Below are 52,321 nucleotides of genomic sequence, written 5' to 3'. Positions count from 1 at the left end.
GGAAGGAAGGAAGGAGAAAGGGAGTTGGGGATGAGAGGAAGGAAGGAAGGAAGGAAGGAGTTGGGAAGGGAAGGGGGATAGTAGGAAAGAAAAGTGAATGGGGAGGAAGGAATGAAGGAGAAAGGGAGTTGGGGATGAGGAAGGAAGGAAGGAGTTGGGAAGGGAAGGGGGAAGGTAGGAAAGAAAAGTGAATGGGGAGGAAGGAATGAAGGAGAAAGGGAGTTGGGGATGAGGAAGGAAGGAAGGAGTTGGGAAGGGGGAAGGTAGGAAAGAAAAGTGAATGGGGAGGAAGGAAGGAAGGAGAAAGGAGTTGGGGATGAGAGGAAGGAAGGAAGGAGTTGGGAAGGGAAGGGGGATAGTAGGAAAGAAAAGTGAATGGGGAGGAAGGAATGAAGGAGAAAGGGAGTTGGGGATGAGGAAGGAAGGAAGGAGTTGGGAAGGGAAGGGGGGAAGGTAGGAAAGAAAAGTGAATGGGGAGGAAGGAATGAAGGAGAAAGGGAGTTGGGGATGAGAGGAAGGAAGGAAGGAAGGAGTTGGGAAGGGAAGGGGGAGGAGGAAGGAAGGAAAGAAAAATGGGGAGGAAGGAATGAAGGAGAAAGGGAGTTGGGGATGAGAGGAAGGAAGGAAGGAAGGAGTTGGGAAGGGAAGGGGGATAGTAGGAAAGAAAAGTGAATGGGGAGGAAGGAATGAAGGAGAAAGGGAGTTGGGGATGAGGAAGGAAGGAAGGAAGGAGTTGGGAAGGGAAGAAGGTAGGAAAGAAAAGTGAATGGGGAGGAAGGAAGGAGTGAGTGGGGAGGGAGGAAGGGAGTTGGGGATGAGAGGAAGGAAGGAAAGAAGGAAGGAGTTGGGAATGGATGGAAGGAGGAAGATAGGGAAGAAAGGTGAACAGGGAGGAAAGAATGAAAAGGGAGGAGTTGGGAACAAGAGGAAGAAAGGAGTTGGGGATGGAAGGGAAGGAGGAAAGAAGGAATAGGAAGGAAAATGAGAGGTGACGAAGAAGGGGAATGAGGAGTTGGGGGATGAGTTGGAAATAGGAGGAAAGGAGGGAAGAGTGCCTTTTGTCCCATCATGGCACCCTCTGCACTCCTCCAGGTGCCATCTCCCACCTTGGGAAGACTCGCCATCAGAGAGGTGGCTGTCCAGCAGGGATTCTTTGGCTCCTCTCCAAAGAATCAGTCTGCACAATTTCCCGATGTATCATCTAATAAACTCATTAGCTAACGTGGCCAGGGGTGCTGGCCAAATGTGAACTGTCTAGTTTCAACAGAATACCATCAGCTTTGGGTGAACGGGTGGTGGTTCACAGGGGTTTTAAGACTAGCTCATCTCCATAGAGGTTACTCAGTATGTGCTATCTTCTAGTCTAGTGCAATGGTTGCCAACCAGTGGGCTGGAGACCACTGGTGGTCCGCAGAGAAATGTCACTCCCAAATTAATCCAGGCTTGTGCTGGAACACAAGGCTTGCTTAGCTTGCATTGCTAACCAGTGGGGGGGGGGAGGGGGGGAAAGAGCAGAGGGCGGGGAACTTGCCCCACCCACCTCATGCGCCTCACACTCATTTCTGTTGCTTTCCTTGCATGAAGCAGGCAGGTAGGTCTCTCTCTGTGAGAACTGAGACGGTAAAGAATGATTGATGGTAGGAAAACAGGGTGGGGAATTTTCCTGCACTTTTTGGGGGATTTAAAATTGAGTTGGTTGGTCCCCAATGTCCAAAAGGTTGGAGACCCCTGATCTAGTGACATTTAAACAAATCCATTATAGGAAAGGCTGGAATGTTTCCAAATGTAAAGGAAACGTAAGATTCTTTACCCTTAACTGCATTAAGTCACTCAAGCCCCCCAAATGAGCAGAAGTACCAGATAGTCTCCACTTCCCATCCTTTTTGCAATATGCTAGAAAACCTGTATCTTAAGTCCCTGGGGCTGAAGCAAAGGCCTTCAAGCCTTGTTATTTTACATTTAATCACAATTTTGAGTCATGATCTACTTAGCATTCACGACTAGCTTTGTTTGCTAAGCTTTGACAAAGCATCTTAAATCTAACCACCTTCCGCTTAAGTGTTTGCCCCATTTTGTAAATGAGTTTTCATTCCACCCTCCTGGCTCTACTGTTTATATTTTGTACACAACAATTCACAAAGACAATTGGGAATCCCAACAGCTTTATTGAAACAAAGTGCAGTGAAGCTTACTTCAATAGTTGTAAGCAAGCAGAAAGTTTAAAAACCACCCCTCAGACGCAGGACAAGATGGAGGGTGGACTCCTTCTGGATGTTGTAGTCAGATAGGGTGCGGCCATCTTCTAGCTGTTTGCCCGCAAAGATCAGCCTCTGCTGGTCAGGAGGAATGCCTTCCTTGTCCTGGATCTTAGCCTTCACATTCTCGATGGTGTCACTGGGCTCCACCTCAAGAGTTATGGTTTTTCCAGTCAGGGTCTTCACAAAAAATCTGCATGCCGCCCCTCAGACGCAGGACAAGATGGAGGGTGGACTCCTTCTGGATGTTGTAGTCAGATAGGGTGCGGCCATCTTCTAGCTGTTTGCCAGCAAAGATCAGCCTCTGTTGGTCAGGAGGAATGCCTTCCTTGTCCTGGATCTTAGCCTTGACGTTTTCAATGGTGTCACTGGGCTCCACCTCAAGAGTTATGGTTTTTCCAGTCAGGGTCTTCACAAAAATCTGCATGCCGCCCCTCAGACGCAGGACAAGATGGAGGGTGGACTCCTTCTGGATGTTGTAGTCAGATAGGGTGCGGCCATCTTCTAGCTGTTTGCCAGCAAAGATCAATCTCTGCTGGTCAGGAGGAATGCCTTCCTTGTCCTGGATCTTAGCCTTCACATTCTCGATGGTGTCACTGGGCTCCACCTCAAGAGTTATGGTTTTTCCGGTCAAGGTCTTCACAAAGATCTGCATGCCGCCCCTCAGACGCAGGACAAGATGGAGGGTGGACTCCTTCTGGATGTTGTAGTCGGACAAGGTGCGGCCATCTTCTAGCTGTTTGCCAGCAAAGATCAGCCTCTGCTGGTCAGGAGGAATGCCTTCCTTGTCCTGGATCTTAGCCTTGACGTTTTCAATGGTGTCACTGGGCTCCACCTCAAGAGTTATGGTTTTTCCGGTCAATGTCTTCACAAAGATCTGCATGCCGCCCCTCAGACGCAGGACAAGATGGAGGGTGGACTCCTTCTGGATGTTGTAGTCGGACAAGGTGCGGCCATCTTCTAGCTGTTTGCCAGCAAAGATCAGCCTCTGTTGGTCGGGAGGAATGCCTTCCTTGTCCTGGATCTTGGCCTTGACATTCTCGATGGTGTCACTGGGCTCCACCTCCAGGGTGATGGTTTTCCCAGTCAAGGTCTTGACAAAGATCTGCATTTTCTCTGCAATAGGGAAAGAGGGAAACAGAGACAGGAAACCAGATCAATCAATATGCTGGAACAGGACCACCCCCTAACCCAGTTAAACCAACGAATTTACATAGTACAAAGGCTGTCTTGTATACATCAGGGGTCCCCAAACTTGGCAACTTTGGGGACTGCATGTTCTTTCACGAGAGATCCTTCACCTTCTAAGAATGGTCTCCTGGCTTTTCCAGCAGGCCGCTGAGGGCACGACTAGATGACCTTCACAAACCCCCTCCCACCCTGCTTTTACCCCCAAGGGAGCCTTCTTAGGGTGCATGAGCTCCCATTCCCTATCAACCCCCACCCAAAAAAATCTAGCAAGGTCCGTGGGGAGAGGGGCTGCAGGCCACAACCGACCTCCTTTACCCACCTACGCCGCTTCTCGGCCCAAGAATCAAAGAGCAGAGCTAGAGAAAGCGCGTCTGCGCACTGGGTGACTGGTGGGGGGCGGAGTTACGAGCGCGCGACGTCAGAATGGAGACGTCACAAGCGAGTGGGCGGGGACTAAGAGTCTCCCTTCCCAGCTTCCGGGGCGGCCATTTTGGTCCGCGGTTGAATAAAAGCCGTTGGGGCCTTTCTCTCCTCTCCCTTCCCTCCTCCTCCTCCTCCTCTCCGTTTTAATTAAAAATAGCCTTCCCCCCTTCAGCCAAAGCCGCCACGAAGGGGCAACGTGTGAAAACCCGCGCTTCCCGCCTACACGGTTTCAGTCCCCCTCAGAAACGAGGCTCCCCCCACTTTCCAAATGAGGCTCGTTCAAAAAAAGTCAACCCTCCCTCAGACCGAATTTAACAGGAAGTATAGGAAAAAAATACCACTATAAGACATAAATGTAACAATAAAGGCTTACGGCGGAGCTCGAGTGGGCCCTAGCAGACAGCAACAAATTCACAGAAGCAAGAGGCAACTTGATCTAACTGCGTAGCCGGCCGCGGCGGCCTTTTATATAGGCGTCGCACGTGAATCCCTCCGCCAACAGAAAGGGAGGGGTTATTTTTCATTCGAGTGCACGCGGTCTCTTGTTAGCCAATAGGGAGGCGGGACGGTAAGAAGGGGGCGTACGCAGTGAATCCACTCCGCCTTCTGTGGAATACAGCGGCGGAAGGATAAAAAGTTCGATGCGCGGTGAATGGAAGAGAGAGTGGTTAGAAGGAAAACCAGGCGTGGATTTCTTTGCTAAGACGGAATGGACGGATAGGAAGAGAAGAAGAAAGGAGGAAATAAAGAGTTAAAGCCAATTGCAAGATTTCCCCATGGATGGACTTCAAACTCCCAGAATTCATCCAGTCAAGCAAGTTAGGGAATTCTGGCTAAGGAATTCTGGGAATGGAAGACTCTTAAAATAGGGGTTGGAGAAAGTGGCCTCATTCGGGTAAAAATTGCAACTTCCCCAACTTCTTTCTCCAGCAAGCCCAGAATTTTTCCATCAACCGAGTCTGCAAAAGGGAAAATTGCAATTTTTCTCCTTAAATCTTCCTTGGAGGCATCTGGTGCTCATGCATCAATGCAAGTAAAGAAAATAAATAAATAAAGGCTGCGACCAACTAAGTTTTGCTATAAAAAAATTAACTTGAAAAACAAAAAAAAAACGTAGGCCTCCCCGTCGGGGAATCGAACCCCGGTCTCCCGCGTGACAGGCGGGGATACTTACCACTATACTAACGAGGAGGAGCCCTGGCGGAGGCTTCCAGTCACCCTCCTTGGAGATCATTACAGAATCAATTTCTGAATCATTTTAAGACACGATCCAGACGTTTCCTAGGCAAGAAATCTTGTTTTGTTGCAAGAGAAAAGAGACTCAAGCAGACCTTCCGGATGAACTTTCCCGGGAGCAGCATCAGCAGCCCATGTAAACCCCAAAGGTGCTTTTTCAGGAGGCAACAGGCAAACAGACTTTCTTTGTATGATACCGATTTTGTAATTTTATTATTTCTACCTCAGACCTTTTCCCATTCTGTTATGGTGATGCTACGTCCTATATTCCTACTCCAGGCTATCATGTTCCCTTTTACAATTTCTTCTAATTCTACTTCTAATAAATAATTATAAAATTTGGTTATATTTTTTTTTGCCTGATCCTAATAAAATTTTATCTAATCGCTGGAGTTTATTGTTAATTCCAAATTCTTTCTTGTCCTGTTTACTTTGAATTTGAAGATATGCCCACCGATCAATTTTTAATCCCCGATCTTGAAGGTCTTGCCACAATTTCAGATTTCCTTGCGTAGCCAATAGGTCCTTATATTTAATCATTTTAGTAATATCCAGATTATTTGGGTGAATCGTCGCCTCCATTGTTGAGATCCAAATTGGTATTTTTAAATAGTATTTTTTCCGTATTTTCTTCCAATTAGTCAATAATGAATCTCTGATTAGGTGTCTGTGAAAATATTTCTGGCTAGTTTTCCCAACATCCCATAAAAAAGCATGCCACCCCCTCTGCAAGTCATGGCCTTCTAAGAATAATATTTTCTTATTGGTTAAATTCACCCATTCCTTCAACCATACTAAAGAGGTTGTATATAATACAACTCCCAATTTGGAAGTGCCAGCCCTCCCCTGCTCTTCATATCTGCATTGCCTTTAAGTTTATTCTAGGTTTTTTCCCTTGCCAAATGAATTTTACAGTTATTTTATTAAGTTCTTCAAAAAAAATTTATGTACTTTGATTGGGATTGTCTGAAATATATATAGGAATTTTGGAAGAATATTCATTTTAATAGCAGCAATCCTGCCTAATAATGAAAGTTGCAGTTTGCCCCATGTTTCTAAATCCTTCTTTACCTGCTGCATCAATTTATCATAATTATTTTCCTTAAGCGTCTTACAATGTGCTGTCAACCATATTCCTAAGTATTTAGCTTTCTTTATCACTTGTATTCCCATAACTTCTTCTAGTTCTAATTTCTGTGTTTCTGTTAATTTTTTGGTCATTAATTTTGTTTTCTTCCTATTAATTTTTGGTCCTGCTACTGCTCCAAATTGTTCTAATTCATTCATCAACTTTTGTCCTCTTTCTATTGGTTCCTCAATGAAAAAAATCATATCATCCGCAAACGCTTGCAATTTATATTCTTCTTCCTTAATCTGCTTTCAAATCCTCTTTAACATATACTGCAAGCCCTTTCTTTTTCCCTGGGTCTGCTGGTATGGTGAATAGCTTCCCTAATTTCAGACATTCTAAGTATTTTGCAACTGATTTCTTTATATGAGTTTCTTGTAGACATACTATATCAGCATTTTGTTTGATTAGTTTGGCTATTATCCTTTTCCTTTTTATCGTCGAGTTTAAACCATTTATATTAATTGATAGTAGTTTCTTTTCTTCTTCCATTTAATTAGTTCTGTTTCGCTCTTTGTCTTGTAATGGCTCCAGTCTCTCCTTGTGCCTGAAGATGTGTCCTACTTTCTTTTCTCTCCTGTTGTAATTGAGTATTTCTTTGATTTCCTAAAGTTCCATCTCTGTTCTTATGATAGCTTTGATCTTCCTGGGAGTTTGTTTCCAGTTCCTCCTTACTGCTCTGGTCTTCCGGGCCTACCAATCGTTCATAAAATTCCTGGGCCTTTTCCATGGAGTCTATTTTGATTTTCCTTTCATCCCAAGAAACTAACATCCCCTCTGGGATTAGCCATTTAAATATGATTCTTTTCTGATTTAGGTAAGCTGCTAAGAATTTATATTCTCGTCTTTGTTCTCTTACTCTTCTTGGTATTTGTTTGAGAATCAAGACTTCTTTACCTTTATACATGATTATTTCATCTCTTGACATCCTATATATCAGTGATCCCCAACCTTTTTGACGCCGCGGCCCGGTACCGGCATCAGCTGGGCGCCGCGCCGGTACCGGCATCAGCTGGGCGCCGCCATCTTTTGATGAAAAAGTGCTTCCTGTGACCTCACGGAAGCACGTTTTCATCAAAAAGGCGGCGCTAGCTTCGATGAGCTTTTCGGGTAGAAATGGCTTTCTACCGGAAAAGCTCACCGAAGCGCTGGTGCCGCCATCTTTTGATGAAACGTGCTTCCGGTGAGCTTTCTACCGGAAAAGCTCACGGAGCGCTGGCGCCGCCATCTTTTTGATGAAAGCGTGCTTCCGGTGAGCTTTCACCGGAAAAGCTCACGGAAGCACTTTTTCATGAAAAAAAGATGGCGGCGCCAGCAAGCTGCCGGTAGAAGTTGTTCCACGGACCGGTGCCGGTCCGCGGACCGGTGGTTGGGGACCCCTGCTATATATGATATCCCGGACACTCCTTCTCGCAATTATTATGATAACTTCAGGGTTTCTAAGTATCACCTGTGGCGCCGCACTGTCTCTGTTCCGTCAGCTCCGATCTTCTTCCTGTCTCCGATTTAATAAAGACTTTCAGCATAAAAATTGAATGAAATAGTCCAAATCCTCCACACCTTCCAGTCACCTTCCAGCCACTGGATTCCTTTCTATTAATATCGGTGTGATATATCTCCCAACCTCGTAAGCTTCCCTTTTTACTCGTTATTGTCCTCTTTCTTTCTTCTCTCTGCCAACTCTCTGCCACTTTCACTTGCGGCAAACAGACTTTCAACCCATGGTCTGCCATTTTCCCTCTGGAAATCCGTTCCTACTCCCACACCATTCAAAGTCTGTTCATCCCAAATTGTACAGTCTGTAGAGATTCTCAGTCATCCAGGTCGCAGTTGTCCCAAAGGTGCTTTTTCAGGCGGTAACTGGACTTTCTTGTTTTTTTTCTTTTTCTTTTGAAGACGTGTTGTTTCTCCTCCAAGAAGCTTCTTCAGCTCTGACTGGATGGTAGGGAAGGAAAGGATTGATACTCCTTGCAGACAAGCTGGTCATTTGCATCCTTTTAGAGGGTCGTTGAGGCCATTTGGAGGGTCACCTGAGTAGTGCAAATAGTTCCTGTGGTCTGTCATTTTTTTCCCCTCTGGAAATCCATTCCTATTAGTGCTAAACCCCCAAGTGGCCTCAACGACCCTCCAAAAGGATGCAAATGACCAGCTGTCTGCAAGGAATATCAATCCTTCCATTCCCCACCATCCAGTCAGAGCTGAAGAAGCTTCTTGGATGAGAAGCAAAATGTCTTCAAAAGAAAAGAAAAAAACCCAAGAAAGTCCAGTTGCCTCCTGAAAAAGGACCTTTGGGACAACCCAAAGATTCTGTAGGGCCCATGTAACTTTGCATGCTTTGCAAAACACAAACCGCACACAACGCAGCTGAAGGAAGGCATGGCTCCCGCCCCGCTCCCCTCCACTCCCCTTTCTTTTCAGGGTGCCGCACAAAAAGGGTTTTTTTTTGCAATACAACATAACACAACACACACACACTCAACACACACTGCCCTCAAGAAAAAAAAAAAGAAACTGCCGAAACCCGGGATCGAACCAGGGACCTTTAGATCTTCAGTCTAACGCTCTCCCAACTGAGCTATTTCGGCTGATGTCATCCTGGCTCTTCGTCCTCCCCTTCAAGACCCGGAGGCCCATTTTCCCCCTTTCAGTCTCCGGAGAACAAGCAGGGTTGCGTGTTAGGGGGGGTTGTTTTAATCCTTCTCCTTGTATCTGTTGCATTGTCAGCCGCCCCCTGCGAGAGACTTGAGGGAGGGAAGGAAGGAGCCTCAGAGGCAAAAGTCAGAGAATTTAATGAAGGAATTAAAAAACAAACAAACCTTACTCTGCGGGGGTAGAAAGCATGTGCGGCTTTGGTTAAGAGTTTCCCCCCCCCCCTCGTTTTTGGAATTTACTTTATTGGAAAAGAAAACATCAAGCCTCCCCGTCGGGGAATCGAACCCCGGTCTCCCGCGTGACAGGCGGGGATACTTACCACTATACTAACGAGGAGGAGCTCGAGCGCTGTCTTCCGAAACAGGTCAGTTAAGTTGCGCACATGCTGATTCCATGCTTGTTCTCTCCTTCCTTCCCTCCCTAGTTCCTTCCTCCCTTCCTATCTTCCCTTCCCTCCCTCCCTCCCTCTTCCCTTCCTTCCTTCCTCCCCTCTCCCTTCCTTTCTACTTCCTTCCCCCTTCCTATCTTCCCCTCTCTCCTCTTTCCTCCCTCCCTTCCTTCCCTTTCTAGCTCCTTCCTCCCTTCCTATCGTCCCCTCCCTCCCTTCCTCCCTCTTCCCTTCCTTCCTTCCTTCCCCCTCCCTTTCTTTCTACTTCCTTCCCCCCTTCCTATCTTCCCCTCTCTCCACTTTCCTCCCTCCCTCCCTTCCCTTTCTAGTTCCTTCCTCCCTTCCTATGTTCCCCTCCCTCCCTCCCTTCCTCCCCCCTTCCTTTCTACTTCCTTCCCCCTTCCTATCTTCCCTCTCTCCTCTTTCCTCCCTCCCTTCCTTCCCTTTCTAGCTCCTTCCTCCCTTCCTATCGTCCCCTCCCTCCCTTCCCCCTCTTCCCTTCCTTCCCCCTCCCTTTCTTTCTACTTCCTTCCCCCTTCCTATCTTCCCCTCTCTCCCTCTTTCCTCCCTCCCTTCCTTCCCTTTCTAGTTCCTTCCTCCCTTCCTATCGTCCCCTCCCTCCCTTCCTCCCTCTTCCCTTCCTTCCTTCCTTCCCCCTCCCTTTCTTTCTACTTCCTTCCCCCTTCCTATCTTCCCCTCTCTCCTCTTTCCTCCCTCCCTTCCTTCCCTTTCTAGTTCCTTCCTCCCTTCCTATGTTCCCTCCCTCCCTCCCCTCCCTCCCCTCCCTTCCTTTCTACTTCCTTCCTCCTTCCTATCTTCCCCTCTCTCCTCTTTCCTCTCTCCCTTCCTTCCCTTTCTGGTTCCTTCCTCCCTTCCTATCTTCCCTTCCCTCCCTCCCTCCCTCTTCCCTTCTTTCCTTCCTCCCCCTCCCTTCCTTTCTACTTCCTTCCCCCTTCCTATCTTCCTCTCTCTCCTCTTTCCTCTCTCCCTTCCTTCCCTTTCTGGTTCCTTCCTCCCTTCCTATCTTCCCTTCCCTCCCTTCCCCCTCTTCCCTTCTTTCCTTCCTCCCCCTCCCTTCCTTTCTACTTCCTTCCCCCTTCCTATCTTCCCCTCTCTCCTCTTTCCTCCCTCCCCTTCCTTCCCTTTCTAGTTCCTTCCTCCCTTCCTATCTTCCCTTCCCTCCCTCCCCCCTCTTCCCTTCTTTCCTTCCTCCCCCTCCCTTCCTTTCTACTTCCTTCCTCCTTCCTATCTTCCCCTCTCTCCTCTTTCCTCTCTCCCTTCCTTCCCTTTCTGGTTCCTTCCTCCCTTCCTATCTTCCCTTCCCTCCCTCCCTCCCTCTTCCCTTCTTTCCTTCCTCCCCTCCCTTCCTTTCTACTTCCTTCCTCCCTTCCTATCTTCCCCTCTCTCCTCTTTCCTCCCTCCCTTCCTTCCCTTTCTGGTTCCTTCCTCCCTTCCTATCTTCCCTTCCCTCCCTCCCTCCCTCTTCCCTTCTTTCCTTCCTCCCCTCCCTTCCTTTCTACTTCCTTCCTCCCTTCCTATCTTCCCCTCTCTCCTCTTTCCTCCCTCCCTTCCTTCCCTTTCTGGTTCCTTCCTCCCTTCCTATCTTCCCTTCCCTCCCTTCCCCCTCTTCCCTTCTTTCCTTCCTCCCCCTCCCTTCCTTTCTACTTCCTTCCCCCTTCCTATCTTCCCCTCTCTCCTCTTTCCTCCCTCCCTTCCTTCCCTTTCTAGTTCCTTCCTCCCTTCCTATCGTCCCCTCCCTCCCTTCCTCCCTCTTCCCTTCCTTCCTTCCTTCCCCCTCCCTTCCTTTCTACTTCCTTCCCCCTTCCTATCTTCCCCTCTCTCCTCTTTCCTCCCTCCCTTCCTTCCCTTTCTAGCTCCTTCCTCCCTTCCTATGTTCCCCTCCCTCCCTCCCTTCCTCCCCCTCCCTTCCTTTCTACTTCCTTCCTCCTTCCTATCTTCCCTCTCTCCTCTTTCCTCGCTCCCTTCCTTCCCTTTCTGGTTCCTTCCTCCCTTCCTATCTTCCCTTCCCTCCCTCCCTCCCTTTTCCCTTCTTTCCTTCCTCCCCCTCCCTTTCTTTCTACTTCCTTCCCCCTTCCTATCTTCCCCTCTCTCCTCTTTCCTCGCTCCCTTCCTTCCCTTTCTAGTTCCTTCCTCCCTTCCTATCGTCCCCTCCCTTCCTCCCTCCCTCTTCCCTTCCTTCCCTCCTCCCCTCCCTCCATTCCTCCCTTGTCCCATCTCTTTCTCTGTCCTTCCTTCCTTCCTTCCCTCCCTCCCTCTTCTGTCTTTCCCATAAAACAAAAACCGTCCAATCCAAAGGCCCAGCTTCCTTTGGGTGTCCTGCTGCTCTCCAAACGGGGCCCTTGCCCCCCAAGAGGAAGGAGAAGCCTCCCGAAGCAGCCCCAAATCCTGGATTCCGCCCCCCAATAGTTGCAGCTGTCCCTGGTTACCCTTCTCCTCCACCCCAGAGACCCGAGCAGGAGGCGCTTCTGTCTGCACGGGAAAAAGTTGCACGTGAGAAGAAGGAGAGAAAATAGGAACAGTTTTGGAAGGAGGGAGGGGGGGAAAAAAGGTAACAATGGAATAGCTTTGTATTTCCCGCTGGAAGGGTTTTGCCCGGGAAGGGGATGTAGCTCAGTGGTAGAGCGCATGCTTTGCATGTATGAGGCCCCGGGTTCAATCCCCGGCATCTCCACACTTTTTTTTTCTCCCCGTTCAGTTGTTTACGACCACAAGAGAGCGCTCTCCCCTCAAATTTCTGTCGTTAAGTGAGGAGCTTGTTAACTTTGAGTTTTGGCCCCCGTTTTAAGACTTTTCTTGCCTTGTTTGCTAAGGAAATCATTGCAGTTGATAAGTTAGGAACCCAGCAGTGAAGTGAACCTGGCTTCCCCATGGATATCTACACTGCTCAAAAAAAATAAAGGGAACACAAAAATAAGACATCCTAGATCTAAATGAATGAAATATTCTCATTAAATACGTTGTTCATTACATAGTTGAATGTGCTGACAGCAAAAATCACACAAAAATTATCAATGGAAATCAAATTGAGCAACCCATGGAGGTCTGGATTTGGAGTTACACTCAAAATTAAAGTGGAAAAAAACACTACAGGCTGATCCAACTTTGATGTCCTTAAAACAAGTCAAAATGAGGCTCAGTAGTGTGTGTGGCCTCCACGTGCCTGTATGACCTCCCTACAATGCCTGGGCATGCTCCTGATGAGGTGGTGGATGGTCTCCTGAGGGATTTCCTCCCACACCTGGACTAAAGCATCCCCCAACTCCTGGACAGTCTGTGGTGCAACGTGGCATTGGTGGATGGAGCGAAACATGATGTCCCAGATGTGCTCAATTGGATTCAGGTCTGGGGAACGGACGGGCCAGTCCATAGCATCAATGCCTTCGTCTTGCAGGAACTGCTGACACACTCCAGCCACATGAGGTCTAGCATTGTCTTGCATTAGGAGGAACCCAGGGCCAACCGCACCAGCATATGGTCTCACAAGGGGTCTGAGGATCTCATCTCGGTACCTAATGGCAGTCAGGCTACCTGTGGCGAGCACATGGAGGGCTGTGCGGCCCCCTAAAGAAATGCCACCCCACACCATTACTGACCCACTGCCAAACCGGTTATGCTGGAGGATGTTGCAGGCAGCAGAACGTTCTCCACGGTGTCTCCAGACCCTGTTATGTCTGTCACATGTGCTCAGTGTGAACCTACTTGTATCTGTGAAGAGCACAGGGCACCAATGGCAAATTTGCCAATCTTGGTGTTCTCTGGTAAATGCCAAACGTCCTGCATGGTGTTGGGCTGTAAGCACAACCCCCACCTCTGGATGTTGGGCCCTCATACCACCCTCATGGAGTCTCTTTCTGACCGTTTGAGCAGCCACATGCCCATTTGTGGCCCGCTGGAGGTCATTTTGCAAGGCTCTGGCAGTGCTCCTCCTGACCCTCCTTGCACAAAGGTGGAGGTAGCGGTCCTGATACTGGGTTGTTGCCCTCCTACGGCCTCCTCCACATCTCCTGATGTACTGGCCTGTCTCCTGGTAGCGCCTCCATGCTCTGGACACTACGCTGACACACACAGCAACCTTCTTGCCACAGCTCGCATTGATGTGCCATCCTGGATGAGCTGCACTACCTGAGCCACTTGTGTGGGTTGTAGACTCCGTCTCATGCTACCACTAGAGTGAAAGCACCGCCAGCATTCAAAAGTGACCAAACCATCAGCCAGAAAGCATAGGAACTGAGAAGTGGTCTGTGGTCACCGCCTGCAGAACCACTCCTTTATTGGGGATGTCTTGCTAACAGTTTGATTTCACAGAAGTGTGATTGACTTGGAGTTACATTGTGTTGTTTAAGTGTTCCCTTTATTTTTTTGAGCAGTGTAGAATAACAAGACCTGGAAGGGACCTTGGAGGTAATCTAGTCCAACCCACCACCCAAGCAGGAGGCCTTACACCGTTTCTGGACTTTGTCAGAATGGCACAAAAGGGGACCCTAGGGACACAGCAACGGTCATAAAATGAATCGGCTGCCAAGCATCTGAATTTTGATCCGGTGAGTATGGGGATGACACAAAGGTCGTAACTGTGAAAAATGGTTGTACGTCATTTTTTCCCAGTGCCATTGTAACTTTGAACCATCACTAAATGAACTGTTTTTAAGTCAGGGACTACCTGTATAAATCATAGAATCCCAGGGCTGAAAGGAACCCTGGAGGTCATCTAGTCCGACTCCCTGGCCGAGGCAGGAGTTCTTACGCCATCTAAGGACAAATGGATGTCCAATATTCAGCCAACTGATCCAACTTCTTCTTTTGCATCCCATTATAGGTAGTTCTTGACTTAGCATTGGTTTAAGTGACTGCTCAAGTTACAACAGCGCTGGAAAAAGTGATTTAGGACCGGTCTTCGCACTTACGACCGTTGCAGCATTCCCCACATTCGTGGGCTCAAAATTTGGGCATTTGGCAACTGGGCATGTATTTACGATTGTGCAGCATGCCGGGGTCAAGGAATCTAGATACAGATTAACAGAGTTGGAATTGACCTTGGAGGTCATCTAGTCCAACCCCCCACCCAAGCAGATGATGGCCAGCAATGTCAATGAAAGCAGGAGACCCTACACCAATTCTGACAGATGGCAGTCCAGTCTCTTCTTGAAAGCTTCCAGGGATGAAGCTCCCACAACTTCTGAAGGCAAGTTCTGTTCCGTTGAATATAGAATGCCAGACTTGGAAGGGACCTTGGAGGTCATCAAGTCCAACCCCCTGCTCAAGCAGGAGAACCTACACCATTTCTGACATGTCCAGGAAGCCTCTTAACGTGATTCTCTTTAACCGCTGCTGTCAGATCCGTGTATCTGCCATTCTTCAATGGAAGAAGGGGGGCGGTTGGTACAAGTAATCCCTTTTTTTAATGTAACCTGAATATCTTAATTCTTGTATTGAATCTGTATAACTTGCACACAATATACAACTGGGGACTGGAGCCCAGAGGCCTGGAAACTTGTCCCCTCTTGGAGAGATAGTGTGGTGGGATTCAAATATTTTTTACCACCGGTTCAGTGGGCGTGGCTTAGTGGGCGCGCTTTGCGTGCGTGCGCGCTGCGTGCACGCCAAATGCGCACTTTGCGCAGGGGCGTTTGCGCAGCCGCATGAGGTGTTCTAACTTGCTGCCTGCAAGCCTTGCACGATCCCAGTTGCTTCAGCAGCTGCTGTGCGGCCAAAGCAGCTGCGCTTCAAATTCAGAGGATAAAGGTGAGCGTGAGAGCCCAGGTGGGCAGGTGGGCCCAACAGCAGAGCCCCTGAGAGAACTGGTTCGGTCTCCGCTGCTCATCGCTGCTACCGGCTCTGCAGAACCGGACCGAACCGTTAAGAATACCACCACTGGAGAGATAGCAAGAGGAGAAGGGGCCATAAAAATTCCAGCTCCGAAAGAAGCTTCCTGGGAATCTTTTCTCAACTACATTCCCAGAAAAAAAAAGGGAGGAAATTAACATGTTGCTTCTTTGTATTGACAAAATCCACACCGGAATAAAGGGAGGGTCCTTTATCTATGTTTATCTATATTTATCTATATTATTTATCTATATCATCCCTTTATCTATGCTGCATACTTGGAAGGATATCAGATCCTTCTTTGAATGTGGACTTGCTGTCTTCGTTTTCAATAAAGAATTCCTTTTGAAATACCCAGTTTTCAAAAGTTCATTCTTATCGTTTGAAGGGGAGAGTCTGGGCCTTTACAACTGCAGTGCTCCACTGAACAATGGCGCCAAAGAAATAAAACTGGGCATGGCTTGCTTTGCAACAGCACTGCTTAGCAGCGGAAATTCTGCTATTTACAATGGTTGCAGAATCTGTTCCGCTGAATATAGAATAACAGAGTTGGAAGGGGACCTTGGAGGTCATCTAGTCCAACCCCCACCACCCACCCAAGCAGGTGATTGCCAGCAACGTCAATGAATGAATATATAACGCTGTTATTGGCCAAGGAATGGCTGAACCAGTGGATTGGATGAAAACCAATTTATTTCAGAAAACCCTTTGGGGTAATATCCAAATACGAACAGGAAATGCTTCCGTTGTTTTTCTAAATAATTACTATAGGGGATTTTTAAGGCCAGAAGAGGTATAGGAAAATTTAGGAGATTTCCCTCCCCAAGACATCCATCCGTCTTCTTATATTTGTAATTTTTTTTTGTTTTTACAAGAGGCACTGGATACCAAGTAAATCCATTCGACTTCATTCTTTCCAACTGGATGATCAAAAAAAACCCCAAAACTGGAGTTGTTCCATGGACATTTTTACAACTGCAACTGGGATAGAAAGCAACCATATCTGGAAAGAAAAATCTGCTCATTGCACCAGCCACAAGCATTCAGAATAAAACCTCTGGATGGTGTGCATGTCTAAACAAAGGAAAATAAATAACCAAACACTAACAGCAAATGTTCATTCAGCTATTTACAAATAGCTGTGGCACCCTGTGGATACAAACTGAAAAATGCCATGATGAGTGTCTTTTAAACGTAAAGAAATAGGTAAAAAGATATTCAAAACTGTAGGTTTTTTTCCAATATGAGGTGACATATTAGAATATTCCCTTTCTTGACATTTATCTCTTACAAAACTTGGAATAACTGTAGTTAGTTGTTTGGTTGAAATTTATAAAGAGCATATATGCTCTACTCTGCTAAATCTTTATGTTTGTGGCTCAGGTTATTTGTGTGAACCAACCTATTGGGACGTATATTTAAGCCAGGTTTCTGGGGGAAAACATAATCACCGTGGCTTAGCCAGAAAACCATGATTAACGTAAATGCTGCTTAATGGAATGCAAGATCCTTGCCACTGAAATCCAGGGTTTCCCAAACTTTGCTAGCTGGGGGAATTCTGGGAATTGAAGTCCAAACTTCTTAAAATAGTGCTCAGGTTGAGAAATATTGGATGAGCAGCCATAGAGTCTGTTCTCAAGAGAAGCCTGGAGGATTCTGGGAGTTGAAGTCTTAAAAAGTTCCCAAGGTTGGAAAACTCTGAATTTTTTTTGTATGAAATGATGTGCATTGTTTTTGTTCACTGGACAGCTGCTGCATTCAGCACAGCTGAACATCTGCACGATTATTATTTTTTGCAGGTCGCAAATATCACGTGTTGTGCTCCTTTGCAGGTCACAAATTGCACACGTTGCCCCTTGGGATGACAAATGAAGAAAGGTTTAATCTTTCTTCCCTTTCCTTGTGCAATTACGGATCTTGCTTTTCCCCAGGAAAATCTTCATGGGCTTTTCGGGAAGAACACAAGCTGGAGAGTTCCTGGCTCAAACATTCACCGCATCAATGCACCGGAGGCCACATTTTAGCAATTTCCTCGTGAGTGACTTCTGGAACCCACTGGCAGTATTCAGCCAATAAATCTGAAAGGAGAAGATTAAAATTGGAGAAAGGAGTGAGCTGTCAGTCTGCTGTGATTAAAAGTTTCCATTCCTGAATTTAGCTTGCAATCGTGATTCCCAATGACCACAGGTTATAAAACAAGTCTTTAGTGGCAGAATAAATAAATTAAAAAAAACAAACTGAAAAATTAAAAAATAATAATTTTAATGCTTACATTTTGGATTTTTCTTCCAGGCTAGCTGTAAAGTGTCCCGGTTATCAGCATTTTCAGAAACGAGCGCTTGAAGCAAAGATTCTGTCCTGGGCTGAAGTCTATAAGGAAAATCAATCCCAAAGGGGCAAATAAAACCAACTTTTGATCAATCAGTGTGCGGCAGCAGCCAAAAATGCTAATACAGTCCTTGGTTGTATAAACAGAGGCATAGAATCAAAATCACGTGAAGTATTAGTGCTGCTTTATAAAGCCTTGGTAAGGCCACACCTGGAAACATCCAGTTTTGGTCACCACATTTCAAAAAAGATATTGAGACTCTAGAAAGAGTTGCAAAGAAGAGCAACTAAGATGATTAAAGGCCTGGAGGCTAAAACATAATAAGGAACAGTTGGAGGATTTGGGTCTGGCTAGTTTAGAGAAAAGAAGGACTGGGGGGGACATGATAGCCAGTCTTCCAGTATTTGAGGGGCTGCCCCAAAGAAGAGGGGGTCAAATTATTCTCCAAAAACCTGAAGGCAGGACAAGAAACAATGGATGGAACCTAATCAAGGAGAGAAGCAACCTGGAATTAAGGAGGAACTTCCTAACAGTGGAAACAATTAATCAGTGGAACAGCTCGCCACCAGAAGTCACTGGAGGTTTTTAAAAATAGATTGGATAGCCATTTGTTTGAGCAGGGGGCTGGACTAGATGACCTCCCAGGCCCTTCCAGCTCTATTCTGATTCAATCAAAGGTAAGCATGGGAGCAAATGTAACAGGTCCCTGGCTCTCTGGTGTGGAAAGAGACAGATACACAATTTTCACACCCCATACACAAGTAGAGGAGAGAAAGCTCACAACTTACTTGGACCAGGTCTTCAGCATCGTGACTGGGCTCGACAGCAGGCAACGGCGGTAAGCCGCCAACAATTTCACAACCTAGGAAAAAGAAAAGAGAGCCGCTGGATTAATCTATTTATTTGTGAATTCGACACCCTGATGAATTTATTGAATTTATTCAATCACTCGTCACCAACTTCTTAAGCTGCTGTATTCATATCCAAGTAAATGCAGTCTCCCCCCCCAAAAAAAAAAGATTTAAAAAAATGTAAAAGTAGGAAATTAATGGCCTTCTAGTTGTTGCTGGATCACAACTCCCATGTGCAGCTAATTTGGCTACTGCTGGGTGGAGAACTTGGTATTTGTAGTCGAATGCAATTAACGGGCGGGTCTAAGGTTGGGGAAAATGCTTAAAATTCAGTGAAAGTCTAAAACAGCAACGGATCATGGCAGAGGACGAGATACAGATACAGTCCTCATCTTATGGCCATTGGTTCAGAGACCATTTGAAGTTACGATGGGGCTGAAAATGGACTTACGACCAATTCTCACTCTTATGACTGCATTTGACAGTTGCAGGGTCCTGGGGCCACATGATCGCCATTCCCAGGTTCGCTTAATGACCACAGCAGAAAGGCCATAAAATTGGGTGCAATCGTATTGACAACTCGCTTTAAGGTTGCGTCGCTTTAGTGCTCTAAGTTCCGGTCCCAACTGTGGTCGTAAGTTGAGGACTGGCTGTAAAAGCGAGGCTGGCACTCACCTTTCCTTCCAGGAGAAACCTGGCAAAATGTTTGAAACGATCAAGGCCTTCGGGATAATCAACCTCCACCGCAGGAAGCGCCCAACCGACCCGATCTGTAGGAAGAGAAGGGAGCTGAACGAATATACAGGTATGTTGTGGCCCGCCGGTGGCTGGTGGAGCCGGCAGCAGAGTCGGACGGTAGTGAGGAGGTTGGGCAGGTCCTGGAGGCTGAGGAAGGCTCGGACAAGGGCTCTGCATCAGAGGCAGAGATGGGGCCAGGGCAGGCTGGCAGTCATCAGTTGCCTTCGGGCTCAGACAGCAGTGAGGCGGAGGAGCAGCTGGAGCCAGTTCCCAGCCTGCGCATGCACAGAGCTGCCAAAAGGAAGGCACAATTATGAACTCAGGGTCGACATGGGAGTAAGGCCACAGGTGGACTATTTGTGATGCATTGTTGAATGTTCAGGTGACTGAATTGCATGTTTAATGAATAAAAGAGCTAATAATAATATCAATGATATTTGTGATACATTGCTGAATGTTCAGTTGACTGTGTTTCATGTTTAATGAATAAAGATAATAATAATAATAATAATAATAATAATAATAATAATAATAATAATAATTTGGTTCATTGACATTGTAATATCTGGTGATGCACGAATTGTAGACACGCAGCAAGAAAAAATCACAAAGTATCGGGACTTACTAATTGAAGTTGAGCGACTTTGGAAAAAGAAATCGTGTGTTATCCCAATTGTAATTGGAGCCCTTGGAGCAATACCTAAAGGGCTACCTCACTAATTGGAAATTCTGAATTTATCAGACTTGAATACCCTGATTCTACAAAAAACCACCCCACTTGGAACAGCTTATATCCTCCGACGCTACTTGAACAGTTCCTAGGTTAGGACTTCACAGTCAAAGGCTGTGAATCTCACTAAAGATTTAATAATAACAATAACAACAATAATAATAACAATAATAAACTGACTACAAGCAGCAGCATGACAAAGTCACAACAATGGTGCATTGGAAGATCTGCAAGAAATATCATTTGCCTGTAAGCAAGAACTGGTGGGACCATAAAATAGAAAAAGTCATAGAACATGAATAAGTGAAATTGCTCTGGGACTTCAGAATCCAGACAGACACGCACCTACCATATAACACTCTGGACTTAACAGATGTCGATAAGAACGACAAAAAAGTCTAGATAGTGGATGTGGCAGTGCCTGGAGACAGCAGAATAGAAAAGAAAGAACTGGAGAAGATAACAAAATACAAAGACCTACAAATAGAAATGAAATGACTGTGGCAAAGGTAAGCAAGGGTAGTACCAATAGTACTTGGGTGGGTGCAGTTCCAAAACAACTGGCGCATCACTTGAACACCATCAATGGCATTGACTAATTTGCCATCAGTCAATTGCAGAAGGCAGCTTTACTTGGAACAGCTTCCATCCAGCGGCGAGATTTGTAAACGCCATTAAACTTCCATATTCGCTTATCCCAGGTCCTGGGTAAGGACTCGATAGGTAGACAAAAATGCCAAACCCAGTCTGAACATCTGGCTGACTGTGCGATGAATAATAATAATAACAACTTAATTGCTACAGGGATTCGCTCAACAAGTCATAATTCATTTAACAACTGTCTTGTTGAGCAGTGCAAATTTTGGCCTGACTTGCAGTCGTAAGTCAAGGACCACTTGCACAATAATATAGAAAGTGGTTCCGAGGCACACAAGCAGGATTTGCCAAAGGTAATAGAATCGCAACTGAACTTCCGTTTCTTTTGTGGCGGACTGGTAAGGAGAAAAGAAAGATAATTTAATTTCCTGGGGAAAAGCAGACTTACAGAAGACGCTGGGCCTGTGGCAACGGACATGGCCAGTTTTGGGACAGCAAAATGGAGGCGGCTCTTCCAGGGGCTTTTCAAAATGGCAGTAGGGGGGCAGGAGAAGAGGGATCCACTCAGGTTCAATTGCCGAAACCCCTTCAGAAGGGAGACAAGCCAGAAAAGGAAAATTGGGAGAAAGCAGAAGTTTAGATCGGCTAAAAAGTGACACAATACAAATGATAATTTCCTAAGCTAATATGGTTGCAATATATTATTTTCGGATTATTTGGAGGTGTCTTTTCCAGAGTTGGGCTGCTGCCGGTTCACACCGGTTTAGGCAGACTGGTAGTAAAGATTTGGCACAGTTCAGCGAACTGGCAAATCCCACCCCTGGCTGCCCCCACCCCTGCCCATTTTTGGGGCTGTTTTCAGGCCGTTTACAGGGCCAAAACCGACTTGAAAATGGCCCGAAAAACAGCCTGAAAAATGGCCCAAAACCCAGGCCATATTGGGGGAATTTTGGGGCCATTTTTCAACTGTTTTCTGGGCCAAAAACACCCCCCCCAAAACACCCTGAAAATGGCCTGGGTTTGTGGCCATTTTCAGGCTGTTTATCAGGTCATTTTCAAGCTATTTTCTGGGACAAATATGGCCTGAAAAAACTGCCTGAAATTGGCCCCAAAACACTCTGGTTTTTGAGTCATTTTCATGCAGTTTCTTGGGCTATTTTTGGCCCAAAAACAGCCTGAAAGTGACCTGAAAATAGCCCCCAAAACAGCCTGAGAACAGCTTGAAAAACGGCTGAAAACAGCCCCAAAACTGGCCAAAAAATCAGGTGGGAGCGGGACCATCCAGCGGTGGGATTAGCCCCAATTGGCTGAATCCCACCTCTTCCTTTGAGGCGAGTGGCCGGGAGGCGGGGCTGGGTGTGACGAGTGATGTCACCCACCCAGTCACATGACCAACTGGCCCCGCCTACCGGTTGTTAAAAAATTTGCAGCTCACTGCTGGTCTTTTCTCTCCCCTGGTGTAGATTCTTTTCTTAAAGGAATATTAAAAAAAAAACCACACACACACAGAAGGCAAGGAAGGGAAAAGAGGCGCCCGCTCACCTTTCATGTACATCTTGGTGGTTTCAACGATTTCCTGATACACCACAAACTCCGGGAGCTGCTTAAACAGGATGGAATTGGGGTGGATGAAGACCGGATCGTCCAGCAGTGGTGTCTAATTGGGGGAGGGGTGGGAGAGGGAAGGAGGGAGGGCAGAAATAGGAAAAGAAAAGAAAGAATTAAAAATTCCCATCTAGCGCCAACCAACAGCAACCTCATCTATGCAGCTAAAAGTCCTCTGTAAAGATTATGTGACATTTTACAACAATACTACCTACTTATCGTATTATATTACTTTATGATATCTATTAGTAAACCAGCAACTATTAAGTATAACATACGAGGAACATTTTTCTTCCTCTCTCTATTCCTTTATTCCTTTCTTTTCCCCTTCTTTCCTTCCCTCCCTCTATTCCTCCTTCCCTCTATTCCTTTCTTCCTTCCCTCCCCTATTCCTTCCTCCCTCTATTTTCTTTCATTCATCCTCTTTCCTCCCTCCCTCCTTCCCCTCCCTTCTATTTCTTCCTTCCTTCCCTCCCTTATTCCTCTCTATTCTTTCTTTTTCCTTCCTTTCTCCCCTCGTCTATTTCTCCCTCTTTATTCTTTCATTCTTTTCCCTCCCTCCCCCCTTCCTTCCTTCCTTCCTATTTTAGTTTCTTAATTTGTTTCCTCTACTTTTAGAGATGGCTTCAATTACATCTGTCCGTGTTTCAACACACTGGGTTGTTCTATCTACCTTTTTTCTTCCAATTTGTACATAACATTGATTAAATGAATTCCAGAAGCAAACTGCTGGCACTTAAAAAGGAGTCTGAGAGGCAGACCTTGTAGCCGTTTTTCCACTTCTCATCAAGGAGTTCGTCCGCCTGGATCCTTCGGGCGACGTGATCTCCCAATCCGGCCAGGACAATCTGCCTCAAGAAAGTGGCCTGTTCTTCTGTGGGGGGCTTCATTTGGGGGTCAACGAAGAGCTCTGAACCCGGGCAAACGGCATTCACTTGGAAAGGAACATACGCACACATCAGAGGTGGCATTCAGCCGGTTCTGACTGGTTGTGGAGAACCGGTAGCGGAATTGTTGAGTAGTTCGGAGGACTGGCCAATCCCACCTCTGACTGGCCCCGCCAACCCCATCTATTCTCTCCTCCTGAGTCCCAGCTGATCGGCTGGGTCTCCTTTGGTTGCCCTGAACAGGAGAACAGAGCTGGAAAGCAGGTTAGTGGGGTGGGGAGGGAATGGGGATTTTGCAGTATCCTTTCCCTGCCACGCCCACCAAGCCACGCCCACAGGACCAGCAGTTTAAAAAAAAGTGTTTGAATCCTCATCACTGGTACACATACACATATCAAGATTGTGAGAGTCAAGGGACGGACGGAGGTGGCCCCACCTGAATGATGCTCCCAAGACAAGGAAGAGCAGGTCCCAAGGAAGACAGCAGGTGTGGAGTCTTACCTGCCGTGGTGAGCTGCCCGCGCAGCCGCCGGATTTCCACCATGGCCTTGTAGCGCAGGCCATTGGAGCTACAGAAATGAGGAGTGCATCCTGCATACTCACAAGCCCCCACGGCTCCTGGAGTAACGGAATAACAGCATCTCACTGTCAGGAAATTTCTCCTTAGTTCTAGGCTGCTTCTGTCCTTGCTTAATTTCCATCCGTTGCTTCTTGTCCTGCCTTCAGGTGCTTAGAATAGCTTGACCCCTTCAGCAGCCCCTCAAATATTGGAACACTGCTATCATGTCACCCTTAATCCTTCTTTTCATTAAACCTGAATCCAATTCCAGCAACTGTTCTTCATATGTTTTAGCCTCCAGTTCCCTAATCCTCTTGGTTGCTCTTCCCTGCACTCTTTCTAGAGTCTCAGCATCTTTTTAATCGTGTGGTGACTTATAAACTTATAAAGTGGTACTAACACTTCAAGTGATCATGGGGGGGGGGGGTCTCTTATTTCTGATGGAAACCCTTGACCCACTGAAAGTTTACATCCCCCAACTCAACCGACAAGTAGATAGATCAGTTTTACCAAGCATCACCATGAGATCTCCCAGCTTCTGGGAAGGTCCTTGGCCAGCCCAAACCCTTTGCATCTGTGCCATACGGGCTCTCTTCCCTTTCAGGTTCTCATGATCTTCTTCATTCAGGGCAGGCCTGCATTTAAAAAAAAAAAAAAGAATAAATGAAGGATTCGATGAAACAATCGTTCCATCATGCAGGCCACAGAAATGTCCCTAGTTACTGATTTTGGGTGGAAAACGAATGTTTTAGAGGAGGGGAGAGTGAAATGTAGAAGGAATATGCGATAATTGGAGGAATCTTAAGTGTCAAGTTCTCAGTTAGCTTTATCAAACTTTCCAAAAGAAAAAAAAACTGATGTTTCTTTCTACCATATTACTAAATTTGCAGATGATACAACAGTGGTGGGATTCCTCTCCAGGGAGGATGAGTCTGCCTGCCGAGATGAGGTGGATCAATGGTTGCTTTCGTGGTGTGGCGACAATAACTTGGTCCTCAACACCAATAAGACTAAGGAGCTTATAGTGGACTATAGAAGGAACAGATCAGACATCCAGCCCTGGCTTATCAATGGAGACCGAGGGAAGCAAGTGGCCAGTTTTAAGTTTCTGGGTGTTACCCTAAAAGAGGACTTGACCTGGGGGGCTCACATTGCAGCCCTGGCCAAAAGGGCCCAGCAGAGATTATACTACCTGAGACTTCTCAGAAAACAACAACTGAAATGAAAAACTGCTGGTGACCTTCTACCGCTGCACCATAGAGATTATCTTAACTTCCTGCACCTCTGTATGGTTTGCCAATTGCACAGGGGCAGATAGGAAAGCACTCCAGAGGGTGAATGTCATTGCCCAGAGGATCATGGGTTGCCTTCTCCCCTCTTTGGAAGAGCTTTAGAGCTCCCGCTGCCTTAAGAAAGTTCAAAATATCCTCAAAGATCCATCTCATCCTGGGCACCCTTTTTTTTTGAACTATTACCATCTGGCAGACGGTACAGAATAATAAAAACAAGGACAAATAGGCTGAAAAACAGCTTCTATCCCATAGTGCAATATTAACGCGATATCAGGGGTTTTCAATTCAATGTGTGGAGTGTGAGAATGTGTGTTTGTGCTTATTTTCATAGTCGTAAATTTTACACTTGAAGATGGTATTCGATTTTGTTGTATGAGGTGCAATGACTAAAATGACTAAACTCTTCCAAATCCATGGACAAATCGGTGCCATTTTGAAGAGTGTTTTTTTAAATCCTCAAACCAGGTTGGAGCCCATAAAAACCACTGAGTTTCTCGGTAGCCCCGCTGTGGCTTTACCTGTTGAACTCTTCAAACAGCTCCCTCACCGTCAAGGCCGAGACTAAGGCGATGGTGTAGGGCAGGCAGTGATGCTGTTGGCTCAAGGCCAGCATCTTGGCGTAGCGTGGGGCTACTGGGAAGGAGGCCATGAGGACGCCCAAAGGACTGATGGGACAGCTGAACTTGGCTTCCTGCAGCTTTCCCAACCTGGAAGAAGAAGGGAAGAAGAAGAAGGGCATTTGGAAGAGAGGGAAGGAAGGAAGGTTGTTAAACAAATGAAAGGTAAGTCAAGGATTATCTTTCGACCAAGTACTAAAAAAAAAATGGACTCCATCCCACCTGCTCGATGTTCAATCCTTTCTTTTGAAGAACTAAAATTCTTCAAATTTTAATTCTAAATTAAAGCTAATACAATCCTGGGTTGTATAAACAGAGGCATAGAATCAAGATCAGGTGAAGTATTACTAGCAGTTCGAAAGCATGTAAAATGCAAGTAGAAAAATAGGGACCCCTTTGGTGGGAAGGTAACAGCGCTCCTCCATACACCTTCGGCGTTTAGTCCTGCTGGCCACATGACCACGGAGACGTCTTCGGACAGCACTGGCTCTTCAGCTTTGTAACAGAGATGAGCACCGGCCCCTAGAGCCAGAAACGACTAGCACGTATGTGCAACAGGAACCTTTACCTTTGCCATTGGTGCAGCCCACACAAAATACAGAATACATCTCAATAATGAGACACACAGACTTCAAGGGATAATTAGGACTGCAGAAAAAAACAATTACTATCAATCTACCTTCCATTGAGGACTATCAACCTGCCTTCCATTGAGGACCTGTATGCTGCACGAGTCAAAAAGAGGGCTGTGAAAATATTTACAGACCCCTCACATCCCGGACATAAATTGTTTCAACTCTTTCCCTCAAAACGATGCTATAGAGCATTGCACACCAGAACAACTAGACACAAGGACAGTTATTTCCCCGAATGCCATCACTCTGCTAAACAACTAATTCCCCCAACACTGTCCAACTATTTACAAAGTCTGCGCCACTATTGTATTAATCTTCTCATCACTCATCACCCATCCCCTCCCACTTGTGACTGTATGACTGTAACTTTGTCACTAGTATCCTTACGATTGATATTGACTGTCTCCTAGTATGATTTGATTGCTTATCATATCCTATTACTATCATTAAGTGTTGTACCTTATGATTCTTGACTCTTGATGAATGTATCTTTTATTTTATGTACACTGAGAGCATTTGCACCAAGACAAATTCATTGTGTGTCCAATCACACTTGGCCAATCAAGAATTCTATCCTATCCTATCCTATCCTATCCTATCCTATTCTCTATTCTATTCTAATTCCATTCCATATTTTCTATTCTATTCTATTCTATTCTATTCTATTCTATTCTATTTCAATTCAATTCTATTCTTAACTCTTGACGAATTTATCTTTTCTTTTATGTACACCGAGAGCATTTGCACCAAGACAAATTCCTTGTGTGTCCAATCACACTTGGCCAATCAAGAATTCTATTCTATTCTATTCTATTCTATTCTATTCTATTCTATTCTATTCTATTCTATTCTATTCTTTCAATTCAATTCTATTCTTAACTCTTGACGAATTTATCTTTTCTTTTATGTACACTGAGAGCATTTGCACCAAGACAATTTCCTTGTGTGTCCAAGCACACTTGGCCAATCAAGAATTCTATTCTATTCTATTCTGTTCTGTTCTATTCTAAAAGAAAATTCCTAAATCCAAGTAAGTAAAAGAACTAGGCCACACATTTCCACATACATACATACAAAAATACTACATCGGTATAGACATATTACCTGTTACATTGGCCCTGTAAGTCTGTCCTATTAAATCTGATTGTGGTGTTGTGTTTCGTTTACAAGTCTAACAGCCCACGGATAAAAGCCATTTGGCAGCCTATTTGTCTGGCTAGCTATGCTTCTGTATCTCCTGCCCGATGGGAGGAGAATAAAGAAATGATGTCCAGGGTGTGAATCATCCCTCAGGATCCCTCCTCACTCTGCTGGGACAGCGGGACCTGGCAATTTCATCCAGCGTGGTTAGGGGGCAACCCAGGCAGCCCATATCCTGATATTGATTCAACAAGAAATTTCAACTGCCATCTGTCAGAAATGGTGTAGGGTCTCCTGCTTGGGCAGGTGTGTGTACATGTTGGACTAGATGACCTACAAAGTCCCTTCCGACGCTGTTAATCTATCTAAGGTCAGCTACTCCCACACCAGGACACGTCCGAGAGGGACGTCTCCAACGGATCGGATGCTGCGTTATGCAAAGGTAGATTCAGAATTGTACCCAACTGCATTTGTTCTAAGTTCTTCTAGTTCAGTGTTGGCGAATCTTTTGGGCAACGAGTGCGCACACTGGGGAGGGACCACCAGAAACTGGAAGGATACTGGGAAGCTGAACTTCCAGTTTCTGCATGCACACCGGCCACCTGGTCGGTCTTCCAGTTTCTGGCAAGCATGCACGCGCAAAGAGCAACAGCGGCTGGCAAGCCCTAGGTTCGCCATTTCCAGCATGCGAGCCGTAGGTTTGCCATCCCGGTTCTAGTCCCTCTCCGTCTTTCGTACCTTCCAGACGTGGCGGGAGGCTTCAAGGCACCGAGGGCGATCAGCAATTCCTCCGCAGCCTTCAGGGCATCGGAGGACGGAGGGGTAGGAAATGGGAAGTTGATTACCTGCAGAGAGGAAAGAGACGACTGAGGAGATGGAGAGATACCGTGCGGTGGAGTCCTGGGATGGTAGGAGGGAAGGACCTTGGGGGATGGAAGGAAGAGGGGCTTCCTAGTGAACAATCTCAGCCTTACAAGAAATAATTTAACTTTCTGCCCCCGCCAAAAAAAAAAAAAATGAAAAAAAGAACAAACAAAAGCTAGGAAGGAGATTGACCAAACTGAATGCAGGTAGTCCTTGACCTTATGACCACAACTGGGACTGGAATCAACATCGCTAAGCGAGGTAATCGTTTAAGTGAGCCATCCTTGATTTTATGACCATTTTTTTGCCATGGTTGTTAAGCAAATCAGAACAGAATAGAACAGAGTTGGAAGGGACCCAAGCAGAAGACCCTTATATCCCATTTCAAACAAGTGGCTGTCCAGTTTCTTCTTAAAAACCTCCTTCAGTGATGAAGGATCTACAACTTCTGGTGGCAAGTTGTTCCACTGGTTCACTGCCCTCCCTGTTAGGAAGTTTCTCCTTAATTCCAGGTTGCTTCTCTCCTTGGTTAGTTTCCACCCATTGCTTCTTGTCCTGCCTTTCTGGTGCTTCGGTTTTTTTTTTGGAAGCCCCTCAAGTAAATCCAGCTTTTCCTATCGGCTTTCAGTTCTGGAAAAGCTGGCAAACAGGAACTACCCTGTTTTGATCCCATGACCACAGGGATGCTGCAATGGTTGTAAGTGTGAGGACAGTCACAAATTCCCCTTTCCCTCGCCCCCCCAGGGACGTTGTAACTTCAAAATGAATGAACGGTTGTAAGTTGAGGAACACCTATCAAGGAAGCGCCTAAAAATACGGGACTCCCACCTTCTCGATGTTCAACGCTTTCATCTGCAGGATTAAATCGTCCACAGGCCGCCAGGTGATCTCGGGAGCAGAGAATGGCTCAAAATTGCTGAACACAGCTGAAGAATACAGCCTGGGACACACACAAAAGTGGACAACGGAGATCAAAGCAATCCTTGGAAAACAACAACAGCAACGAGTGGCTAACAAACATCTGTTTTTAAAGAACCGTGCTAATCCCCTTGTTGTGTTAAAAAAAAATCCAAGATGATTTTAGGACTGGGATGGTGACCGAAAGGGGTTTTAAAAAGGAAACCTAAGTGTGTGGGCAAATATTGTCCATATGTACACACAAACACACACCACGCACACACTAAGGCTCTGCCTTTCCAAGGAGCCAGCTGCCCAAATCGGAAGTTGCTACCTTCACTCAGTGGGTACCAAGGGCTGATCCTCAGAGCTAGGGAATTAAAGACGTTTTCCGGAAAATTTGGGCATTGTTAGAAGAGAATATTTGTAGTTCAGGATTGAACTGGGAGGTCCTTGGTGCTCTCTGAGCTGGGTGGTTTTTTTTGCAGACGTTTCATGACCCGACTAGGTAACATCATCAGTGCTAGAAGGGAGTGGAGATCAGGAGGAGGTGAGGAAGAGGAGGATTATTGTGGGGTCCTTGGTGCTCTCTGAGCTGGGTGGTTTTCTTGCAGACATTTCATGATCCAATGAGGTAATATCATCAGTGCTAGAAGGGAGTGGGGTTTTCCCTCTGTTTATAGCAATATCAATATCCCTTAGACCAGGGATCCCCAACCTTTTCGACGCCGCGGCCCGGTTCCGACATCAGCTGGGCGCCGCGGCCCGGTACCGGCGTCAACTGGGCGCCGCCATCTTTTTATGACGAAAAGGCGCTTCCGGTGACGCCACCGAAGCGCTGTTTCGTCATAAAAGATGAGCGGCGCTAGCGCTTGGTGAGCTTTTTCGGGTAGAAATGGCTTTCTACCCGGAAAAGCTCACCAGAAGCGCTTTTTTACCAAAAAAAAGATGGCGGCGCCCAGCAACCAGCGGCCCGGTAAGGGTTGTTCCGCGGCCCGGTACCGGTCCGCGGACCGGCGGTTGGGGACCCCTGCCTTAGACTTATATACCTCTTCATAATGCTTTACAGCCCTCTCTAAGCAGTTTACAGAGTCAGTGTCTTGCCCCCAACATTTTACCCACCTTAGAAGGATGGAAGGCTGAGTCAACATTGAGCCAGTCAGGACTGAACTCCTGGCAGTGGGCAGAGTTAAGGGAGGGAGGGAGGGAAGGAAGGAAGGAAGGAAGGAGGGAGGGAGGGAGGGAGGAAGGAAGGAAGGAAGGAAGGAAGGAAGGAAGGAAGGAAGGAAGGAAGGGCAATAGCAATAGCACTTAAGACTTATTTACATACCACTTCACAGCCCTCTCTAAGCGGTTTAGTCAGCCTTTTGCCCCTCAACAAGCTGGATCCTCATTTTACCAGAAGGCTGAGTCAACCTTGAGCCAGTCAGAATTGAACTGCTGGCAGTGGACAGAATTAGCCTGCAATATTTGCAGACTAACACTGCACACTATGGAAAGAAGGAAGGGAGGGAGGGAGGGAGAAGGAAGAGAAACAGCAATAGCAACAGCGCTTCGCAGCCCTCTCTAAGCAGTTTACAGAGTCAGCCTCTGCCCCCCCCAACTATCTGGGTCCTCATTTTACCCACCTCGGAAGGAGGGAAGGCTGAGCCAACCTTAACCCTGGTGAGATTCGAACTGCCAAATTGCAGGCAGCCAGCAGAAATAGCTTGTAGTCCTGCACTCTTAACCACGGCGCCACCGCGGCTCATCATACAAGGTATCCTGACTTACAACAGTTCATTTCGTGACCATTGAAACTTACAGCGGCACTGAAAAAAGTGACTTACAACTGTTTTTCACGCTTACAACCCTGGTAGCATCCCCGTGACCAAAATTCAGGCACTTGGCCAACTGGTTCCTACTTACGACCGTTGCTGTGTCCCGAGGTCAGGTGATTTCCCCCTTTTGCGACTTTCTGAAAAGCAAACTCAAGGGGGAAGCCACATTCTCATGAAAGCCGTGTTCCTACCTTATCAACTGCGGCGATTCACTTAGCAACTGTGGCAACTATGGTCGTAAAACGGGGCAAAACTCACTTAACAAAGGTCTCCCTTAATAGCATACATTTGGGGACTCAATTGTGGCTGTAAATCGAGGACTACCTGTATACAAATACCAGACCAACAATGAAGCAACAAAAACAGCCTAGTATAAAGGACACACACTGGGAGGGCAAACCATTAGTATATAAAAATAAGGGGAAACTCCACTTCCTTTCAGCACTGATGATGTTACCTAGTTGGGTCATGAAATGTCCACAAGAAAACCACCAAGCTCAGAGAGCACCCAGGATCCCACAGTACTCCTCCTCTTCTTCTCCTCCACTCTGCAAACCCTTCCTCCCTCCCTAACTCTGATGATGTTATCTAGTCGGGTCATGAAATGTCTGCAAGAAAATCACCCAGCTCAGAGACCACCAAGGAACCTACAGCCCCGCTCCTCCTCCTCCTGTCTTCTCCTCCACTCCACAAACCCCATTCAGTTCTAGCACTGATGAAGTTCCCTCGTTGGGTCATGAAACATCTGCAAGGAAACAAGCCAGCTCAGAGAGCACCAAGGACCATATAGTTGTCCCCCATCTTCTTCTCCACTCTACAAACCCTTCTAGCATAGATGATGTTCCCCAGTTGGGTCATGGAACATCTGCAAGAAAGCCACCAAGAACCCCGTCATTGTCCTCCTCCTCCTCCTTTGTCTCCTCCTCCACAAACCCCACTCCCTTCTAGCACGGATGATGTTACCTAGTTGGGTCATGAAACGTCTGCAAGAACACAACTGAGATCACACAGCACCAAAGACCCCATGGTCCATAGTCAAAAAGGGCATTTAGCTGACCTGTAACAGTGTCCTGGCTCTGTACGGCCAGCTCGTCCCGCCCGCTGGTTGGCCGAAGCCTGTGACGTCCACATAACCTTGAAGGACGAGATGCCGGTGACTTTGTCGTAGAACCGTTTCTTGACCTTCCCGCAATCAACCACGTATCTGACGCCCGGGATGGTGAGTGACGTCTCTGCCACGTTGGTAGCCACGACGCACAGCCTGGTCCCAGGTGGAGGCGGCCTGAAAACCTGAGAAGGGGGCAGGTTTCAACAGAGAACCATCTCACCAAAGACAAGAGAATGAAGTCTACTAAAGTAGTCACTCCTACAAGGAGCAACTGCAGTGATGTTCTCCACACTGGAGAGCTCCAGGCTTCCCGCCAGCCCATGCCCTATTTGTAAAGACTCCTGTCAACTAAAAAAATACTTCTTTGGTCTTTTTAGTTGTCAGCAGAAAGGGAGTGGGGGAAAGCAGTGCATTCCTTAAATGCTTCAGATCATCACTTTGGCAACCAAAGCTTCTGGCATGCAAGATTATTATTGGAGAGCATGATTGATGATTCTTGGCTATGGATGTGTCTCATTGGAGAATATACATCCAGGGGTTGGGTGGAAGACCAGGGTCAAGGATGAAATGAATGATGTGTCTTAGAGTCGGCTGTAACTGGGATACGCCAACATGTAAACTCCTAATAAATCAATCTTTTTTACTTTGAGAGATGCAGCTGGAGACTTAAGATTTGAATGCATGTCGGAGTCCTGACAACTCCATTACTGGGGTGGAATGTGGTCTGGATTCCCCCTTGCCTTTGCTTGTCAGAAGGTCCGCAAAAGGAAAACACGTGACCTTGGGACCCTGCAATTTTTAACAGAGGCACGACTGAGAGCGTTTTGCACAAACTGCATCCCTGTTTGGTTTGGTGGCTGCAGTGCCTCCAATAGAAAGTCCCTACAGAGAGTGGTGAGGACAGCGGAGAAGATTTTAGGAAGCTCACTTCTCTTGATTCAGGATACTGCTTATAAGCGCTATGGGCTTAGAGCTCAAATCATTGTTAGAGACCCCACATACCCACTTTAGGGTCTGTTTCTGTTGCTCCCCTCTGGGAGTAGTTTTTGGAGTATTTCTAGCAGGACTTCCAGATTCTGTAAGTTTTGTTCCCTACGCCGCCACCCGTCTGCTAAACTCACAAGTTTAGTTTCTCTCACCATAAACATGTATACATCTGAACTAGACAGTGTTGTATCTCTGTATCATATAATATATGTGGGTATAAACATAATTTTGTATTTATATATTTTGTCATGTTTACATAAGGTGTAACGACACTATAGAGCCGTGCACACCAGAATAACTAGACACGACAATTTTTTCCCAAACGCCATCACTCTGCTAAACAAATAATTCCCTCAACACTGTCCAACTATTTACAAAGTCTGCACTACTATTACTGTTAATCTTCTCATCACTCCTTATCACCCATCCCCTCCCACTTGTGACTGTATGGCTGTAACTTTGTCACTTGTATCCTTACGACTTTTATTGACTGTTTCCTAGTATGATTTGATTGCCTATTGTACCCTATGACTATTATTAAGTGTTGTACCTGATGATTCCTGATGAACGTATCTTTTATGTACACTGAGAGCATCTGCACTGAAGACAAATTCCTTGTGTGTCCAATCACACTTGGCCAATGAAGAATTCTATTCTATTCTGTTCTGTTCTGTTATTCTATTCTATTCTATTCTATTCAGAGTGGTGACCCTCTGAGAGCTGTATGCAATGGAATTTCATTTTAATGTCTGCCAATTAATGTACGGTCAAACTGACAATGAAGTTATTCTAAGTCTACAAATGTTCATAAGTACACACAGCTTTTCTGAATGTACCTCAATATTCCTACAGGGGTGTTTAGTCTTACCTTGGCTTGCTTTTCAGGAGCCAACAAAGAGTAGAGAGGAAGAACGTAAAGTGGGTGGGAAGAATCCGGTTTTTCACCTGCATTCAAATTATAAATAGGAAAATATACATATAAGTGCTGAAAAGATTAGCCTTTTAGGTTATTAGTACTATAATCTGCATTTTCAAGGCACAGTAAGACCTCTGCTATTTTTTTTAACTATTTGATGATTAACCTTACGTGTTTTTGTTTTAATTGCTCAAGCCTATGAATTCTTGGGAAATAAGGCAGTATAAAAATATAACCAATAAATAAATAAATAAGTTTCAATATGTTTTTCAAAATCAGAGCTAAGGGGCAAGGGAAGAAGAAAAGCAGCATGTATTTTTTTTTTCTGGCAGCTTCATAAGAATTAGCCTCTTTGTGATTTTATTTAGATCTATTGAGCATAAATCTAACAGAGCAGTCACTCTAAGAACAGGGATACTCCACCTTAAAAAAAGCTCTCCTGCTTTTAAAGAAAGACCATCTTTGAGGAGGTGATATAATAAGGTGCTAACTTAACATTTGTGATTTGTTGAATAAGCCAGGTTTCGTTTTCCTACGTTAAATATCAGAGGTCTCCAAACTTGGCAACTTTAAGATTTGTGGACTTCAACTCCCAGAATTCTCCAGCCAGCTATGTTGAAGTCCACAAGTCTTAAAAGTTGCCAATTTTGTGGACCCCTGATTAATACGAAGGCAAGATCTGTCCATAAAATAGGGAGGAAAAGAGGCTGAATCAGATGACGTCTCATCTTATCAATACAATGTTACTCAGGCTAATGTGATTTGATCGGCTAACCATGATTAAAAAATCTCTTTGGCCTTCTGCAAACTCAGCCAACTTTCAAAGGCTCGGAAAGGACAAACCTTCTTGCAGGCAATTTTCACCCAGATCAAGATCAAGATCTGAACCAGCCGAGTTCGCTTCTTCGTCGTCTTCCGCGGCCTCTCGATCTTCATCCCCTTCGTCAATCGGCAGAATGGAATAATTATCCAGATTAATTTTGGGCAGGGACTAGAAAGAAAGAGGAAAAAAAAAAACCCTAGCAACCTCAAAGTCTCAACATCCTTCTAGATTTAAAATTTAGAAGGCATTTGGGAGAATCTTAAAACCTGTTTGGAAAGTAGGAACATATCCAATCATTCTAAAGCAAGAAGATCAATCAGATTCTTATCATTTAGTAGATAGAGGGTACTTAGAGGAGATAAATGTGCAAAATATTTGGGGGGAGGTTTTTTTTTTTTAAAGAAGGAGCAGATATAGGTTGTCCTTGACTTATAACCATTTAACGACCAAAGTTACAACAGCACTGAAAAAAGTGACTTACAACTGGTTTTTGCACCTGTAATTTTTGCAGTGTATAAATGGTCACATGATCAAAATTTGGGCTCTTGGCAACCAAGCCTGTCATTTGTGACAGTTGCAGGAAAATATTGCTTACTTGAAGAGCATGTTTCTTTTTCTGCCTGGATTTCTTAAACTTTCTGACGGCTTCTACGGAATCGTCTTCAAATTCAAAGCCTACAAAGAGCAAAGCCACACTTTTCTCAATCAGGACTATAAAATGTTAGTAGAACTCTCAGAATTCCCCAGCCGGCATGGATGGACTTCAACTCCCAGAATTCCCCATCCAATATGGACTTCATCACCTAGAATTCTTCAGGCAACATGGATGGACTTCAATTCCCAGGATTTCCCAGCCAACATGGACAGATTTCGACTCCCATAATTCCCCAGCCAGCAGAGGTGGACCAACTCCCAAATTTTTCCACTCAGCACAGATATAACAACACAAAAATGCAATAAAACAGATAGATATATTATGTTATATATATTAACGGCTGCAAGGATTTCGTACGCACAACTCTGGAAGGAAAAAAGGGTTCCACCGGAAGGCATGGTGATTAAAAAAATAATAGATTGTATAGAGATGGACAGGCTAACGATGAAAATAAAAGACAGAGAAGATTCAATTTATTATAAGACCTGGGAGGCCTGGGATGAATGGTTTAGAAATTAAAAGAAAATAAAATGGCAATTGGGAAAAGAATGAGGGAATATGTAAATATACCATGGAGAAGATTGAGATGTAAGGATAAAAGATATTGATTTATAGTAAGAGTAAGATGTAATGGTAAAGGAATAAGTAAATACATATACTGAAAAATGTGAGGACATGCAAAAGATGTCTTGATGTTGATAACAATGTATAAAGTTTTATTTTATGTTTTTAAAATTTGGAAACTTAATAAAATTTATTTAAATAAATAAATAAATAAATTCAAGTTGTGTTTGTTTTGGCACATAAACTCACTCAAAACCTTAAAAAGACTTTGGCGATATTAATAAAAAATATGCATCTCAATTTGTATCAAAGCACTAATTTTGTGTGGTTTCTATGAGTGAAAAGTTGATTAAACATATCAATACAGCTTAAACCTGAAAGCATGCAGGACTTTTTCACACAGCTGTAAATAGTCCTCCTGATGCTTGGATTTACCCCTCCCACAATCCCTTGGCCACGTTAACACCCCCAAAAACCTCTGGATGGCCCCGGTTGCCCCCTCCCAGAGCAGAAAAGAAACAGCCGTGTTCTCAAGGTTGGCCCTTTTTCCGTGTTGCTGCCTGAAGAAAAGCCTTAAATCGGAGGACAACAGGGGTAAATTTCGAAAAGTGCAAAACTTACCCGCGGTTGCATTTTTGCAAAACGGGAAGGACTTCCTTAGCCTCCGACAAAGGGAATGGACTTCGGCCTGTCCGGTTAAGAACACCAAAATGCCCCCTGCAAAAGGAAAGGAAGGACAGCATTTTAAACTGGACCATTGGAGAGAAAGTTGCAAAGAGCACAAAGAGATTCTCAGTCATCCAAGTCATGGTTGTCCCAAAGGTGCTTTTTTTTCAGGAAGTAACTGGACTTTCTTGTTTTTGTTTTCATTTGAAGAGATTTCACTTCTCATCCAAGAAGCTTCTTCAGCTCTGAATGGATGGTGGGGCATGGAAGGATTGATATTCCTTGCAGACAGCTGGTCATTTGCATCCTTTTTAGAGGGTCATTGAGGCCACTTGGAGGTTTATCTGTGTCCTCAGGATCACCTGAATGGGGCTGCTGCTTTTTTGTAGCCTGCAATTTTTCCTCTGGAAATCCATTCCTACTCCCACTTCATCCAAAGGGTGTTCGTCCCAAATTGGACTTTTTTTCTTTTGAAGACGTTTTGCTTCTCCTCCAAGAAGCTTCTTCAGCTCTGATGGTAGAGAATGGAAGGATTTATACTCCTTGAAGACAGCTGGTCATTTGCATCCTTTTACAGAGCCATTGAAGTCACTCCTGGTTCCTGCAATTTTTCCTCTGGAAATCCATTCCTACTTCCACACCATTCAAAGGGGGTTCATCCCAAATTGTATAGCTAAAAAATTCGGCAGAGATTCTCCAGGCCTTGGTTGTCCCAAAGGTGCTTTTTTCAGGAGGCAACTGGATTTTCTTCTTTTTTTCTTCTGAAGATGTTTCACTTTTCATCCAAGAAGCTTCTTCAGGTCTGACCCCCGGGGGGACGCTGCTACAATCATCAGTGTGAACACACTTGCTAAGTCCCTTTTTTCAGTGACGTCGTGACTTCGAGCCGCCACTCAATGAACATTTGTAAATCAAGAACTACCTGTAGTCTTGGGGCAGTTGGTTTTCTCCACTCTTTCACCTCTCTTAGAGGACCCTGAGCCCTTCCATGCCTCACTTTCCTGTCAGAGCTGAAGAAGCTTCTTGGATGAGAAGCGAAACGTCTTCAAAAGAAAAAAACAAGGAAGCGTAGAACATCTGTCTCTGCAAAAAAATTAAAATAAATGAAAACCTCCTGTTTCCCTTTGCAGAATATCAAAATGTTTAAATGCTGAAACACCTGGCTGGGGATGATGGGGGTAGATATCCAGTTGGGTGGTCCTGCTTTGGGGAAGAAGCAGAGAGATCTATGGGTAGTCAGAACTTTAAAGGGAATATTTGTAGCTCAGGGTTGAAGTGAGCAGTCCTTGGGGCTCTCTGAGCTTGGCGGTTTTCTTGCAGATGTTTCATGACCTAACTAGGTAGCATCATCAGTGCTAGAAGGGAGTGGGGTGTTTGAAGAGGGGGGAGGAGGAGGAGGAGGAGGAGGAGGAGGAGGAGGAGGAGGAGGAGGAGGAGGAGGCGGCAGCAACCATAGGGTCCTTGGTGCTCTCTGAGCTTGGTGGTTTTCTTGCAGGCGTTTCAAGATCCAACTAGGCAACATCATCAGTGATAGCAGGCGAAAACCTTACATTTAGCACTGATGTTACCTAGCTGGGTAATGAAACGTCTGCAAGAAAATAACCAAGCTCAGAGAGCACCAAGGACCCCTCAAGTTGGAACTTTATTGCAACTCCATCAGGGAATTATGTGCTGCTGCTATTACTTGAATGCTTTGCAAAGGAAAAATTAAATTGCAGAGGTATCTCTTCAGGCCGCTGAGTGGTGCGGTGGCCTAGAGGTGGAGCTCTCGCCTCACAATCAGGAGGCTGGGAGTTCGATCCGAGGTAGAGGCAGATATTCCTCTCCTCTCTGGGCGTGATGAGAATATCTCTGCTGAACAAAACTCTGCACTGGCAACGGGAAGGGCATCCGGCCAGTAAAAGTTCTGCTGGCTCCATTCAGTTGCCCAGACTCCACCCCGCAAGGGATTATGGGGGTTACAAGATGATGAAGATCTCTTCAGGCAACTGTTTTGTTTTGTTTTAATAGCCCTCTGACCTGGAGGAAGCATTCGGTGAATTTTGCAGACTTTCCGGAAACATTCCCCACGGTAATCTTCCAACGGGGTCCTCTTGTTGAAATGAACAGTGACTGGAAACTGCCTCGCATCCACCTGACACAGAAAAGACCACAGGCAAATAAATAAGTAAGTAAGTAAAAAGTAAAAAGTGCTAAATTGCAAGAAGACACCGAAAAAATATGGTCTGAACCGGGATTTAATCGACATTATCAGAAGGTTCTGGATTAAATTACTGCCCCCGTTCCTTCAGGTTTTTTTCCCAGAATAAAGGCCTGCCATTTATTTTACGGTTCACATAAATACGATCTATAATTATAATACAGGCAGTCCTTGGCTTATGACCACAACAGAGCCCAGTGGATAAGCAAAACAGCTAAAAGCGAGGTTCGGCCCATTTTAGTGCTTTTTCTCGCCACCGTCGTTAAGTGAATCACTGCAGTTGTTCACGCCCGTCGGAGTCTGAATCCGAGGAGGAAGACGAACAGCTGACCGGGAGTGGGAGTGCGGCTCTATTGGCTGTGGAGGAAACTGGGGAAGGGCAAAGTCCGGCTGGGCAGAGCAGGGGAGAAGTAGAACAAGGGAGAGGGAGTTCATAGGAAGACTCAGGCCCACCCCCCTCTTCGTCCTAGGGCACGCAGGGAGGAATGGAGAAGAGTGCAATATGGGTTGCATGGCTTACGGGGGAGGAAAGGGCCCTGATTCCCTTCATTAGGCACACCTGGGAATGAGAGTTTAAAAGAGATGCATGCTGAATGCAACATATGCTGGGAACAAACTTGAGTTGATCTTGTGTTGACGTTGGTTATATGTGTTCTTGGCGTCTTCCCAACTGTCTTGAGTTATTGCTGTGCCTTCATGCCTGGAATTCTTGTTCCTGCCCTGCCGGATTAATTACCTCATTTTGTCTTCATTGGACTTAAAGTTACAGTTTTTGTTAACCATGTTTTGGACTTAATTTTCTATAGTTAAAAGCTGTTCCTGGGAGAGTTTTTCTCCATCCCAAAAGGTAATCAGGACATTGGGGGCAAAGTTGGAGCTAATAAAGGGACTGTTATTAATTATCTGACTGTGTTGCCTTTGTGCCACTCCCTAGGTCGTCACAGCAGCTGCTTAACAGTGAGTCCCACGGTTGTTAAGTGAATCCAGATTCCCCATTGATTTTGTTTGTTCGGAAGGTTGCAAAAAGGGGAATCACATGACCGTCATAAATATGAACCATTTGCCAAGCGGTGGAATTTCGATCACATGACCATGGAGGAAGTTACAAAGGTAATCACTGTGAAAACCGGTCGTAAAGTCTCTTTTCTCCAGGCCATTGTGATTTTGAATGGTCACTAAAACAAACTGTTGTATGTCGAGGACTACCTGCATAACACCTAGAAATATACAATCTTCAGCCGTTGAACTCGACTTCATTTAATCTTCCCCAAACTAAAGACTGAGTCAGAACTGGGAAGGCTTTGGAGCGAGACAGTGTTGTGGCTGGCCAGTGGAGCTGGTGGCAGACTCGGACAGTGAGAAGCTTGGGGAGGAGCAAGGGTCAGTCCTGGAGGCTGAGGAAGGGTCAGACGAGGACTCTGCGTCAGAGGCAGAGATGGGGCCAGGGCTGTCTGAACAGTTATCAGCTGCCTTCAGAACTGGAGATCAGTGGGGAAGAAGAACAGCTGGAGCCTGTTCCCAGTGTGCACATGCACAGAGCTGCCAGAAGAAGGGAACAGTTAAGGAACAAGGGTCAACTTAGGAGTAAAGGCTCAGGTGGACGCTGAATGGCCCCTCCCATAGGGATTAAAGAGGAGTGAGTGGTGCTTGCAGGAGACAATTAGTTCATTTAATTGGGGTGAGGATTTGTTCCTGATCCTTGCCAAGTATTTCCTTCTATTTCCAAGCATTGCACTTGGAAGCTATCGGCCTGGCAACTCTCCAAGCCCGATAAGGTCTGTAGTTGTAAATCATTCTTGAAAGACTGTTTGCCGGGACATTGCTGGATGTGAATGAGAGGAATTCGCACTAGCCTAATAAAAAGAGATTTTCTCGGGACGAGGAGTCTGCTTCGTGAGGCTTGTATTGAAGCAGAGATTGGAAAGGAAGCCCGAGCAAAATGTTCAAAAAATCTCATTTATTTTTCCTATCCCTCCAACCCCTCCCCGACTCCCTTTTCACCTGGATAACCGGAGGAGGAACAGGAAAGAGTTTCTGGTTGGCGGTGAAATCCTCGACCCGCAGCGTTGCAGACATGATGATCAGTTTCAGCAGCTGCCCTTTCTGAAAACAAAAGAGAAACACAACGCTCAACGGTTGGGTTTTCCTGGAAAAATTAAAGATTACATTTTTTGGGGGGTGGGGGAGTGGACAAGAGGAAGAAGGCAGGGTGTTTGTGTAGAAGAGGCTTTCTCTTAAATCTGGCAAACGGTTTTAGCTGGCCTTTATCTTGCTTAAAGGTAGGCGATTTTTTTTAGAACAACAGAGTTGGAAGGGACCTTGTAGGTCATCTAATCTGACCCCCCACCCACCTAAGCTGGAGACCCTACACCCTTTCCAACTGATGGCAGTCCAATCTCCCCTTGAAAGCTTCCAGTGATGGAGCTCCCACAACTTATGAAGGCAACTTTTGTTCCACTGGTTGATTGTTCCCACTGTCAGAAAATGTTTCCTTGTTTCTAGGTTGAATCTCTCCTCGGTCAGTTTCCATCCATTATTCCTTGTCTGGCCTTCGGGGGCTTTGGAAAATAGCTTGACCCCTTCCTCTCTGTGGCAGCCCCTTATATTGGAACCCTGGTCCTTCTCTTCCCTAGACTAGCCAGGCCCAGTTCCTGCAACCGTTCGTTGTATGTTTTAGTCTCCAGTCCCCTCACCATCCTGGTTGCGCTGCATTCTTTCTAGAGGCTCAATGTCTTTTTTATAGTGTGGTGACCAGAACTGGGTGCAGTATTCTTGGTGTGGTCTTACTAAGACTTCATAGAGTGGTATGAGTACTTTACTTGATTTTGATTGTATCCTCTGTTAATGCCATTTAGGATTGCATTGTTCTTTGCATGTTTTAGCCTCCAGTCCCCTAATCCTCTTGGTTGCTCTTCTCTGCACTTTTTCTAGAGTATCAGCATCTTTTTTATAGTGTGGTGACCAAAAGTGGACACAGGATTCTGAAGTAAGACTCTTTTTGATTAAACAGAGCCCAGCGTGGAAACACTGCATACACTGCATCAGGGGTCCTCAACCACCGGGCCGCGGACCGGTACCGGGCTGTGGAGCACTCTGTACCGGGCCGCAAATAAAAAAAAATAAAAAAAATGGCGGCTTTCTTCGCCTTCGGTGAATGCTGCTGGGATCGGGCATCAAGGACACAAATGAAAGAAGAGGAGGGAGGAAGCAACCAAAGCCTGTCCTGCTCTCTGGCTCAGCGGCTTCGGTTTCCTCTCTCAGTCGCTCTCTCGCTGCTCCACCAGCCCAGAAAGAAACTGCTTCAAAGAAGCCGAGGAGGGGGGGGTGGCTTTTCCTGTCACCGCAGCACCTCCGAAGCGCCCGTTCACCCCCACCCTGCCCGCCCGCGCGCAGTTCAATCCACAGTGCTCTGTTCTGCCTGCCTGCCTGCCTTCTTCGTTTCTGGTGAGAATAATAACTATTCGCCTCTTTTTATCAGCCGAAGCTGCTCCGAAACGAAGAAGGCAGGCAGGCAGGCAGAACAGAGCACTGTGGATTGAACTGCGGCGGGCGGGCGGGTGGGGGTGAACGGGCGCTTGGAGGCTGCGGCACAGGAAAAGCCACCCCCGGCTTCTTTGAAGCAGTTTCTTCCTGGGCTGGTGGAGCAGCGAGAGAGCGACTGAGAGAGGAACGAGGCAGACACCTGAGGGAGGAAGGGAGACACCTGAGGGATGGGGCTGAGGGAGGCAGGGCCGAGGCGCTCCCTGAACTTGGTGGTTTGCTGGCAGACGTTTCATTACCCGACTAGGTAACAACATCAGATGTTACCTAGTCAGGTAATGAAACGTCTGCAAGCAAACCACCAAACTCGGATTCTCCCCCCTCCGCCCGGTCCTTGAAAAAGTGTTTGTGCTTGAAACTGGTCCCTGGTACAAAAAAGGTTGGGGACCACTGCACTGCATGAATGAATCTCCTATTTTCTGCTTTACCTTAGCTCGAAGAGGCACGATGCGAGATAAAAGACCGATTAAGATGTCGGTATAGACGCTCCTCTCGTGGGCTTCGTCCAGAATGATGACGTGGTACTTGGATAACAAAAAATCCTGAAAAAAATTAAGACGTGAAAGAATTAGGCAATAAAAACCAAAAGTACACATATAGACTGGGTAAAATCAGACCTAATAGCAATAGTTAACTGTGAGAGATGCCTTGGGTTCCTAGTGGACAACCAGCTAATAATGAGCCAGCAATGTGCGGTGGCAGCCCAAAAAGCCAATGCAATCTTAAGTTGCATTAACAGAGAGATACAATCAAGATCAAGGGAGACAGACAAACTATAGGCTAACAATGTTGGTCTCTTACAAAGAGAACTTATATAAAATGTTTCATTGCTGGCACTTACAGCCACCGAGGGTAGCCAAAATGTTCCCTAACGTGACACCCAACTGTTGGAAATGTAATTATAATCAGGGAACATATTTCCACATGTGGTGGACATGCCCTCATGCACAAAAATATTGGAAAAAAAACAGAATATGGATAGAGGAATTAACAAAACAGAAAGTAAAATTCAAACCAGATTTTTTTTTTATTGGGCATGTTAGAACCAAATATGAATAAGAAGCACCAATACTTGATTTTGCATATCATAACAGCGGCTAGAATAAGTTTTGCTCAAAATTGGAAATTGGCTATGACTTCTTCAGAAAATATGATAATCAATAAGATACATGAATGTGCCAAGATGGATAGACTAACCAAATTGTTAAAAGACAACCAAGACAGTGAATATTATAAAATATGGGATATCTGTTACGACTGGCTAAAGAAAAGGTTATATCTGATGACCTGGTAACATTTTGGGAAATAAGGGTGACGTGTAAATAAATGTAAATAAACTATATGTATGCATATATGGAATTTAAAATGACGAAGCAGTTATTATGACAATGTATAACACGCTATCAGAAGGAAAGTACAAGTGTATCTACTGCTCAAACAACGCTGTAAAATGTATATATGTTTTTAATTTCATAAACATTGAGTAAGTATATATTAAGAAAAAAAAGATCAAGGGAGGCACTAATCCCACTCTACAAAGCCTTAGTAAGATCACACCTAGAGTACTGCATCCAGTTTTGGTCACCACACTCTTAAAAAGATGTTGAGACAAGCCAAGTCAATGAGCGAAGCTGGATTTGCTTAATGACTATATGATTCAATTAACAACTGCACTCATCTGTTTAACAATCATACTAAAAAAATTAAAAGGATGCAAAATTGGGTGTGACTTGTTTAAACCCCCCCTGGCTTAGCAATAGAAATCCTGGCCCCAATGGTGGCCGTAAGTTGAAGACTACTTGCAATACTATTGGAAATGTCAAGGCGTTTTAAGAAAGAATAAAAAGAAATAAATCTTCCCTGCTCTTTTGTTTCATTATTGGGGAGGAAGCAGAGATTATCTGACTCCCCAAATCCCTTCTCAAACCGGCTAAAGCAGGGATTTCCAACCTTGGTAATTTTAAGACAACTCCCAGAATTCCTGGCTGAGGAATTCTGGGAGTTGGTCTACAAGTTTTAAACTGGCTTGGGGAATTCTGGGAGTTGGTCTACAAGTTTTAAACTGGCTTGGGGAATTCTGGGAGTCCACAAGTCTTAAAAGTTGCCAAGGTTAAAGGTTGTGCTAAAGCAAGAAAATGTTTTGCATGTATGCACATTCTTCTAAAAATCAATTTCCATCTCACATTTCAAAAGAGGAAACTATAAAAAGTCCTCACCTTCTGGATTTCTTTCAACAGCACACCATCTGTCATGAACTTGATTTTCGTCTCCTTTGTCACATTCCCCTCATAACGGATTTGGTAGGAAATCACACTGGGACAGAGAATGTGAAAACACAAAACTGAGATGACATCATTTAAACCCATCTCGCTGGATGTATTTAGGGCAAATGGAAACGGCAAATAAATGCTTAAAGAACATTAGGCTCATGACCTCCAAACACTGAGAATGCATTTGATTGGACCGAGTTAGTCAAAATAATAACAACAGCAATAGCACTTAGACTTATATACTGTTTCACAGTGCTTTTACAGCAGTTTACAGAGTCAGCCTTTTGCCCCAACAATTTGGATCCTCATTTTACCCACCTCGGAAGGAGGGAAGGCTGAGTCAACCTTGAGCCAGTCAGAATCGAACTGCTGACAGTGGGCAGAATTTGCCTGCAATAGTGCACCATCTAACCACTGTGCACCATGGATGGATGGGTGGATGGATGGAAGGAAGGAAGGAAGGAAGGACGGAAGGGCAATAGCAATAGTATTTATATACTGCTTCACAGTGTTTTACAGCCCTCTCTAAGCGGTTTACACAGTCAGCCTCTTGCCCCCAACAATCTGGGTCCTCATTTTACCGACCTCAGAAGGACAAAAGGCTGAGTCAACCTTGAACCTGGTGAGATCTGAACTGCCGAACTGCAAGCAGCCAGCAGTCAGCAGAAGTAGCCCTGCAGCACTGCATTCTAGATGCCAGAACTTGCAATGTTTCTATTTCAACAGAATTCCCCGCCCTCACCCCGAATAATATCTGAAACCAGGATTGGAAAGAGGCCATCCTTACTGTTGGGATAAATTCATTTCTGCTGCAACTCGCTGAGACATAGATATCGCTGCTACACGCCGAGGTTCTGTAATCCCAATGATGCCACCGGTGCTACAAACAGAATTGAGGTGAGACTTTAGTGAATTAGTTAAGAGAATGGCAACTTTACGATGTGTGGACTTCAACTCCCAGAATTGCCTAGCCGCCTGAGTGGGCTTCACTTTGCAGACGGATGGACTTCACTAGGCAGCACGGATGGACTTCAACTCCCAAGAGTTTGGCTGAGGAATTCTGGGAGCTGAAGAAATCCGTGCCTGTTTAAAGTTGGTAAGCTTACGAAAAAGACTGGTTTAAAATAATTACTTGTACCAGAGCTTTACGGAAATGAAGGCTTAAAGCCAAAGTATGTATGAGCTATTGTTAATTGATGGTTGGAAACTAATCAAGGAGAGAAGCAACCTGGAATTAAGGAGGAACTTCCTCACAGGGAGGACAATTAACCAGTGGAACAGCTGGCCACCAGAAATTGTGGGCGCTCCATCACTGGAGATTTCTAAGAAGAGACTGGATAGCCATTTGTCTGAAATGGTATAATGTCCAGCTGGTCCCTTCCAGATCTCTTCTAATTCTGATTTTATTCTAGCAAGCTCACACAGGTAATCCGATTTATGGCAACTGAGCCCAAAATTTCAAAGTGAGACATTGGTTAAGTGAACTTTGCCCCATTTTACAAACTTTCTTGCCCCGGTTGTTAAGTGAAACACTGCAGCTGTTAAATTAGTAAAACAGTTGTTGAGTGAATCTGGCTTTCCCATTGATTTTGCTTGTCAGAACGTCGCAAAAGGGGTTCACATGATCCTGGGACAGTCATAAATATGAACCAGTTGCCAAGCATCCAAATTTTGATCACATGGCCATGGGGAATGCTGCCACGGTCATAAGTGTGAAAAACGGTCCTTGTGATGACCCAAAGGGGCGTGGCACAAAGGCAACACAGTCAAATAATCAAGAAGAGTCCCTTTATTATCTCCAACTTTGCCCCTAATGTTGAGGTTAGGTTCTGGCTGGAGAAAAACTCTCCCAGGAACAGCCTTTGACTGCAGAAAATTAAGTCCAAAACAGGGTAAACACAAACTGTAACTTAAAAGTCCAAACAAGCCAAACTTAAGCAATTAGTTTGGCAGGGCAGGAACAAGAAATTCAAACTTGAAAGCACGGCAAAACTCAGAAGATGCCAGGAACAGATAAGCCATGATGATACAAGATAAATTCACGTTTGTTCCCAGCAGCTGCCGCACTCAGCATGCATTTCTTATAAACTTTCTTCCCAGGTGTGGCTAATGAAGGGAATCAGGGCCCTTTCCTCCCCCGTAAGCCACGCAACACACGTTGCTCTCTCCTCTGTTCCTCCCTGTGTGCCCTAGGATGAAGAAGGAGCGGGCCTGGGTCTTCCTCTGAACTCCCTCTCCCTTGTTCTACCTCTTCCCTGCTCTGCCCAGCTGGACTTTGACCTTCTCCAGTTTCCTCCACAGCCAACGGAGCCACACTCTCACTCCCTGTCATTTGTTTGGCTTCCTCCTCCGAGTCAGACTCTAACAGGGGCATGACACTCTAAGTTACTGTTTCCGGTGCCGCTGTAAGTTTTGTAACTTTGAACGGTCACTAAATGAACTGTTATAAGTTGAGGACTTCCTGTCCAAGGGGCTGCCTTAGAAGCCCCCATATTCATACCTCGCGTAGCCTGCTTCATAGAGGAACTGAGGCACTTGTGTAGTTTTCCCGCAACCTGTTTCCCCGCATATGATGACGATGGGATTCTCCCGCACAGCTTCCATTACAACCTGCTCTTCTCCAAGAATTGGGAGTTTCAACCTGGCTTCCTTTGACAAACAAAAACAAAGAGAATATTTACAAAAACAAAATACGTTAGGATTTTGGCTATAATGTGACGCTTGAGCAATGGAGAAAATAGACGGACGAAGAGTTTAAAATTATAACCTAAAAGAAAACTTCTATAAGATGATGTATGGCTGGTATTTTAACACCACCTAAATTACCTAAGGTGCATAAAGGTATGTCAAAGAAATGTTGGAAGTGTAAAAGCAAAGAAGGGACTTTTTATCATCTGTGGTGGACATGTGATAAAGCCAAAAAAAAAAAAAGGAGTACGATTCATATTTTAATACAGAAAATTTTGAAAATGAATGAAAATGATTGGACACACAAGGAATTTGTCTTTGGTGCATGTGCTCTCAGTGTACATAAAAGAAACATTCGTCAAGAATCATAAGGTACTCCTATCCTCAAAACGAGGCTATAGAGCACTGCACACCAGAACAACTAGACACAAAGGTAGTTTTTTCCCCAAATGCCATCACTCTGCTAAGCAACTAATTCCCACAACACTGTCCAACTATTTACTAAGTCTGCACAACTCTATTAATCTTGTCATCACTCCTTATCACCCTTCTCCTCCCACTTGTGACTGTATGATTGTAACTTTGTCGCTTGTATCCTAACGATTTTTATTGACTGTTTCCCAGTATGATTTGATTGCTTCTTGTACCCTGTGACTATTATTAAGTGTTGTATCTGATGATTCTTGACTCTTGACAAATGTATCTTTTATGTACACTGAGAACTTATGCACCAAGAGAAATTCCTTGTGTGTCCAATCGCACTTGGCCAATAAATAATTATTTTATTTTATTTATTATTTTATTTATTATTTTATTTATTTATTTTATTTTATTTTATTTATTTTATTATTTTATTTATTTTATTTTATTTTATTTATTATTTATTATTATTTATTTTATTTTATTTTATTTTATTATTTTATTTTATTTTATTTTATTCTATTCTATTCTATTCTATTCTATTCTATTCTATTCTATTCTATTCTATTACACTTAATATAGTCATAGGGTACAAATAGGCAATCAAATGAAGATAAAGATGAAACCAGAATTTTTCCTTTTGGGACTAAATGGGAAAAGACTTGGAGAAAAAAAATTGGAACTTTGCTACTATATATGTTGACTATGGTATGCACAAAACTGGAAGGACACTTTGATTCCTACTATGGGTGAATGGTTGCAGAAGTTGATGGAGTTGGCTGAAATGGCAAAATTGACTATTTTGATTAAAGAAAAGAAACATAAGAACTTTTGTTTCCACATGGAGACTCCTTCTGAACTTTGTGCTTGAATTGGAAAAGAATGAAAATTTGATCGGGGGTTTTACCGATTAGACTGATAGATCCTTACAAAATGGCTAGTTTATATTATTATGGAAAAAAAACCAAAAAGTTGGATTTGATGTTAATGCCTTATTTTGCTGCAACAGAGAGAGTCGGAAGTCAATGCTTCTTTTTCCTAATCCTTCCTCACTTCTCTTCCCCTTCTTCCTCCTGACTGTTTTCCTATTTACTTTCGTATTTTGTCTATTTCATTTTATAACTCAATACTACTGTTAAACTGGAAACAACAAAACGCTGTGGCAGCCCAAACTCTAAACAAAATTTCAACATGCATCATTTTGGAGTTTTAAAACCGCTTGTGGTTAATATTCCCACCCTAAGAACCTTCTTTTCGTTGCAAGCTGCATGTCGCTTCACACTTCCCAGACCAGATGATTTAACTGCTTTTGGTTTAGCTAGCAAACTTGAATGACGCATGAGAACATTCTCTATGGACCTGATTCAAAACTAACCTGGATCTCGGGGGATCGATCCACTGGAACAAATACTGCAGGTTCAGACGTGGTCTTAGAGGTTGTGTTTCTTTGCCCAGAAGGTTTATCAAGTTCTTTGGGTAAAGAAGGTGGAGATTTGGAGACCTTTGTGGATTCTATTTCGGTGGTGGTGGTGGAGGCTTCTGGGAGTGCCTTGCCAACCTGTTCTTCCTTCTCAGAATCCTCCTCCTCCTCCTCTTCCTCCTCCTCCTCCTCTTCTTCTACCTCTTCCTCCTCCAATTCAAGTCTGCCTCTTTTCCTACTGGCACCCGCAATGCTTTTGATTTTCTTCGACCAGCTGGCATTTGCTTCCTGGACTGACCTGAAACACCAAGACTTCCACATTATCCCCCAAGCACCGAAGAGACACCAGGGAAGATTTGCCAGCTTGGATATTCCACTCCCAGAATCCCCCCAGTCAGATAAATACCGGTATTTTTTTTCCCTAACAATTCTGGAGGCTCCCGTTATCTGTTAGCTGCCTAGAAAGATTGGCTGCCCTTTCTGCACATCACCAGCCTCTCCTAAAGGAGTTAGAAGCTCAAGCGGCTGCCGAAAGGTGCCATGAAACATACATCCATGTTGCATAAATAAAATGAGCCAATGAACTTGACCCTTCCTTAAAGCAAACCCCACATCTCACAATCTCACTGATTGTGTTACTTAGTCGAGTAATGAAATGTCTGCAAGAAAATAGCCAAGCTCAGAGAATATATCAAATACGCCATAGTCGTTGTCATCTCCCTCCCTCCTCCTCCTCCTCCTCCTCCTCTCTGCAAACCCCACTCCCTTCTAGCACTGATAATGTTACCTATCTGGGTCATCTGCAAGAAACCCACCAAGCTCAGAGAGCACCAAGAACCCTACAGTCCTCCTCTTCCTCCTCTCTTCTCCTTCTCTGCTCTGAAAACCCCACTCCCTTCTAGCACTGATGATGTTACCTAGATGGGTCATAAAACGTCTGCAAGAAGACCACCAAGCCGAGAGAGCGCCAGGGACCCCTCCCACTTCTTTTATCTTACCTTTTCGCCTGGAACATCCGTTTTCCTGTTCCCAGCTTGGACGTGGTATAGAGAAGCTTCATTTCGGCTTCAGGCACCTGGACTTCGCTCAGCTTTTTCAGCAATTCCGCTCGCTACAATTTCAAACCCAACCCAACAGAACAAACCACGTGAGCCGAGGAGGAGGAGGGGTGGGTGAAGTCTCCTGCCTCCCCGCATCACAATCAAGCGTGGGCTTTTTCCCCTGAAATCATCTGCCCACCTTTTCTTTCTTGGCTTTCTGTTCCAAAACCTTTTGCAAATTCTTCTTCTGCTTCTTGGTCAGGGGTTTCTTTCCTGGACTTTTAAAGCAGGTTGCTGGTTTCTCCTGGCTTTTTCGGGATGGAAGAACCAGGGCGTTGCTCTCATCCACTCCTTTCAAAATGGCTTCATCTAGAAGGGGGGGGAGGGGAGAAGGAGGACCCCCACCAAGTTAAATTGCAACCCTACTTTGCTACGCCACTTCCATGTCAAGTTCACTCTGAAAGAAGTCCCGCGAACTCAAAGGCTAAGATAGTACCAATAGTTCCTTGGGTGCCATCCCCAAATAGTTGGAATATCACTTGACCATAATTCGGCATTGACAAAATCCCCGTCAGTCAATTGCAAAAGGCTGCTTTACATGGCATAGCTTACATCCTATGACAATGATATCTTTAATAGCAATTGGCAACTCCAAATCTCTACCAACAAATACTCTGTCCTACACATCGGTAAAAAAAAATCCATATACTAAATATAAGCTAGGCGGATATGACCTGGTTGATGACCCTCACTCTGTCAAGGACCTTGGAGTTCTCATATCGAATGACCTATGCGCCAAAGCTCACTGCAACAGTATTGCTTTAGGAGTTGTAAATTTAATTTTATGAAGCTTCTCCTCTGGTAATACTGATTTGCAAACTAGGGCATTCAAAACCTTTGCTAGACCAATACTTGAATTCAGCTCTGCTGTCTGGAATCCACACTGTATAGCAGACATACACACCATTGAGCAGGTCCAGAAGTATTTTACCAGAAGACTACTACACTCCTCTGTTCGCAACAGAATACCCTACAGCACCAGACTTGAGATTCTAGGCTTAGACAACCTTGAACTACGCCGACTAAGATTGGACTTAAGCATAGTACATAAAATCATATGTTACAACGTCTTACCAGTTAATGAATATTTCAGCTTTAACCACAACAACACAAGAGCACACAACAGATATAAACTAAATGTAAACCACTCCAAACTTGATTGCAGGAAGTACGATTTCAGCAACAGAGTGGTCAATGTCTGGAACTCACTACCTGACTCTGTTGTCACCTGCTCAAACCCCACTCCTTTACCCTCAAACTAACCTCTATTGACCTCACCCCATTCCCAAGGGCTCTGTAAGGTGCATGCATAAGCGCCCAATCGTGCCTACCGTCCCTGTCCTATTGTCCCCAATTATTAGTTCCTATTTCTCGTATTTAAAACTTACGTTTATTCTCGTTTCTGTTGTATTGTAAGCTTTTGGCAAATAAATAAATAAATAAATAAATCAAAAATACCACCAATCAGCCACATTGGCCTATTTTAGCTCTTCGGGAAGGGCTCGATAGGTGGACAAAAATGCTCTAAAGACCAACCCCCTCCCTCCCCCAAGCAGGAGACCTTCCACCATTTCTGACAGATGTCACTTTATTTGGAACTTTTGGGCCTGCTCCTCCCTCTCCAAACCAGCCTACCTCGCAAGGTTGTTGTTATAAGGGAAACAGGAGGCGGGCTGTATCAAAAAGGCGGGTTTAAAAATAGAATAATAATAATAATTCACCTCCCAGTTCCAGCTGCACGGGCTCCTGGGGAGCGGGACCCCCCCTCCTGGGCGATCCTGGCAGCCGCGCCCGCCAGTTGCGCCTCTTTTGCGCCTTCCCCATCGAGGTGCGCGTCAACGGAGCCACTCCAACCCACGTGGACCTCCCCGGGAAGCAAACACTTCCGCCTTCTGCCGCGTCTCGTCTCGCGAGAACTCGTCCGGCCCCGTCCCATCCCAGGGCTCCGACTCTATGGTACTAAAAAAGAGGAGCTTGCAGCTTCCCCAGTGGGTGGGAAGCAAAACGCGGCGGGGGAATCCAGTCATGGCGGAACGGGACGATGCTGATAACCCCAGAGGCTGAGGCTGTGGTTTGCTTTAGTTAAGATTAATTATTAAAATCTATTAATTTTAATAAACTTAATTTTATTATTAAAATATTAATATTAGTAATAAATAGTAATACAATCCAATTTTATTAATTTTAATTTTTAATAATTTTATTAACACTATTGTTATTGAAATTATTAAAAATTAAAATGATTAATGATTAAAAAAAACACCTTGGAAGTAACGTCTTTTTTC

The 52,321-nt window shown here is 45.1% G+C and overlaps 2 protein-coding genes and 4 non-coding genes across 6 annotated transcripts; 1 reads left to right on the top strand and 5 right to left on the bottom strand.

The window, feature by feature from the left end:
- Positions 1-2,145: 2,145 nt before the first annotated feature.
- Positions 2,146-3,278, bottom strand: UBC (ubiquitin C). The gene is given in 2 exon segments (XM_087942991.1): positions 2,146-2,444; positions 2,446-3,278. Coding segments are annotated over 2 exon segments (918 nt in total). The 5' UTR covers positions 3,139-3,278; the 3' UTR covers positions 2,146-2,219.
- Positions 3,279-4,988: 1,710 nt separating this feature from the next.
- On the bottom strand, positions 4,989-5,060 carry TRNAD-GUC (transfer RNA aspartic acid (anticodon GUC)). The gene has a single exon. It is a non-coding gene; the product is annotated as a tRNA-Asp (tRNA).
- Positions 5,061-8,746: 3,686 nt separating this feature from the next.
- Positions 8,747-8,819, bottom strand: TRNAF-GAA (transfer RNA phenylalanine (anticodon GAA)). The gene has a single exon. It is a non-coding gene; the product is annotated as a tRNA-Phe (tRNA).
- Positions 8,820-9,150: 331 nt separating this feature from the next.
- On the bottom strand, positions 9,151-9,222 carry TRNAD-GUC (transfer RNA aspartic acid (anticodon GUC)). Its single transcript has one exon. It is a non-coding gene; the product is annotated as a tRNA-Asp (tRNA).
- Positions 9,223-11,894: 2,672 nt separating this feature from the next.
- Positions 11,895-11,966, top strand: TRNAA-CGC (transfer RNA alanine (anticodon CGC)). The gene has a single exon. It is a non-coding gene; the product is annotated as a tRNA-Ala (tRNA).
- Positions 11,967-15,793: 3,827 nt separating this feature from the next.
- On the bottom strand, positions 15,794-51,918 carry DHX37 (DEAH-box helicase 37). Its single transcript, XM_026690063.2, has 27 exons — positions 51,758-51,918; positions 50,176-50,345; positions 49,935-50,047; positions 48,892-49,234; positions 46,909-47,057; positions 45,196-45,288; positions 44,355-44,451; positions 42,567-42,680; positions 40,600-40,701; positions 38,418-38,532; positions 36,354-36,449; positions 35,109-35,188; positions 34,534-34,681; positions 33,643-33,719; positions 31,737-31,969; positions 28,791-28,902; positions 27,837-27,943; positions 25,225-25,413; positions 23,925-24,049; positions 23,357-23,473; positions 22,730-22,902; positions 21,906-22,020; positions 20,812-20,949; positions 18,974-19,068; positions 18,236-18,309; positions 17,391-17,488; positions 15,794-17,196 (listed from the first exon to the last, which is right to left on the bottom strand). Exons 1-27 carry the CDS (start codon positions 51,858-51,860, stop codon positions 17,117-17,119), a joined length of 3,456 nt encoding a protein of 1,151 aa, XP_026545848.2. The 5' UTR covers positions 51,861-51,918; the 3' UTR covers positions 15,794-17,116.
- Positions 51,919-52,321: the final 403 nt, after the last annotated feature.

The sequence above is a fragment of the Notechis scutatus genome, chromosome 13, assembly GCF_049901735.1.
Source record: "Notechis scutatus isolate UNSWTSFEM ecotype Mainland chromosome 13, rNotScu1.2, whole genome shotgun sequence".
NCBI lineage: Eukaryota > Metazoa > Chordata > Lepidosauria > Squamata > Elapidae > Notechis > Notechis scutatus.
Note: the sequence above shows the minus strand (reverse complement) of the source record. Positions and strands in the feature narration are given on the sequence as shown.

Excerpts from the sequence above, each read along its gene's own strand:
- DHX37 (XM_026690063.2), bottom strand. The coding sequence starts at position 51,860 with ATGGGGAAGGCGCAAAAGAGGCGCAACTGGCGGGCGCGGCTGCCAGGA. Across the intron at positions 35,189-36,353 it reads TTGCAAAAATGCAACCGCGG|GCTTTGAATTTGAAGACGAT; the intron begins GTAAGTTTTGCA and ends TGCTCTTTGTAG. Across the intron at positions 33,720-34,533 it reads TGAAAATTGCCTGCAAGAAG|GTGAAAAACCGGATTCTTCC; the intron begins GTTTGTCCTTTC and ends ATTTGAATGCAG.